General features: G+C 35.2%; 1 protein-coding gene and 1 pseudogene across 1 annotated transcript; one reads left to right on the forward strand and one right to left on the reverse strand.

Annotated features, from left to right (window-relative positions):
• Positions 4,714 to 58,618, reverse strand: GCSAML (germinal center associated signaling and motility like). The gene is made up of 5 exons (XM_021083397.1): positions 58,453 to 58,618; positions 34,046 to 34,105; positions 30,228 to 30,277; positions 7,429 to 7,457; positions 4,714 to 6,523 (listed from the first exon to the last, which is right to left on the reverse strand). Exons 1-5 carry the CDS (start codon positions 58,479 to 58,481, stop codon positions 6,290 to 6,292), a joined length of 402 nt encoding a protein of 133 aa, XP_020939056.1. The 5' UTR covers positions 58,482 to 58,618; the 3' UTR covers positions 4,714 to 6,289.
• Positions 20,470 to 22,931, forward strand: LOC110259307 (annotated as a pseudogene).

Raw genomic sequence — 72,089 nt, forward strand, 5'->3', positions numbered from 1 at the left:
TTGCTGAAGTTTTTGATCAGTTCATGTAGTTTTTGGGTTGAGTCCCTAGGGTTTTCTATATATAGTATCATGTCCTCTGCGTACAGTGACAGTTTTATCTCTTCTCTTCCTATTTGTATGCTTTTTTATTCTTTTTGTTTGTCTGATTGCTGTGGCTAGGACTTCTAGTACTATGTTGAATAGCAGTGGTGAGAGTGGGCATCTGTGTCTTGTTCCATATTTTAGTGGGAAGGCTTTCAATTTTTCTCCATTGAGTATTATATTTGCTGTGGGTTTGTTATAAATGTTCCCTCTACACTCACTTTGGTGAGAGTTTTGATCATGAATGGATGTTGGACATTGTCAAATGCTTTTTCTGCATCTATTGAGATAAGCATGTGGTCTTTGACTTTTCTTTTGTTAATGTAGTGTATGACATTGATTGATTTACACATGTTGAACCATCCTTGTGCAACTGGGATGAATCCCACCTGGTTGTGGTGTATGATCTTTTTTGATATGTTGTTGGATTCAGTCGGACAAAATTTTGTTGAGAATTTTTGCATCTATTTTCATCAAAAATATTGGCCAATGGTTTTCTTTTTTAGTGGTATCTTTGTCTGGTTTTGGAATTAGGGTGATGGTGGCATCATAGAATGTCTTTGGGAGTTTTCCTTCTTCTTCAACCTTTTGAAAAAATTTAAGGCGAATGGGTTTAAGTTCCTATTTTTATGTTTGGTAGAATTCACCTGTAAAGCCGTCTGGTCCTTGGCTTTTATTTGTAGGGAGTGTTTTTATGACATATTCTGTTTCATTTCTAGTGATCAGTCTGTCCATTTGGTCTATTTCTTCTTGATTCAGTTTTGGCAGGCTTTAAGACTCTAGAAAGTTGTCTGTTTCTTCCAGATTGTCCAATTTGTTGACATATAATTGTTCATAGTATTCTCTCATCTTTTTGGTATTTCTTCAGTATCTGTTGTTATTTCTCATTTTTTATTTCTTATTTTATTTATTTGCATTCTTTCTCTCCACTTCTTTGTGAGCCTAGCAAGAGGTTTGTAAATTCTGTTCACCTTTCCAAAGAACCAGCTCTTGGTTTGATTGATTTTGTCTGTTGTTTTTTTAAATTCTATTTTATTGATTTCTTCTTTGATCTGCATATGTTTTCCTTCCTTCTGCTGACTTTAGTTTTGCTGGTTATTTTTCAAATTCATTTAGGTAGTGGCTTAAGTTGTCAATTTGAGATTTTTCTTCTTTTGGAGGAAGGCCTGTATTGCTACGAATTTCCCTCTGAGCACTGCTTTTGCGGTGTCCCATTGATTTTGAGAGGTTGTGTCTTCATTATCATTTGTCTTGAGGTATTTTTAAATTTCTTTCTTGATTTCCCCATTGACCCATTTGTATTTTAGTAGCATGTTGTTTAGTCTCCATGTAATAGGTTTTTTTCTCATTTCTCCTCCTGTGGTTGATTTCTAGTGTCATGCCATTGTGGTCAGAGAAGTTACTTGAAACAATTTCTATACTCTTAAATTTATGGATGTTAGCTTTGTGTCCCAGTACGTGATCAATTCTTGAGAATGTTCCATGGGCACTTGAGAAGAATGTGTATTCTGATTTTTTTGGATGTAGTGTCCTGAAAATATCAATTAAGTCTAACTTTTCTATTGTGTCCTTTAGGATCTCTGTTGCTTTATTGGTTTTCTGTCTTGAGGATCTGTCCATTGATGTGAGTGGAGTGTTAAGGTCTCCTACTATGATTGCATTCCCATAAATTTCTCCATTTACGTCTGTTAATATTTGTTGTATACACCTGGGTGCTCCTATACTTTAGGGCATATATGTTGACAATTGTAATATCCTTTTCTTGAATGGATCCTATAACCATTAAATAGTGTCCTTCTTTATGGCCTTTGTTTTAAAGTCTATTTTGTCTGATATGAGGATTGAAACTCCTCGTTTCCTGTCTTGGCCATTGGCATGAAATATCTTTTCCCATCCCCTCACTTTCAATCTATATGTGTCCTTTGTCCTAAGGTGAGTTTTTTTTGTAGGCAGCAGATTCACGGGTTTTGCTATTTTATCCAATCAGCCACTCTGTGTCTTTTGATTGGAGTATTCAGTCCATTGACATTTAAGGTGATAATGGATAGATGTTTATTTACTGCCATTTTAAACCTCATTTTCCAGTTGATTCTATGATTCTCCATTCTTTCTTTCTTTTACTTGGTTGGATGGTCTCCAATTATTTTATGCTCGAGTGCTTTTCTTTTCATTTATTTGTGAATGTAATGTTTGGTTTTGATTTGTGCTTGCCATGATTTTTAAGTATGATAACCCCTTGCTATAATTGTGTGTTTTAGCCTGATAGTCCTGTAGGTTCAAACACTTCATTATCATAATAAAATTTTTAAAAAAAGAAAAAATAAAGAATCTATTTATTTCCTTATTTCCCTTGCCCACATTTTATGATTTTAATGTCTTTTTTTAAATTTTATTTTATTTGAAACACCTTCATATTTAGATCTATACGCTGGCTTATTTAAGTGATTGCTTTCCAGTTGTGTTTTCCTCCATCCTAGATCTTTCTCTCTCTCTTTTTTTAATTTAGAGAAACCCTTTCATTATTTCTCTTAGAATGGGTTTTGTACTGATGTATTCTTTTAGCTTTTGTTTGTTGGAGATATTCTTTATTTCCCCTTCTATTTTAATTGATATTCTTGCTGGATAGTGTAATCTAGGTTGCACATTTTTTTTCCTTTCAGTGTTTTAAGTATATCTTGCCACTCCCTTCTGGCCTGCAGTATGTCTGTAGAGAAATCAGCTGATACCCTTATTGGGGTTCCCTATATTTAATGCTTTGCTTTTCTCTTGGTGCCTTTAGAATCCTCTCTTTATCTTTAACCCTCGCCATTTTTATTATAATATGTCTTGGTGCAGGCCTGTTAGGGTTCAACTTGTTTGGGGCCCTCTGTGCCTCCTGTACCTTGATGTCAGTTTCCTTTAGATTTGGAAAGTTTTCAGCCATAATTTCTTCAAATATATTTTCAATCCCCTTTCCTTTTTCTTTTCCTTCTGGAATTCCTCTTATGCATAGATTGGTGTGCTTTATATGATCCCATAGGTCTCTTATATTGTTTTTCCATTTAGTTTTCTGTCTGCTGTCCTGATTGGGTGATTTCCATTTTTCTATCTTCTACATCACTCATTCCTTCCTTTGCATTATTCATTCTGGTCTTTATTGCCTTTTGCTCGGTTTGTATATCTGCAAATAAAATTTTCTGGGTTATTTTTGGCTCCTCCTTTTATTTTCCAGTTCCTTTCCGAGGGAATCTGCATTACTGTTCATATCCTCCCTTAATTCCTTCAGTATTTTCACAATCTCCCTTTTGAACTCAAAGTCTGTAAGACCACACAGGTCTGTTTTATTGTTGACTGCTTTAGGTGAGTTCTCTTGTTGCTTTAACTGGGAATGGTTTCTGAGCTTCTTCATCTTGCTTATGTTTTTCTTTTTCATAGTGGTGGTGCACTCCCCTTTGCTGGGCAGGCTTTGCCCTGGCACTGCTGTGGAGTGCTTCCTGAGGGCATTGGTGTTGGCCAGACTGCAATGAAGCAGTGGGACTTTTCCCAAGGGTGGGCAGCCCTAGCTGTGTCACTCCACAACAGAGGGTGCTTCCTGAGGGTGGGCAGGGCTACCAGCACTCTGAGGCAAAGGAGCACTTCTTGAAGGAGGGTGTTGCTTTGCTCCCCTGGAGTGGGGCGGTTCCCAAGGGTAGGCAGAGCTAGCTGGCTCATTCCAGGGCATAGAAGCACTTCCCAAGGGTGGGAGGGACTGGCAGGTGTGCACTGAGGTGGAGGTGCACTTACCATGGCTGGGCAAGGCTTACCCTGGTTCTCCTGGGACACAGAGCTCTTCCCAAAGGTGGGTTGTGCTAGGTGACTTGCTCTGCAGCAGTGGGGCATTTCCTGTGTGTGGGCAGGCTGGGCTAGTGAAAGCCATGTTGATGTTTGGTTTCCCACATGTAGTGAGGCCAATTTTCAGGATGGCAGGTGGCTTCTGGCCAGGTGTGTGTGGGGTGGGAGAGGGAGGATGTCCTAAGAAGCTCTGCTCTCTGTCAGCTGGCAGGCAAACTCCCACACTGGGGTGAAAGGAGTATTGTATGGTGGCCTGCCCCTCCTTCTCTCCCCTCCCCAAAACTAGTACCTTGTCTCTCCTGTGGGTCCAGACCTTCTCCCAGGTTCATTCAGTTGTGGCTTTCCACTCCCCAGTCCTTAGCCTATTGCTCCCTCCACCCACAACACACCACTTCCTACTCCCTCAGGCTGTTTCCACACCACCAACCCCAGCCTACTCCAAGGGACTAACCTCTGGAGCCTAGGTCTCAGTGTGCAGCCCCCACCTGAGCATCTCGGTTTTTGGTGTCTGTGCCAGTGGTTCAGATGATCTGTGTGGCTCTTACTCTGCTTTTCAGATCTCAGACCCACTGCTGAACTTTTCTCAGCATCTGGAGATCCTTCCTACTCAGTTGATTTTTCCATTGGTTAGGTGACTTTCCAGGGTGTGGGTTCCCTTTCTCCTTCACAGTTCCCACTCAGGAGTGCCAGTCCTGTCCTGATTCCCTTTCTCTCTCTCTCCTCTTTTCTCTTCTTTTACCCAGTTATGTCAAAAGGTTCTTGCTGTTTTTGGAGGTTTAAGTTCTTCTGCCAGCATTCAGTTGCTGTTCTGTGTGAGTCATTTTATGTGTAGATGTGTTTTTTGGTTGTGTTTGTGGGAGAGGGCAAGTGCATCCCCCTAATCTTTGGCCATCTTGCCTCCTCTCAAGAGTAAATAATTTTGTCATTTCTTAAAATTGGCTGATTTCTGCAAGACTGGCATATTTCTGATAGGGTTATTTTTTCAGAATTCCAAGATTTCTATTAAATTTTCCTTCTAGACATTAATGTCACCCCAAAGGCACAAAAATTTACCAAGAATAGAGTCAAACCTTTTATAAAACAAAAAAAAGTTACACAAGTAGAATATAGCAAATGTTCAATAAATGTTCATTATAAGCATATTCTATTATATGGAAATATTCTTAATAAATAAAGAGAATTACCCAAATTTTCTTGACATGAACCATCACTTTCTGTTAATTTGTTTATTCTACCCATCCATCTACCCACCCTATTCCAAATAATTCTATAGGGGAGGCAGTAGTGGAATTCCAGTGTAGAAAATACCTCAGTTTAACCTCCTATTAGAGAGAAAATACTGTGCATGGGAGAATAGCCTATATTATTTTATATTAGGTCTGGTATTAAACTAATAAGTAGAAAACAGACCCATTTCTACCAATATATGTCACTGTATTGAAAATAAAAAACAAATAAGTTACCTGAAGTACATCTATTTATCCTTGTCAATGACCAAAAAAGTCAGCATATTTTAACTATATTAACAATAAATTATGAATGTTTGTCAATTATAACTTTCATGTCCTTATCGGGAAGTTGGCATTTCATTTAGAATATCCTTGAGAATGAAAGTAAAAATGAATGGATTAACACCAAATTGCCTATATTTTAAAAACAGACACTATTCACCCTTCTTTATTAGAGATAACTCATCATAGGTTAAATTAACTATTACATTGTGAAAAAAGCAATAAGTACAAATATACTTTCTTTTTTTTAATAATCTTTAAATGGAATAGTCTGATTTACTATTGGAAAGAAAAACAATGGGCAACTAAACCTGATTCATTTCTTCTTCTTTTCTTAATGGCACTCTCAGCTTCTCCTCTCAGAAAGGCTAAAATAAAAAACTATTAATACTTGAACTGCAACCACAAATTTATAAGCAAGAATCTCTATCATATGGAAAACACAAAACTGAAGTAAATATCAGGTTAACAAAGTGTCTGCCAACTGGTCTTATATTTTTAAAGTTTGTTGAATAGATTAAACCTCCAGTGTTGAGTAGATTACATTAGGAGTATGAATGCTTTGATATTTGGAAAGCAGAACTGGAATTGAATATTCTAGGTAATATACCTGTAGATGTTTACTGCCTTAGGAAGGTTTCCCCCACAAAACATTATAAATCCAAAAATGTCAAATACTCTATGTCATTATGTCAATTAATATGGCTTACCCAAACCACAGATATGACATGGTTTCGGAGTTTCTTAAGGCAATATAGTAAAAAGATCTCATGTCTAAAATCTGTCCAGAAATTAATGTTTCATGAACTTATGAATGAGAAAATCTCCCTTGGAGGCAACTCTTCTGTATAATCTTTGTTACTGGAGGATGATGAGGCTTGAGGGTTCTAGTGAGGAAGCACAAGTTCATAATCATTCTCAGGGGTATAGGAAGAAAAACTTGGAGTGTAAGTCGTCCTGAGAAGGGCATATTCTGTTTCTGACCCTCCTCTTAATGGTCTCACTCTCTTTGTGACGTTCTCATAACCATCATCATTGGAGCTCAGGGAGGGTCTCCGATAGGGCCTGTGACTAATGACAGTGTAGCACACTTCTTCAGATCCACTGCCATTCTCATTTTCCTGTCAAGCACAAAGAAAATAGAAATCAAGGATCCAGGCTCAATCATCAAATTTGAGCTCTGTGACCCACCCCTTCTTTCTTCTTGTCTAATGATGATCTTACACCTCAGGTATTCAAAGTCCTTTCTCCAAGTCCTGATGTCTTAGAGATTACATTTTATTGACATTAACTCTGCTTCCAACTACTACTCATTCTGCTTTCATTTCATTTAATATAATAAAAGAGGAAGGAAAGACAATCTCATCTCCCTGAATATCTGGAGAAAAGCAATTGTATACTTTATGTAATACATTATGTGATGCAATGTATGCATCAGACCTCAATAAATAATTAACCAAGTTACAAAATAATAAATCTTCATAGGGTAAAATGCAATTAATAAAATTTATAGTTTAAGTAAACTTTCAATTGTATAGACAAAAAAATTAAAACATTGAAATACTGCATACTAAGTCCATAAAATGGTTGTAATGTACTATTAAAAAAATAAAGTTTTTGTCATATGTTTATTGATACCCACCATGTTTATAAATATAAATGCTAAGTCTTAGACAACAATTTTAAAATAATGCAGAAAACTGAAAAGAACTGATGCTTTATGGTGGTTAAATTTTAGCTGAACTTGATTTCACTTATTTTTGTTATAATAACTTTGAAAATTAAAACAATAGACTTCGGTACACTTGGGGAAGCAATAAAATCTTACCAATCACTTAAATCTGTTAAAATATTTTGATTTTTAAATTTCTTTCCACTTCTGCATTAAAATTGCCAAGAGTAAAATTTAAAACATGAAAGACTTTGATAAGTGTATTGAGAAGTTACAAGTAAAGGAAAACCCACAACTAGATTATATGAAATTTTATTTTGACATTTTCAGACAAATGCAATAATTTTGTGTTACCTGATTAGAAGTGGATGCATCATCTTTACCTGGAGGATAAAAATAAAAAGAAAGCAACCTAAGAGTTTTGGAAAATCATAAATTGGGAGTAAGGAGATGATGAAAAAGATAGAAAGCAATGCTAAAACTTCGGAGAGGCACACCATCTAAACATCTGACATTATTCTATGTTATTATTGAGGTTCTCAAGGCTGTATGGCAAGATCAGGGAAGAATATATATTCTGAGGCATCATCAATACTACATTTCTATGTAAATGATGCATACCAAGGCTAGTGAATAAAACTGAATTTTGGAATTGGTTAATAGAATTTTGTCCATAAACATGCTATGGCAATAGAGTATGGCAAGTATTTAAAAGGAATGATTATGTTTATAAATTTAAGATAAATTCTATAAAATTATAACAGGAAATTCATATAATTCTTAAGATAAGCATTTTAGAGATAGGTGCTAAAATTTAAAAAATAACTTGCAGGAGTTCCCATCATGGTTCAGTGGTTAATGAACCAGAGTAGCATCCCCAAGGACACGGGTTCAATCTCTGGCCTCATTCATTGGGTTAGGGCTCCGGCATTGTCACAAGCTCTGGTGTAGGTCACAGATGTGGCTTGGATCCCACAGTGCCACAGTTTTGGCATAGGCCAGAGGCTACAGCTCTGATTAGACCCCTAGCCTGAGAACCTCCACATGCCATGGCTGCAGCTCCAGAAAGACAAAAATGCAAAAAAAATTACATATACAGGTTGATTACAGCTATGAATACTGAAGCAAATTATACATGTGTTAATCACTACTAATATTTTTAATAAAGAAGTTAGAATTAGAGAGGTTGCAGAACCCTAAATACAGTTAAATCCCAATTTATAAAAGGAACATTGACTGATTCTTAAATCTACAACCTAATAAGTTTGAAAGTGATTCTGAGAAAAATCTTAGAATATGTTAAACAAGTTAAACAGACTCTGTATAACAGCAGTATGTTAATATTTAATACCTTTGTTCTTCACAAAAATGCCATGTTCAATGCACTAATTTAAAATATAAAATGTTATGTTTATTCATATGTCTTTATAACTATAACCATTTGTAATGACAGTTAAAATATATGTTTTAAAATTAATATTTTATAATCATAAACATAGAATTTGTAGCCTGAGAAGAAGTCAAGTATAGCATTAGAGATAATGATTTGGAGAATCAAATGTCATGATGGAGGATATAAAGAAATCAAACACCAGTGGGTGAGGAGGTCACAGTTTTTGATTCTGGAAATGTTAAAATATTTATGAACAAGTATATTTACTCTCAGACCAAAAATGTAAAATATTCCATCATCACACTAAAGGTCAGCTGAATTGATATCCTGAGTAGACTTGTTATTAGAAGTTAGGGCACTGATTGATTGGGAAAAAAATAGTAGCCTTAGAACCAGAATGGGAATATTGGAGAAAATTTCTGATGACTTTAACCTGAATTCCAAGCTGCAACAAGTGAGACTCTTCTGTGTGAGGAGGTATTCCCTCTGGTCCTGGAATATGGGACTCTTCCTTAATTGATTGGAAACCCTGAGTAAAATCATCTAGCAAAGGAAAGCCAGCCAATATCCTTCACAAGATCACGTCTGAAAGTAAAAATCAGACCTAAGCATGCCCTTTAAATGGAGTATATAATAACAGAAAGAGAATGTTTTCTTTTTTATTTGTTTTTCTAATATTTATTTTGAATTCAGCAGCATGGTGTTGCTATTGAATTGATTCTGTGAGTCCTGGATTATGAAAGAAAACACAAATATGTTATGGGAATGAATGGATGCCTGTGCACCAATAGGTACACCTTCCAGAAGATCTGGACTCCATACAGCAGCATAAAGAGTTGAGAGCACTTCTAATTATTAATTAGGGTCTCTACCTAGGAATTGATCTCAGTAATGGTCTATATAAGATAGCATTGCTGTTTCAGATTGTTTGTCTTATACTGCTGCTATTAACATAAAACTGATATTTTTTTTTAAAGTTCATTGCGATTTTTATTAGGACTGCATTGAATCTGCAGATCAATCTGGAAAAAAACTGACATACTAACAATGTATTTTCTGGTCCATGAAGATGTTATATTTCTCCAGAATATGTGGTAGTTTTTAATCTACAAGTTGTAGACATATTTTTTTAGTTGTGTAATGATAACAATTATGATCATAACAATTATGATCATTACACAACTAAAGAAAAAATGATGTCTTAAAACAAGGCCAGTATGTTATCTTGCACTTCAGGATGTCAAAATTCTTAAATAAGTCTCACTGGGCTAAAATCAAGATTGACCAGGTTGCATTCTTTTCTGGAGGCTCTAGAGGATACCCTAATTCTTTGCCTTTTCCAGCTTCTAGAGGCTTCCCTTATACCCTTGGTATGAATGCTCTCTCCAGTGCTTCAAACAGCAATGGCCGTTTTAGTTTTTCTCACTGTGACACTGCCCTTTCTGCTTTTCTCTTCTACATTTTAAGAAACTTTGTGTTTACATTGTGTTCACTTTGACAATCCAGGATACTCTCCCACCTCAAGGCCTTTAATCACCTCTACAAATTCCCTTTTGACATTAAAAAAAATTCAAACCTATATGGGGCCTATATTCTACTTACCACACTTGTATTCCTCATTATAAAGAAAAAAAAATGAAAATATCTAAATATTTAAGAACATAAGAATATTTAAGTAAATATATTAACATAACCTTCTCATCCTTGCCCCAGACATCCAGAAAATGGCAAATAAAACCTTCTTTTCTGCAAGTCCATGAGACAACATATGGTGAGTATTGCATTGTTTTCTGAAATGCAAATTTTTCTTGCTGTTTGTTTGGTAAATCTGGTAGCACCTTTTAATGATCTATAAGCCACTTGTACACTGTCATATCTTTTCTGAAATCCAATCCAATAATTATGACCAAACAGCAACTGTTGGTACCAGGAATGGTTAAAGCAACAAACACCCAAGGGTATGAGAATCTGGGCTTAGTTACATCACCTGGTTTAGCTTAGAAGCAGAATGGATCCCATGAGTACTAAAAAAATCAGATACAAGTGATACATTCATTGTACATGTGGCAAAAGACATAATAAAGTTTATCTGTGGTCACCTGAGTGGAAGACATTAGCCTAAATGACTGTTTTAACAGAACTTTAGGAAAAGACTAAGGAATATAAAGACTGATCCATGATCTTATTTTTTTCTGAAGCACATAAACAAAGAATATGACACAATCATCCTGTTAGATTTGTGGTTCAAGAGTTCATCAAAGAACCAAGGAAACTGTCCTGAAAGAATCTTCTTTATACCTTAGTTCACTAATTGGGGAAGGGTTTGTTTTTTAACTCTATCTATATCATAGTGTGCTGAAAGTGTCCATAAACACATACTATGAATTTCACCATGACTTGAAAACATTGGTGAAAAGAGGTATGTTACCCACTTGCAGCATCATCACATAGATTATCCTAACCTGTCAAGGGGGCATGGTCCAAATGGAAAGTAAACTCGAGAACTAACAGCAATACAACTTCCTTAAGGAAATCAGGAAATTATTGATTTGAATATCAAAAAATGCAGAGGTGGTCATTTTGATCACCTTTTCATTTAATTTCCCTTTATGACCTTATGAAAGGATGGCTGGGTCCTAGATATTTTCATAACTGCAACTAAGAGCTCTTGTGCAGCACATCCTGAGGGAGCTAAGCAGTATGAGGTGGTTTACAGTGGTGGGGAGAACCACCACACTTATCTCTAGCTCCAGTGGTGGCAGTATCCTGATACCAATAGGGGTCAGTGAACAGACACCACTTGCAGCCCCAATCACCTCAAGGGCATCACAGGTCTTTGCTTCTGTTGAGAACCCAATGACCAGGCAGTGATTGTTGGCATTACCCATTCCCTCTTTCTCCCTGACAACACACTGAGTATCCTGGGGTAACAACCTGCTGACACCAAAGAAAGAGACATCAAAGATCCAAACTACCACACCAAAAAAAAAGAGTAACCCCCTAAAAAAATAAAAAGGGGTATTATTGCATAGAAATAGATTTACAAGACTACAGTTTGGCTTCCCCAAACTCACAGAAAAAAAACACAAGCAAGGTGAAGAAGCTCAGAAACCATTCCCAGTTAAAGCAACAAGAGAACTCACCTAAAGCAGTCAACAATAAAACAGACCTGTTGCAGTCTTACAGACTTTGAGTTCAAAAGGGAGATTGTGAAAATACTGAAGGAATTAAGGGAGGATATGAACAGTAATGCAGATTCCCTCGGAAAGGAACTGGAAAATAAAAGGAGGAGCCAAAAATAACCCAGAAAATTTTATTTGCAGATATACAAACCGAGCAAAAGGCAATAAAGACCAGAATGAATAATGCAAAGGAAGGAATGAGTGATGTAGAAGATAGAAAAATGGAAATCACCCAATCAGGACAGCAGACAGAAAACTAAATGGAAAAACAATATAAGAGACCTATGGGATCATATAAAGCACACCAATCTATGCATAAGAGGAATTCCAGAAGGAAAAGAAAAAGGAAAGGGGATTGAAAATATATTTGAAGAAATTATGGCTGAAAACTTTCCAAATCTAAAGGAAACTGACATCAAGGTACAGGAGGCACAGAGGGCCCCAAACAAGTTGAACCCTAACAGGCCTGCACCAAGACATATTATAATAAAAATGGCGAGGGTTAAAGATAAAGAGAGGATTCTAAAGGCACCAAGAGAAAAGCAAAGCATTAAATATAAGGGAACCCCAATAAGGGTATCAGCTGATTTCTCTACAGACATACTGCAGGCCAGAAGGGAGTGGCAAGATATACTTAAAACACTGAAAGGAAAAAAAATGTGCAACCTAGATTACACTATCCAGCAAGAATATCAATTAAAATAGAAGGGGAAATAAAGAATATCTCCAACAAACAAAAGCTAAAAGAATACATCAGTACAAAACCCATTCTAAGAGAAATAATGAAAGGGTTTCTCTAAATTAAAAAAAGAGAGAGAGAAAGATCTAGGATGGAGGGAAACACAACCGGAAAGCAATCGCTTAAATAAGCCAGCATATAGATCTAAACATGAAGATGTTAAAAAAAAAAAAAAAGAGACATCAAAATCATAAAATGTGGGCAAGGGAAGTGAGAAAAATTAGATTCTTTTTCATTTTTTTAAGGATGTGTTTGACCTATATGTTTATCAGGGTAAAGCAAGCTGATATAGGAAGGGGTTAACATACTTAAAAAACAGGACAACTGCAAATCAAAACCAAACATTATATTCACAAAAAATGAAACGAAAAGAATTCAAGCATAAAATAATTGGAGACCATCCAACCCAAAAAATAAAGGAAGCAAAGAGAAATATAGAATCAATTGGAAAACAAGGTTAAAATGGCAATAAATGCATATCTATCAATAATCATCTTAAAACTCAATGACTGAATGCTCCAGTCAAAAGACACAGAGGGGCAGATTGGATACAAAAGCAAAAACCTTCAATCTGCTGCCTACAAGAGACTCGCCTTAGGGTAAAGGACACATATAGATTGAAAGTGAGGGGATGGGAAAATATATTTCATGCCAATGGACAAGAGAGGAAGGCAGCAGTTGCAATCCTCATATCAGACAAAATAGACTTTAAAACAAAGGCCACAAAGAAAGACAAAGGACACTATTTAATGGTTAAAGGATCCATTCAAGAAGAGGATATTACAATCATCAATATATAAGCCCCTAATACAGGAGCACCAATATACATACAACAAATACTGACAGACATAAAAGGAGAAGTTGAGGGAATACAATAATAGTAGGAGACTTTAACACCTCAATCACATCAATGGACAGATCTCTAGGAAGAAAATCAACAAAGTAACTTCTCTCCTAAAAACAACAAAATTCACAACTAAAGGCTGAGCACCCTTCACCAAAATGGACTGGAAACCTTAAAAAAGTCATCCTACTCCAGAAGAAAGAGAGGAGGGGCATCAAGAGGTAGGAGGGGCGATTTCATGATATAAACAACCACATACCTCCCAGGTGGGAAGCTCCACAGACTGAAAACTAACTGGTTCACAGAGACTCACCTACAGGAGTGAGAGTTCTGAGACCCACATCAAACCCTCACCTGTGGGGATCTGGCACTGGGAGAAAGAGCCCCTGGAGCATCTGGCATTGAAGGCCAGTGGGGCTTGTGTGCAGGAGCTCCACAGGACTAGGGGAAATGGAGACCCCCTTCTTAAAAGGTACACACGGACTTTCACGTGCACTGGGTCCCAGGGCAGAGGGAGGTCTCCATAAGAATCTGGGTCAAACCTGACTGCAGTTCTTAGAGGACATCCTGGGAAAACAGGAGTGAATGTGGCTTGTTGTGAGGGAAGGGCATTGAAGGAAAAGCTCTCAGGAATATTCAGCTGCAGCATGCCTTTCTCTGGAGGTGGCCATTTTGGGAAAATCTGGCCCCACCCATCAGTCAGCACAGACAAGCCCCAGGGCAAACAACAACCCAGATGGGATCACAGCCCTGCCCCTCAGTAAACAGGCTCCTTAGAGACCCCTCAGGCACACAGCCCCCTCTAATCCCATCCAGAGACTAAGCCCCACCCACCAGAGGGATTAGGATCGGCTCCACCTACCAGTGGGCAGGCATCAGCCCCTCCCATCAGGAAGCCCCCCACACCGACTTCAGCCACAGGGGGCAGACATCAGAAGTAAGAGAGGCTACAATTCTACTCTCTGTAAAAAGGTCACCACACCAAAAACCTATAAAAATGAAAAGACAAAGAACTATAACTCAGATGAGGGAGAAAGGGAAAACCCCAGAAAACTAGCTAAGTGATGAGGAGATTCTCAGCCTCCAGGAAGAAAGGCTTTAGACTGTCGATGCTGAAGATGATGCAAGACATTGGAAGTAAACTTACAGGAAACACTGACCAAAGAGATACAAGATATAAAACCTAAACAAGAAGAGATGCAAAATACAATAACGGAAATAAAAAATTCCCTGGAAGCAGCTAACAGCAGAATACAGGAGGCAGAAGAACGAATAAGCGAGGTGGAGGACAGTTCAGTGGAAATTATGGCTGCAGAAGAGAAAAGAGAAAAAAGACTTAAAAGAAATGAAGAGAGTCTCAGAGAACTCTGGGACAACATTAAACGCTCCAACATCCATATTATAGGGGTGCCAGAAGGAGAAGATAAAGAGAAGGGGACAGAAAAAATATTCCAAGAGATAATAGCCGAAAATTTCCCTAACATGGGAAAGGAACCACTCACTCCAATCCAGGAAGCACAACGAGTACCATATAAAATAAACCCAAGCAGGAATACACTGAGACACATATTAATCAAAATGACCAAAATTAAAGACAAAGAGAAAATCTTGAAAACAGATAGGGAAAAGAAACAAGTAACATACAAGGGAACCCCAATAAGGTTATTGGCAGATTGTTCAGCAGAAACTCTGCAAGCCAGAAGGGAGTGGCATGATATACTTAACGTGATGAAAGGAAAAAGCCGCCAACCAAGATTACTCTACCCAGCAAGCCTCTCACTCAGATTTGAAGGAGAAATCAAAACCTTCACAGATAAGCAAAAGCTGAGAGAATTCAGCAATGCTAAACCAGCCTTACAACAGATACTAAAGGAACTTCTCTAGGCAGAAAAGAAAACACAGCAACAGGAAACAAAAATTCCACAAATGACAAGGCTCACCAGGAAAGGTCTATATGCAGTAAAGATACGAAATCATCCATGCGCAATTATACCACCAAAATCAGAAATCATGAGAAGAGGTGGGTACAAATGCGGGACACTGGAGATGAACTTGCAGTTAGGAGAACAACAACTTAAAACAATCTCATATACATATAGACTCTTCTATCAAAACTTCAGAATAACTGCAATCCAAAAATCTACAATTGATACACAAACAAGGAATCTCTGAAGAAGAAATATATCTCATAGTAAATAAGTGCATAATCCACCATGAAGGGGGTCATTGACATCATTCTTGGAAGGCTGAAGTCTTCTTAGAAATGATTCTGATTTCCTCTCCATCAAAGAATTTATGATAATTATAATTAAACAATGCCACTGTACAATTAAATAATACAGTTCTACAATTGTATTATCAATAACCATTTCTCTCCATGGTACAATGTAAGGTCTGTAATGTCTTGTTTATCACATCACCTGGAATGGTGTAATGCCTATGTGGAAGAATCAATAAGATGTAACAAATTGTGAGGACAGATTTATATAGTTACATTGTTTTTTAACCAATTTATGCATTTTATATTTTACTTATTTTCAGAGGGTGTATTATTTTTGTTATTCTTACCAGTTAAGTTATTCTTTTTATTATGCTATATAAAATATTTAATGGTATATAAGGCTTTCTTCTTTATAAATTTTAGTTGCATAATATACACAATTTTAATACAATGCTAATTTTTAAAGAAAAATTGAAATGTAATAGATAATACTAAGTAGTAAAGATGAAAGCCATAAAAAAAATGGGGTAAAGTATAGAATAAATTTCCTGTTTGTCTAAGCATATTTTCCATTCCACTTCTCCAGTGGGAGTCACTTAATCTGTTTCTTAAGATCCATGATATAATAATCTGTTTGAATGTAATTGTGTTTAAATGTATGTATTTTATTCTGCAAAAAATAAAAACAAAATTTCAAAAATAAAAAAATAAAAATGTGTTTCCATTTGTAGAAAAAAAGGAAAGAAAAGAAAATTAACAAAGCAACAGAGATCCTAAAGGAAACAATAGAAAATTAGACAATATTTTCAGGACATTACATGCATAAAATTCAAATTACATATTTTTCCCAAATGCACATGAAACATTCTCAAGAACTGATCACAGAGCTAACCTCCACAAATTTAAGAGTACAGAAATTATTTCAATTATCTTCTCTGACCACAATGGCATGAAACTAGAAATCAACCATGGGGAAAAAAAAATGAGAAAAAACCGACAACATGGAGACTAAACAACATGCTACCAAAAAAACAATGGTTTTTGAGGGAATCAAGAAGGAAATTAAAAAATACCTTGAGACAAATGATAATGAAGGCACAGACTCTCAAAATCTATGGGATGCCACAAAAGAGGTGCTCAGAAAGAAGTTCATAGCAATACAGACCTTCCTCAAAAAAGAAGAAAGATCTAAAATCAACAACTTAACCCACCACCTGAATGAATTAGAAAAACAAGAACAAACAAAACCTAAAGTCAGCATAAGGAAGGAATACCTAAAGATCAAAGAGGAAATCAATAAAATAGGGATTCAAAAAACAATAGGCAAAATCAATCAAACCAAGAGCTGGTTCTTTGAAAAGGTAAACAAAATTGACAAACCTATGGCTAGACTCACCAAGAAGAGGAGAGGAAAAAACCAAAATAAACAAAATAAGAAATGAAAAAGGAGAAGTCAAAACAGAAACTACATAAATACATAAAACCATAAGAGAATACTATCAACAATTGTATGCCAACAAAATTGACAATCTAGAAGAAATGGACAACTTTCTAGAGTCTTAAAGCCTGCCAAAACAGAATCATGAATAAATAGATCACCTGAGTAGACTGATCACTAGAAATGAAATGCAATATGTCACAAAAGCACTCTCTACAAATAAAAGTCACAGACCAGATGGCTTCACAGGTGAATTCTAGCAAACATACAAAGAGGAAATTATACCCATCCTCCTTAAATTTCTTCAAAATGTTTCAGAAAATGGAACACACCTAAAGACATTCTATGACACCACCATCACCCTAATTCCAAAAGCAGATAAAGATACCACAAAAAAAAGCCAATAACTTCAATGATTTTAGATGCAAAAATTCTCAACAAAATTTTAGCCAACAGAATCCAACAACATATCAAAAAGATTGTACAACACAACCACATGGGATTCATCCCAGATGCACAAGGATGGTTCACTATTCACAAATCAATCAACATCATAAACCACATTAGCTAAAGAAAAGTTAAAAACCACATACTCATCTCAATAGATGCAGAAAAAGCATTTGACAATGTCCAACATCCATTCATGATCAAAACTCTCACCAAAGTGGGTATAGAGGGAACATTCCTAAACATAATCACAGCCATTTATGACAAACCCACAGCAAATATAATACTCAATGGAGAAAAGCTGAAAGCCTTCCCACTAAAATCTGCAACAAGACAAGAATGCCTACTGTCACAACTATTATTCAGCACAGTATTGGAAGTCCTAGCCACAGCAATCAGACAAACAAAAAGAATAAAAGGCATCCAAATAGGAAGAGCAGAGGTAAAACTGTCACTATATACAGATGAAATGATACTATATATAGAAAACCCTAAGGACTCAACCCAAAAACTACATGAACTGATCAAAAACTTCAGCAAAGTAGCAGGATATAAGATTAACATTCAGAAATCGGTTGCATTTCTGTATACTAACAATGAAATATTAGACAAGGAATACAAAAATACAATACCTTTAAAATTGCACCCAGAAAAAAATCAAATACCTGGGAATACACCTGACCAAGGAGGCAAAGGCCCTATGTGTTGAGAACTATAAAACCTTAATCAAGGAAATTAAAGAAGGTGTAAAGAAATGAAAAGATATTCCATGCTCCTGGGATGGAAACATTAATATTGTAAAAATGGCCATACTACCCAAAGCAATCTACAGATTCAATGCAATCCCTATCCAATTACCCAGGACATTTTTCACAGAACTGGAACAGATAATCCAAAAATTTATATGGGACCTCAAAAGACCCAGAATTGCCAAAAAAAATTCTGAAGAACAAAAACCAAGCAGGAGGCATAATTCTTCCAGTCTTCAAGCAATATTACAAAGCCACAGTCATCAAGACAGTGTGTTACTGGTACCAAAACCGACAGACTGACCAATGGAACAGAATAGAGAACCCAGAAATAAACACAGACACCTATGGCCAATTAATCTTTGACATAGGCAAGAATATAAAATGAGAAAAAGACAGACTTTGCAGCAAGAATTCCTGAGAAACCTGGACAGCTACATACAAATCAATGAAACTAGAAAACACCCTCACACCATGCATGAAAATAAACTCAAAATGGCTGAAAGACTTAAATATAGGAGAAGACACCATCAAACTCCTGGAAGAGAACATAGGCAAAACATTCACTGACATCAACCTTATGAATATTTTCTCAGGTCTGTCACCCAAAGCAACAGAAATAAGAGCAAAAATAAACCAATGGGACCTTATCAAACTGACAAGCTTTTGCACAGCAAAAGAAAGAAAAAATAAACAAAAATACAACTTATAGAATGGGAGAAAATAGTTTCAAATGATACAACTGACAAAGGGTTAATCTCTAGAATATACAAACGACTTACACAACTCAACAGCAAAAAAAGCCAACAACCCAGTGGAAGAATGGGCAAAAGACCTGAATAGACATTTTCCAACAGATACAGATACAGATGGCCAACAAGCACTCAAAACAATGCTCAACATTCCTGATAGTTAGAGAAATGCAACTCAAAACTACCACAAGATACCACCTCGCACCAGTCAGAATGGCCATCATTAATCAGTCCACAAATAACAAATGCTGGAGGGGGTGTGGAGAAAAGGGGATCCCCCTGCACTCTTAGTGGGAACATAAGCTGGTACAGCCACTATGGAGAATGGTATGGAGGTACCTTAGAAAACTATACATAGAACGACCATATGACCCAGCGATCCCACTCTTGGGCATACATCTGGACAAAGCTCTCCTTAAAAAATACACATGCATGTGCATGTTCATTGCAGCACTGTTCACAATAGCCGAGACAAGGAAACAACTCAAATGTCCATCAACAGACAGTTGGATTAGGAAGATGTGTTATATATACACAATGGAATACTACTCAGCCATAAAAAAGAACAAAACATACCATTTGCAGCAACATGATGGAACTAGAGACTCTCATCCTGAGTGAAGTAAATCAGAAAGAGAAAGACAAATATCGTATGATATCACATATCTGGAATATAATACACAGAACAAATGAACCTTTCCACAGAAAATAAATCATGGACTTGGAGAATAGACTTGTTGTTGCCAAGGGGGAGGGGGAGGGAGTGGGAGGACCTGGGAGCTTGGGGTAAATAGATTCAGAATGTTGCCTTCAGGATGGATTAGCAATGGGATTCTGCTGTGTAGCACTGGGAACTCTGTCTAGTCACTTAATGGAACATGTAGTGTGAGAAAAAAAGAATGTATACATGTAAGTGTAACTGGGTTACCATACTGTACAGTAGAAAAAAATTTATGTAAATAAAAGACTAAAAAAGATACATGCACCCCTATGTTAATAGCAGCACAATTCAAAACAACCAAGCCATGGAAACACTGAAAATGTCCATTCACAGATGAATGGATTAAGATATGGTACATATACATAATGGAATATTACTCAGCCATAAAAATTAATGAAATAATGTCATTTGCAGCAACATTGATGGAAGTAGAGATTCTCATAGTGAATGAAGTAAATCAGAAAGAGAAAGACAATTACAATATGATATCACCTATACATAGAATCTAAAATATGGCACTAATAAACCTATCTACAAAGCAAAATAGAGTCACAGACACAGCAGAATTGTGGTTGCCAAGGGAGAGGTGTGATGGAGTGGGATACACCAAAAATTTGGGGTTAATAGATTCAAATTATTACATTTAGAATGGAGAGTCAATGAGGCCCCACTGAATAGCACAGGGAACTTTGTCCATTCTCTTGGACTAGAACATTATGGAGGACCACATGAGAAAAAGAATGTATATATATTCATTATAAATGACTAGGTCATTTTGCTGTACACAGAGATTGATATAATAATGTAAATCAACTATACTTTAATAAAAAGTGAAGAAAATATGAAATTTTATTCCATAAGAATATTTTTGAAATAAATGAATTTTAGTAAAAGTTATTGACCAAATAGTAGATAGAAAGGGTTCTCTCTTGCTCTTTCTCTCCCCAGCCCCTTCAATAGCAATGTTAGGAATAAAAAAGAGGGCATCACTATAGATCCTGAAAACATTAACCCTAGACAAGGATGTGATTAACAATTTTAAGTTTAGCACCTTGGAATCTTAATAGAAAAGGACAAATTTTATGAGAAATGTAACGTGATCTGAAAAGACGAAACATAATACATAAATAGTATAACTACAAAAGCATTTGAATCTGCGTGTAAGAAAAGTTATTTACTGTGAGCTTGGGGCGGGGGGCAGGTGGGGAAGAATTGCCACCAAGATCTGGTGACAAGCCTCATGTGCCCACCATTGCCCTGGCTCCTGGCTCCCACACAGTGGTCCTGGCTCACCCATGATCAAGTTGTGCCTCATCTTTAATAACCATGGGAAGCTGAAATTCTCCAAGTTCTACCAGCCCTACAGTGAAGATACACAACAACAAATCATCAGGGAGACATTCCATTTTTTTATCTATGAGAAATGAGAATGTTTGTAATTTCCTGGAAGGAAGATTAATAATTGGATCATCTGACAACAAGCTGACTTATAAACATTATGCTACATAATATTTTGTTTTCTGTGTGTATTCTTTAGAACGTGAACTTGGCATTTTGGATCTAATTCAAGTATTTGTGGAAACATTAGACAAGTGTTTTGAAAATGTCTGCTTGGATTTAACTTGCCATGTAGATAAGGTCACAATGTTCTTGAAGAAATGGTGACGGGAGGAATGGTATTGGAGACCAACATGAATGAGATTGTTACACAAACTGAAGCACAAAATAAACTGGAGAAATCTGAGGCTAGCTTAGAAGGAGCACCAGCCTGTTCTGTATCAGCTATAAAGAATATGAATCTTCCTGAGATCCCAAGAAACAGTAACATTTATACTGACATCATTATACCCTCTTTTAAGTAAAAAATTTAAAAGGTCATTCCCAGGTAAAAATCTAGGTGGAAAAGTCCTTTAAGTTTTCTTTGCATTTGTTTACCAAAAATAGAGGAGGAGAGTTTTAACTCTTGCTCTTGGATTTAAATTAAGGTACTATATGGAACTTATGTAAAATCTGTATGGAAATTCAGCATAGCTTTTCTTGCTCAGTGATTTTGAAGAAATTGAGTAGTTCAAAGTGTTATTTTTTTTCTTTCTTTTCTAAACTGTATTCCTATGGCCACATAAGGCATGCCTTTATGTATTGGCTACTATGGTATTTTGAAGTGTGTGAGAAATTTATTTTAATTATGTACAACCAAAAATACTGGTGTTTTGTATAGATCACAAGGGCAGCTTTCCTTCATTCTTTCTGTCGTTTGTCACAATTGTTGTTTAAAGAACCAAGTATGTATTACAAGAAAATATGATGACCTTTTTCTTTTAGTTTAAATAAACTCCAAGGTAACTGGACTTCTAAAAAAAGTTATTTACAATAAATATAATATCCCATGGATGTCTTTCCCCATAAAATTGTACCAAGGCTTAGAAGAAATAAAATTAATCATACACAAACACTTCATAGATTAAAAAGTCTCTAAGTTTGGATCAATAAAAGCACCAGCATTTTAGAAATACTGGATGAAAAGTAGTATCAGATAGAAGAGGGGTGTTCAGTGATTGAGGATGCAAACATAGGGTGTAGCATCAAAGGGAGGAAGGAAGAATTTCAGGAGTGAGATGTTAAGCAACATTTGTAAATTCTAGATATAGAGTGATTGAGATTAAGATTAAAAAACTGTCCTTTAGAGTCTGCACAATTTTTTGACAGAGGCATTCAACTTTTTAAACATGACACATAGCTAGAAATATATTTTATACCTTGGTTTAGTGCAAAATAGCAAATAAAATTTTAAATAATTATTTTAATACAAATGCAATGATTTTATGTGCACTGCATTATGATGATTTTTTAAATATGTTATTCTAGTTATGACTGTGATGGTGTTTGGTAAAATGCATTATTTGTAGCCCATTGAATGTGTTCAGTGGAGTGGTAGTACCAGAAGGAAGCAACTGTAAGCTTAGAGGTGATTGATAAATGCAATGTTCCAAAAAATGAGGCTAGATGATTCTTTAAAGAAGCTTGCAATATTGGAGACAAGATAAAGGAGTATGGCTTGAGGTCACCTATTCTCACTAAAATACAAAAATCACAACACTTCTGAACATCCATCAACAAAAAAAGACTGGAACCTACCAAAAAATATATATATATTTATACCCAAAGACAAAGAGGCTACAATGAGATGGTAGAAGGGGAGATTTCACAAGATAATCAACACATATCTGGTGGGTGGGAAACTCACAAACTAGAAAATAATTATGTCACAGAGTTTCTTCAGAAGGAATGAGAGTTCTGAGTTCCACATCAGGTTCCCCAGATTGGAGGGGTTAGCATTAATAGGAGGAGACACAGAACATTTGCTTCTGAAGAAAAGCAGGACTGGGGAAAATAGAGAATTTCCCCGTGGAAGGCACACACAAGGTGTCATGTGCACTGGGACCCAGAGCAAAGCAATGATCCACAGAAGCCTGGACCAGACATACTTGTGGGTCTTGGAGGGCCTCCTTAGGAAGCAGGGCTCGGCCCTGGCTCGCTGTGGAACAAGGACACTGGTCATGGTGGACCCAGGGAAATTTCATCAGTGTGAGCTTTCCAATAGATCATCTTTTGACACTGAGACCTGGCCTCACCCAAAAACCTGAAAGCTCCAGTGCCATGAAGCCTCAGGCCAAACAACCAACAAAGTGGGAACATAGACCAGTTCCTCAGAAGACAGGTTGCCTAAAGTTTTACTGAGCCCACAACCACCTTATCTCTACATACAATTTCACATAGTCCTACACACCAGAGGAACCCAGACCCATATCCACAGATCACTGGGCAGGCAAGAGGTCCTCCAACCAAGGAGCCTACACAAGTCCCTGTATAAAGCTCAACCACCAGAGGGCAGACACTAGAAGAAAGAATAACTATATTCCTGAAGCCTGTGAAATGGAAACCAAAAACACAGAAAGTTGGTCAAGTGAGATGGCAGAGAAATATGTTCCAGATGAAAGAATAATATAAAACTTAGAAGAACAACTAGGTGAGGTGGAGATAGGTAATCCAATTGAAAAAGAATTTAGAATAATGATAGTAAAGATGGTCCAAGGTCTCAGAAAGAGAATGGAGACACAGACCAAAAAGATAAAAGAAATTTTTAACAAAGTTCAAGAATATGAAGAACAAGTAAACAGCAGTAAATAAAACAATAACTGAAATGAAATATAACCAGAAGGAATCAATAGTAGAATAAGTGAGTCAGAAAAATGAATGAGTGGAAGACAGACTGGTGGAAATCACTGCCATTGAACATAATAAGGAAAAAAGAATGAAATGAAATGAGGACAGTCTAAGAGATCTCTGGGACAACATTTAATACCCCAACGTTTACATTATAGGGGTGCTGGAAGGAGAAGAGGCCAAGAAAAGGCCTGAGAAAATATTGTAAGAGATAATGGCCAAAACTTCCCTATCATAGAAAAGGAAACACTCAGGTTGAAGAGACACAAAGAGTCCCATACAGGATAGACCAAGAAAAAAAAATGGCAAGATACATATTTATCAAACTAACAAAAGTTAATGCAGAGAGAAAAGACTAAAAGCAACAAGGGAAAGCCACAAATAACATACAAGGGAATCCCCATAAAATTACCATCTGATGTTTCAACAGAAATTCTGCAGGCCAGAAGGGAGTAGCATATTATATTTAAAGTGATGAGAGGGGAAAACTTCCAGCCAAGAATATTATGCCCAGTAAGGCTCTCATTCAGATTTAAAAGAGAAATCAAAATCTCTAAAAACAAGCAAAAGCTAAGAGAATTCAGCACCACAAAACCGGCTTTACAACAATCCTACACGAACTTCCACAGGTGGAAAAGAAAAAGCCACAGCTAGAAACAAGAAAATTATGAATGTGAAAGCTCACTGGTAAAGGCAAACAAACAGTAAACATAGGAAAACATCCACATATAAATATAATATAAAAACCACAATCATGAGAAGAGAGTATAAATGCAGAATATTGGAAAGGCGTTAGAAATTGAGACCAGCAATTTTAAAAAACCTTGTGTGTGTATGGCTATGTCAAAACCTCATGATAAACACAAACTAAAAATCTACAATGGATACACACAAAAAAAGGAAAAGCAATCCAAACACAAAACTAAATATAGTCATCAAATCACAAGAAAAGAGGACACAAGCAGAAAGGAAGAAAAAAGACCTACAAAAACAAAACCAAAACATTAACAAAATGGCAATAAGCATATAAATATCAATAATTACCTTAGCAAATGGATTAATGCTCAATTAAAAGACAAGGCCTGGCTGAATGGATATAAACATAAGACCTGTATACATGCTTTCTACAAGATACTTACTTCAGATTAGAGGATGGAATAAGCTATTCCATGTAAATGGAAATAAAAAGAAAGCAGGAGTAGCAATACTCATGTCAGAAAAATGGACTTTAAAATAAAGACTGTTACAAGAGAAAATAAAAGGACACTACATAATGATTGGGGGTCAATCCAAGAAGATATATCAATTATAAATATATATGCACTCAACATATAAGGTAAATGCTAACAGCCATAAAAGGAGAAATTGACAATAACACAATAATAGTGGGAACATTAACACCCCACTTAAATCAACGGACATATCATCTAAACACAAAATCAATAAGGAAACACAAGTCTTAAATGACAGATAGACCAGATGGACTTAAATGATGGTTATAGAACATTCCATCCCAATCAGTATGATAGACATCTTCTCATGTGCACATGGAATATTCACCATGATAAATTGCATACTGGGCTAAAAAGCAAGCCTTGATAAATTTAAGAAAATTTAAATCATATCAAGCATCTTCTCTGACCACAATGCTATAAGACTAGAAATTAAGTATAAGAAAAAACAACCTGAAAAAAACACAAGTAAGTGGAATCTAAAATTACATGCTACTAGAAATAAATAAATAAAAATTTAAAAACTAACTAGGTAAATAAATGAATAAATTACATGCTACTAAATAAATAAATTAGATGCTACTAAACAACAAATGAATCAATGAAGAAATCAAAGAGGAAATCAAAAATACTTAGAGACAAATGATAATGAAAACACAACATTCCAAAGACTAGGGGACTCACAGAAAGCATTTCTGTATTGTTTATAGCAATATAACCTTGCATCAGGAAACAAGAAAAAAATCTCAAGCAATCTAACCTTACACCTAAAGCAACTAGAGAGAAAAGAACAAACAAGACCCCAAATTAATAGAATAAAATAAAGCTTAAAGATCAGAGCAGAAATAAGTAAAATAGAGATGAAGAAAATAATAGAAAAGTTCAATGAAACTAAAAGTTGGTTCTCTGAAAAGATAAACAAAATCATTAAACCTTAAGCAAAACACTTCAAGGAAAAAAAGGGCTCAAATCAATAAATTAGAAATTAATGGAGAAGTCACAACTGATACCAGAAATGCAAAGGATCATGAGGTTACTATAAACAACTATATGCCAATAAAATGGACAACTTAGAATTGGACAGATTCATAGTAACCACAAACTAAAAAAATCTACAATAAACACACACACACACACCACACACACACAAAGAAAAAGCAATCCAAACACAAAACTAAAGATAGTCATCAAATCACAAGAAAAGAGGATACAAGAAGAAGGGAAGAAAAAAGCCCTAAAAAACACATCAAAACAATAACAAAATGGCAAAATCATGTACATATCAATTAATCTTTCAAGACTGACCAAGGAAAAAACAGAAAATATGAATGCATCGATAAGAAGTATTGAAATAAAAACAATGGTTTAAAACCTGCCAAAAACAAAGGTCCAGGACCAGATGGCTTCACAGGTGAATTCTATCAAACATTCAAAAAGAGTTTAGATCTATCATTCATAAACTATTCCAAAAGATTCCAGAGAAGAGACACTACCAAACTCATTCTATGAGTCCTCCATCATTCTGAAACAAAAACCAAAGATAACGCAAAAAAGAAAATTACAGACCAATCCTACTGATGAATATAGAACAAAAATCCTCAACAAAATGCAAGCATTCTGAAGGCAACATTAAAATGATTATACACAATGAACAAGTGGGATGCATCTCAGGGTTTAAGGATTTTTCAATATCCAGAAATCAACTAGCATGATAAGCCACATTAACAAATTGAAGAATAAAAACCATGTAATCATCTCAATATATGCAGGAAAAACTTTTGACAAAATTTGATACACATTCATGATTAAAAAATAAGCTGTCAGAAAGTGGGGGTCAAGGGAACATACCTCAACATAATAAAGGCTATATATGACAAACACACAGGTATTATACTGAATGTTGAAACTTTAAGATTAGAAATAAGACAAGGACATTCACTCTTGACACTATTATTCAACACAGTTTTGGAAGTCCTACCCATGGCAATTATAGAAGAGAAAGAAATAAAATTTCTCAAACTGGAAAAGAAAAAGACTTTCACTGTTTGAAAATGACTATATATATATATACACTAGAAAAATATATATATACTAATATATATAGTCCATGGACTTGTTGTCCATCTGTATCTGCACAACAGGTGGACCACAAGAAAATGATCCTAAAGATGCTACCTGCAAACTACTAAAGCTCATTAATGAATTTGGCAAAGTTACAGGATACAAAATTACTATATAGGAATCTGTTGTATTTCTATAGGCTAAAAATAAAAGATCAGAAATAGACATTAAAAAACAATAACATTTACCATCACATCAAAAAGAATAAAATACCTAGGATTAAACCTACAGAGTAGGTGAAAGACATTTTATCTGTAAACTATAAGACACTGATGAAAGAAATTGAAGATGACAAAAACAAATGGAAAGATATACCATGCTCTTGGAATAGAAAAATCAATAGCATCAAAATAATTATACCAGCCAAGGCAATTTACAGATTCAATGCAATCCTTATCAAATTATCAATGGCATTTTTCACAGAACTAAAACAAACATTTTTAAATTTATATAGAATACAAAGGACATTGAATAGCCAAAGCCATCCTAAGAAAAATGGGCCCAGAGAATGCAGGATCCCTGGCTTCAGACTATACTACAAAGCTACAGTCATCAAAATAATATGGGATTGGCACAAAAACAGAAATATTAAGCAATGGAATTGCATAGAAAGCCCAGAAATAAACCCAAGCACCTATGGTCAACTAATCTGTGACAAAGGAAACAAGAATATACCGTGGAGGAAAGATAGTATCTTCAGTAAGTGGTGCTGGGAAAACTGGACTAGCTGTCCATGCAAAATAATAAAATATCACTCTTTAAACACCACACACAAACATAAACTTGAAATGGATTAAATACCTAAATGTAAGAGCAGATACTATAAAACCCTTAGAGGAAATCATAGGCAGAACACAATTTGACATAAATTGCATTATTGCCTTTTTGGATCTGCCTCCTAGAGTAATGAAAATAAAAGCAATAATAAACAAATTAGACCTAATTAAACTTAAAAGCTTTTGCACAGCAAAAAAATAAATAAATAAATAAACAAAACAAAACACCAAATGGGAGAAAATATTTGCAAACAGAGTGACTGACAAAGTATTAATCTCCAAAATATACAAAAATCTTATGTAACTCTATATCATAAAATAACCTGGTTAAAAAAAATGGGCAGAACATCTAAATAGACATTTCTCCACATAAGAGATACAGATGGACAACAAGCACATGAAAATATGCTCAACATCACTAACTATTAGAGAAATACAAATCAAAAATACAATGAGGTATCACCTCACACAGGTCATAATGCCCATCATCAAAAAGTCTACAAACAATAAATTCTGGAGAGGGTGTAGAGAAAATGGAACCCCCTTACACTGTTGGTGGGAATGTAAATTGGTACAACCACTATGGAAAGCAGTATGGATTTTCCTCAAAAAACTAAAAAATAGAACTACCATATGATCCCGTAATCCCATTCCTGGACATTTATTCAGATAAACCTATAATTTAAAAACATACATGCATCCCAATGTCCATTGCAGCACTATTTACAATAGCCAAGACATGGAAACATGGAAGTTTTGGATTGGCATATGCACACTGATGTATATGGAATGATTTGCCAACAAGAAGCTGCTATATATCAGAGGTAACTTGACCCAATATTCTGTGATAATCTATGTGTGAAAAGAATCTGAAATAGAAAGGATGTGTGTACATGTATAACTGAATCATTGTGTTGTACAGCAGAAATTATCACAAACTTTAAATCAACTATGTTTCAATAAAATAAAAAAATGAAAAAAAAGATGCATGCACCCCAATGTTCATTTTAGTGCTATTTACAATAGCTGAGACAAGGAAGAAACTTAAATGTCCATCAACAGAGAAACAGATAAAGAAGATGTGGTACATATATATACAATGGAATATTACTCAGCCATAAAAAATGAAATTTGCAGCAATATGGATGGATCTAGAGAGCATCATACTATGTTAACTAAGTTAGAGAAAGACAAACATCATATGATATCAATCATAGGTGGAATCCTAAAAAAAAAAAAAAAGAAGAAGATCTAAATGAACTTATTTGCAGAATGGAAACGGACTCACAGAGTTAAAAAACAAACTTGTTACCAAAGGGGAAATGTGGGGTTAGGGATAAATTAGGAATTTGAGATTAACATATACACACTACTATATATAAAATAGGTAAGTAACAAGGACCTACTACATAGCACAGGGAACTCTTCATTATTCTGTAATAACCTATATGGGAAAAGAATCTGAAAAAATGTATATATATATATATATACATGTATATATATATATAACCGAATCATTTTACTGTGCACCTGAAACAGAGCATTGTAAGTCAGCTTTAATCCAATAAAATGAAAATGAAATTAAATTGGAAAAACAAGCTTGACTGTAGAGGGTGAGAAGCAATAGTGATAAGAAAAGGTGAGTTTCGGAGTTCCCTTCATGGCGCAGTGGTTAACGAATCTGACTAGGAACCATGAGGTTGCGGGTTTGATCCCTGCCCTTGCTCAGTGGGTTAATGATCCGGCGTTGCTGTGAGCTGTGGTGTAGGTCGCAGACACGGCTTGGATCCTGCGTTGCTGTGGCTCTGGCGTAGGCTGGCGGCTACAGCTCCGATTAGACCCCTAGCCTGGGAACCTCCATATGCCGCTGGAGTGGCCCAAGAAGTGGCAAAAAGACCAAAAAAAGAAAGAAAGAAAAGGTGAGTTTCTTTCGTAATTGTCCATTTTAAGTAATTACATGATTACTACACCTACATATGTCAAACAGCAAATGTTTGAGAAAAAAAAATACTCAGTACCAATTAATATTCAAAATGGTGCTATTTAAAAATACCATTATAAAAATTAAAATTCATAATTTTGGGTTAAATTCTTCCCATAGTAGTCTATGAGGCGTTAGAAATAAACCTTATGCAAGTATTCCTATAATACAAAGAATAAAGGGAGAAGTTTTTGAGACAAAAAAGTGAAGAACTAACAAAGGACTCTTAGTGACATTTCTTCTAGCTGTATCATGGTATCAGAATGTCATCTAATTTGTATTTTAAATTTACAACATACCTAGTATGGAAAATATTATGAAGCAATGACTTACTTTTCTTATCTTGACCTTGATTTTCTTTCTCAGATGTAGTCATTTCCTGCCTACAAAGGAAAAAGATAACAACATCAGACAATCCATTTCTCTGAAACTAAAATTTCACTTGAAAGAAATGTTTCATTGTCCTAAACCTAAGGTCATTGCTAGATTTACAATTCAAAGTTAAGTAAAATTGAAATCCTTCTTACTCTATCCCCTTCTGAAAAATCTTGAAATACAGTTCATAACACTGTATTGAATAATTGACATAGGCTAAGAGAGCAGAACTGAAAGGCTCTCACATTGAAAAAAAAGGAAATATGTGAAGTAATAGATGTGAAAATTATCTCTGTGGGGCAACCTTTCAAAATATGCACATATACCAAGTCATCCTATACACTTTAAATATCTTAAAGTTTTATTTGTTAATTATACTTCAATAAAGCTGAAAAAAATCTCAAAAACATCTAAGGAAAGAATGAAAATGAAGAACAAATTCCATATTTTAGGAATTTGTTGAAGTTAGGAATTACTAAATTATTAAACCATGTATATTTTATGTTGTCACATGAATGGAAAACACATGAGGAATGTAGTGAAATTGGGAAAGCTTCAAAAGAGAATATTTTAATTCTGTTTATATCTCTGCTGTTCTTGATGATGGAGAACATATTTTTAAAGATAAATGTGAAGTCTTAGAAATTCTAACTACAAACTGACAGTGATAGACTTTAATAAGGGTGAGCTAGTGATGAGAGGACTAGAGATTAACTCTCTAGGGACACAATTCTACACCACAATAGGAAAGACGAAGAGGGAATGGAGTTGCCAACGCATCACTTTTCTTTTTTTCTGTTTCCCAGATTCCTAAACTTGAGGGAAAATATGGAAGTAACAAAGAATACAACCTGTAATGACCTGCCAACCTCAAAGAGGGTAATACACACAGAACAGAGGTATGCCAGTGCAGAAGGAAGAGAATATTTGGTGAGGAGGCAGTCTGAGACAACATATTGAAATCAAAGACCGTATCTTAGTTTTCTGCTCTCTCCCAAAACAAATGCACAAATGTACACACACATTACTTTATCTCATGAATGATCTGCTTGCATTCAAAGTACTAAGTATGAAGTTTCAAGCATGAACTGAATAACAAAAGTGATTGCAAAAAAGAAATTGCAGAAACAATGAATTAAAGGCAGATAAACAGTAATTAACTTAATAATTATTGTTGATAATAACAATAAATGGAGTGGGAAAGTGAACATCATAAATCAGGAAAACAATTGAAAGAAAAGGCAAAAATTTTATAACATTGAAAGAAAATGGTAGAAAATGGTGAGAAAGAGTGGTTAGAGAAAGAATGGTAATTATGGGAAAAAATATGCCTAATATAATCATAACTGTTATTTCTGAAGATGAGAACCAGAAACAATAACGAATGCATATAAAGATATAATAATTTTTTAAAATTCTGGAATAAGAAATACTTGAATATGAAAATTGATTTTACAGGATAATAAAAACCACAAATTATATGGAATATTAATATGCAATAGCTTATGAACCTCAGCAATAAATAATGAATCCTAGAATATCTATGGGGAAAAAATTGCAGATGTAGAGTACAATCAGAACCTTGGTTCAGTAGCATCATGACATATTTGTTATCTCCTCTCCATCTGCAAAATGTAAAGGGAAATTGTAAAGAATCACAGTGCAGGCATAGACACTCTATGATTTCTACCTTTTCCTTTGTATCGAGAAAGCATGGATGAAAACTTCCTTTGGAAATGATTGACTCCTGCAAAAATTATTTAATATAACCAATCAATATCTAGGCCTTTGTCTCAATCCCCCATACTTTTACATATTTGTAAGAGCAGAAATGGACTTCTCAGAGATATAAAGCCAGCCCCTGAGATGAAATGATTAGAAAAGAGGTTGAACATAAAGATATGAACAACACATGATTAACAAACAAGTCAGAGCGTTTCTGTTAATCTAAGCCAGGGCAAGATATCAGTGTCCCAATATAGATTGGTTTTTTGTTGTTGTTGTCACTCAGTTTTTGGTTTTTTTTTTCTTTTTTCCTTTGAGGGTCTTTTAAGAGTTGGTCATTAAATAGGCCCTAGCAAGTCAAGCAGTGGTCACAGTCATGATGAACACATGGTATATAGAGGGAGATGGACTGTAAAAATCTAAACTATCTGATGATGGTCTTATCGCTGGTGTAATGTGGTACCTCATTGTAGTTTTGGTTTGCATTTCTGTAATAATTAGTGATGTTGAGCATCTTTTCATGTGTTTTTTGGCCATCTTATAGTAAGAGTGCAAAGAAAAGGAAACCCTCTAACACTGTTAGTACAGTATTGGTGGGAATGCAAATTGGTGCAATTACTGTGGAAAACAGTATAGAAGTTCCTCAAAAACTAAAAATATAACTATCATATGATCCAGTAATTTCACTCCTGGACACCTATCCATAGAAAATCCCATAATTCAAAAAGATACATTCACTGCAATGTTCATTGCAGCACTATTTACAGAAGCCAAGACATGGACGCAACCTAAATGTACACAAATAGAGGAGGAGATAAAGATGTGGTACATATATACAATACAATGTTATTCAGACATAGAATGAAATAATGCCATTTTCAGCAACATGGATGGACCTAGAGATTATCATACTAAGTGAAGTTAGTGAAAGACAAAAAACATGTTATTTCTTATATGTGGAATATTTTAAAAAGAACAAAAATGAACTTATTTGCAGAACAGAAACAGACTCAGACTTTGAAAAACTTATGCTTACCAAAGGGGATAGCTGCGGGGAGTGGAATAGGGGTTTGGTATTGACATATGCACACTGAGTATATGGAATAATTGGCCAATGGTTACCTGCTATATAGCACAGAAAACTCTACCAAATATTCTGTGATAATCTATGTTGGCAAAAATCTGAAAGAGAATGGATGTGTATGTATATATAACTGAATATCTTTGTTGTACAGAAGAAATTATCACAACTTTGTAGATCAAATATACTTCAATAAAGCTTAAAAAAACTAAACTAACAATATAAAGCTATAAGTTAAGGGCAGGCATGGCAAGTATATGTAGGGGGCAGTGTAGGAAATCCATGAGGTGTGGAAACATTCATATATAATCTAGTTGGGGAGGATTTCAGAAAAATCATAAAAGCCAACATCTCCAAAAGAGATGTTATCAAGCACAAGTAAGGAAAATAAAAACCACATTCACTAACAGAGAGGCAGGTACCAGAGCCCTGAGGTGAAGACGATTGATTGCTTGAAGATCATAACTCCTTAGGAAGTAGTGTGTGAGCATGGAGGGCGAGAAATGAGATTGGAGAGATACACAAGGATCAATCCTTATTTGGCTGTAGCCTGTAGAGATGAGTTTGGATTTTACTCTGAATGCAATAGAGAACTATTGAGGCATGTTAAGGAAAAGCCATGGTTAGACTTATATTTACCAAGGATTATTCTGGCTGAGCATGAGGACTAGGTTGGAAGTACAGTTGTTGCAAATAGCCAACCAAAACCAAACAATTTTATTTAGCTATACATGTCAACTATGCATTTGCTTTATAGAACTATTAAGAAATGAAACATGTGCACTAATACCCCATCTTTCATATTTAGGTAAAGTCTCCATCTAACATTCTACCAAGTCTTAGAGGCAACCACCAAAGTATTCTATCATTGTGGCTGTAAGAGGTCTAAGATAAGATCTTAGCTCTCATTGGACAGAGATTCTGGAAGTCAATCTCAGAGAAAAAATACTCTGATATGCTGTGTACTTACCGTTTTCTCTTCACTTCTGGGTTTACCTTCTCAAGCTGATTTTGATTGTCTTTCAGGCAACTAGATGAAAACACAAATTAAAAAAGAGAGTGTTACCTCCATGTATATGTTTTCGTCTCCTTTTCTAGCTTACTTTACTATTAAAAACAAGCAAGCCTGCCTTTCCTTTTTTCCAAACCTCTCTTCCTTTTGAAATTGCCAGTCACTTGGAGTTCCTGCTGTGGCTCAGTGGAAATGAATCTGACTAGCATCCATGAGTATGCAGGTTCAATACTTGGCCTCACTCAGTGGGTTAAGGATCTGGTGTTTCCATGAGCTATTTTGTAGGTCACAGAGGTGGCTTGGATCTGACATTGTTGTGGCTGTGGCATAGGCCAGTGGCTACAGCTCTTACTCAACTCCTACCCTGATAACATCCATATGCTATGGGTGTGGCCCTAAAAAGCCAAAAAAAGAAAACAAAAGAAATTAGCAGTCACAAGTACAGAATGCAATTTGGAATTGACCACAAAGTCAGGCTTATTATTGGATAAAATATCTCTGATCTTCGATTCTCTCGGTCTTGTTTCTAATAATCAGGAAAGTTCCAGGGCTGGGATCATGATCAGGCATAAAAATTTCCTGAGTCTCCAGAAGAGAAAGGAGGATACAAGAAGACAGAAGGACCCTAAAAATGGGGAGGTGCAGCTTCTCCAGTGAGTCCATAGAGAATCAGCATTTTATAAGTGTCCAAGGGGAGTACTAGAACTATTCACCCTGGCTCTCTAAGCTGCCAGAGTCTCCAAACACTGCTGTTTTGCCATCCATGTAAACAGAGGGCAATACAATCTTTACCTACATTTAGGGAATTTTATGCTGTCCATATTACTTTTAGGGTTTTCCTATCAATTATAACCATTGTTATGAGAAATCAAGCAAACACTGAATGATGAAGTCAAGACCAGAGAAGCCAGTAATCTGTGTGATTACACAGTGTTTATATGATATTTAGCAACAGAATCAAGCCAGTGTCAGTCAATTTCTTCACTACACCCATTATAAAAACATAATATTTATTTGAATGGTCCTTTCCCATTGATAATAGTGGGAAATCCCCCAAACTGGTCTATTTTCTTGTTTCTATAATGGCTGTATGTAAAATACTTCAGACTATAAACCTCACATTTGCTTACTGGAATTATCCAGAAAAGTCATTTCCTCAGTATTGGTGTTTAAAGTTTAAGAAATACAGTTATATTTTGACATATAGGAAAGAAGGGAATTTGTTAAATATAAAATAAATCAGATTTGCAAAGGAATGGACCTTTTTCTTTAACAGAATATGCTCTAATCTAGAGCTTTCTGGATAATATTTTAAAATAGTCAAATTTGGATGTAATGTTATTAAGTAGTATATATTGTAAATCAGACAAAATTGAATCAGTATCCCCTGTTCTGTTCTCCTAGAGTCCAGTTTTCTCATGATTTCATTTTCCTAAACTGGCCAATGAATAAAGAATCTGCTAAAATAATTCTCCTTGAAGATATTAATGATTAAATAATTTATATGATAAGGAATGTTTGTGTTTTAAAGTTTTTTTTAAAAAAAGAAGCATAAAGTTCTTAACTTAGGAAACTAAATGGAATTCCATGTCATTAATACTACTGAACATAACTTTGAATTAAATTCTGTTGTAAATAAAGTAAAAGACTTTTTTAATCAAGTAAGATTCAAATAATATCAGGCATCGTGATATACAAAGATTTGTTGACTTGAACTAGTAAATTATCAATATTCTATCATTAAGAGAGCATAATGTTGTTAGGCTTAAAAATATAATTGTGTGAGAAAATTATGTACATATATATATGTTTATATAGGACTGGGTCACTATGCTGTACAACAGAAATTGTCACAACACTGCAAATCAACTATAAAAAATAAATAAATAAACATATAATAAAAATCTGTGTTGGCCAAAGTCCTGAGAAAATGTCTGATTTCCCATATTTTATGGGCTTTTCTTCCTTTCTTTTTCTTAATGTCTGAAAGATTGACATTAACTTCATTAGACATCATAGCTCCATAAAAGAAATCTAAACAAACACCAAAAAGAAATCAATAATTTGTACAGCATTTCTCCATCTTATTGAGATTTTTCCTTTTCTATAGGTTTTAGAAAAGACTCTTCAAAATTTCTGTTAGGGTAAATTTAATATTGATGAATTCTTTTAGTTTTTGCTTGTCTGAGAATATCTTTAGCTTACTTCCTATTAAATAAAATTCTTGCTTGATAGAGTATCCTAGGTGCTAGCCAATATCTTAGAGGCATATAGATGCAAAAATTCTCAACAAAATATTGGCAAGCCAAACCCAACAATATATAGAAGGGATCATACGCCATGATTAAGATGGATTTATTCCAGGGACACATGGATGGTTCAACATTTGCAAATCAACCAGTGCAACACACCATATTACCAAAAGGAAGGATAAAAATCACACAACCATCTCAATAGATTAAGAAAGTGCACTGACAAAAATTAACATTCATTCATGGTATAAACTTTCATCAAAGTGGGTACAGATGGAATTTACCCAAACACAAGAAAGTCCATTTATGAGAAATCCACAGATAGCATCATAATCAATGGTGAAAACATGGAAGTCTTTCTCTAAATTTAGGAACAAGACAAAGACTGATTCTCACCACTTGTATTTGGAAGATGTGGTATATATACACAATGGAATACTACCGAGACATAAAAAAGGACAAAGTAGTGCCATTTGCAGCAACATGGATGGAACTAGAGACTCTCATCCTGGATGAAATAAGTCAGAAAGAGAAAGACAAATACCTTATGATATCACTTATATCTGGAATATAATATATGGCACAAATGAACCTTTCCACAGAAAATAAAATTATGGGCTTGGAGAATAGACTTGTGATTGCCAAGGGGGGGGGTGGTTGGGAGCTTGGGGTTAATAGATACAGTCCACTGCCTTTGGAATGGATTAACTATGAGATCCTGCTGTGTAACACTGGGAGCTATGTCTGGTAATTTATGATGGAACATGATAATGTGAGAAAAAAGAAATATACATGTGTGTGTAACTGGGTCACCATGCTGTACAGTAGAAAAAAAAATGTATTGGGAAAATAACAATTTAAAAAAATGTGAAGAAAACACATAGTATTGGGAGTACTATCCTCAACAATCATACAATAAAAAGAAATATAATCCATCCAATATTGGAAGGGAAGAAGTAAAACTGTCCCTGTTTGCAGGTACTTTACATAGAAAAGCCTAATGTTCCCACCAAAAACTATTATAATAAAAAATCAACAAAATTTCAGGGGATACAAGATTAATATTCAGAAATGCATTGTATTTCTATATACTAAATATAAAATTTCTCAGAAAGATAATATTTTTTAAATATCTCTTTTAAAATTACATCAAAAATGTATTTCCCATTGTGGTTCAGCAGAAAAAAAAGAACTAGTATACTTGAGGATGCGGGTTTTATCTCTGGCCTTGCTCAGTAGGTTAAAGGATCTTGTATTGCCGAGAGCTGTGGTGTAGGTCACAGAAGTAGGTTGGATCCAGCATTGCTGTGACCATGGCAAATACTGGCAGCTGTAACTTCATGTTGACCCCTAGCCTGGGAACTTCCATATGCTGCAGGTGTGGTTGTAAATTAACTAATTAATTAATAACAAATTTAATTAAGGTTTGGAGGCTCTTTGGAAAACTAATAACACACCTACCATATGATCCAGTAATCCCACTGCTGGGCATACATCCAGAAAAAAAAATAATTCAAAAAGATACATGAATGTTGCTGTTGGCCATTTGCATAACTTCTTTTGAAAAATGTCTATTTAGGTCTTCTGTACTTTTTTAATTGGATTGTTTGTTTTTTTGATGTTGAGTTATATGAGTTTGTATATTCTGCAGATTAAGCCCTTGTCCATTGAATTGCTTACAATGATTTTCTCCAATTCCACAGGTTGTGTTTCTTATGGTCTTTGATGTGCAAAAGCTTGTAAGTTTGATTATGGGCTATTTGGTTTATTTTTGTTTAGTTCTGTCACCTTGGGAGTCTGACTTAAGAAAACATTTGTACAGTTGATGTCAGAAAATGTTTTTCCTATGTTCTCTTCCAATAGTTTTATAGTTTTATTTCTTATGTTCAAGTCTTTGAACCATTTTGAGTTTATTTTTTTGCATTGTGTGAGGGGGTATTCTAGTTTCATTGATTTACATGCAGCTGTCCAGCTTTCCCAGAACTACTTGCTGAAAAGGCTATCTTTTCCCATGTGGTATTTTTGTCATCTTTGCTGATGATTAATTGACCATAGTTATCTGGGATGACTTCTGATTTCTCTATTCTGTTTTATTGGTCTGTATATATGTTTTTTTTTTTTGTACCAGTACCACACTGTCTTGATTCCTGTAGCTTTGTAATATTGCCTAAGGTCTGAGAGAGTTATGTCTCCCACTTGTTTCCTTTTTTTTCTTTCAGGATTGCTTTGGCAATCCTGGGTCTTTTGTGATGCTGTATAACTTTTTGGATTGTATGTTCTAGTTGTGTGAAAAATGTACTGGGTAATTTGATAGGGATTGCATTAAATCTGCATATTTCTTTGGATGTTATGGCCATTTTAATGATATTAATTCTTTCAATCCAGAAACATGGGATATCTTTCCATTTCTTTGAGTGATCTTTAATTTCCTTGAATAATGTTTTACAGTTATCAGCATACACATCTTTCACATCCTTATTCAGGTTTAATCCTAGGTATTTAATTTTGGGGGTGTGACTTTAAAGGTATTTTATTTTTATATTCCTCTTCTAGTATTTGATTTTTGGAATACAGAAATGCAACCAATTTATGAATGATAATCTTGAATCCTGCTACACTGCTAAATTCATTGATCAGTTCAAGTAATTTTTGTGTGGAATCCTTAGGATTTTCTATATATAGTATCATATCATCTGTGTAGAGTAAAAATTTTACTTCTTCTCCTGTGATTAAGATACCTTTTATTTATTTTTTTGTTTGTCTGATTGCTGTGGCTAGAACTTCCATTCTATATTTAATAAAAGTGGCGAGAGTGGGCATCCCTGTCTTGTTCCATAGTTTCATGGGAAGGCATTCAGCTTTTCTCCACTGAGTAGTGTATGAGTTTTTGGTAAATGGATTTTATTATGTTAAGGTATTCTGCCTCTATATCATTTTGGTAAGAGTTTTTAACATGAATGGATGTTGGATTTTATCAAATGATTTTTCCACATCTATCGAGATGGTCATGGTTTTTTGTTTTTTTTTTTTTTTACTTTTGTTGACATGGTGTACGACATTGATTTTTGTATGTTGAACCATCCTTGTGAATTTGGGATGGATCTCACTTGGTCGTGGAGTATGACCTTTTTTATGTGTTGTTGGATTCAGATATATAATACTACTTAGCCATAAAAAAGAACAAAATAATACAATCTGCAGCAACATGGATGGATTCACATATGAACTGAAGTAATTTGGAAAGAGAAAGAAAATGCCTTATGATACGACTTATATTTGTAATCTAATATATGGTAAAAATGAACCTATATACAAAACAGAAACAAATGCATGGATAGAGAACACACCTATGGTTGCCATGAAGGAAAGGGAGTGGGACAGACTCTGAGTTTGGGATTAGTAGATGCAAACTATTGCATTTGGAATGGATAAGATATTATGTCCTGCTGTATAGCACAGGGAACTATATCCAATCACTTGTGATGGAACATGATGGAAAATGTTATGATAAAAAATGTATATATATGCATAACTGGGTCACTTTTCTATACAGCAGAAATTTACAGAACTTTGTATGTCAACTGTAATAAAAAAAAGTTTAATGATACATACATGTGCTCCTATATTCATTGCAGTGCTATTCACAATAACCAAGGCAAGGAAATAATCTAAATGTCAATCAATAGATAAATGGATTATGAATATGTTGTGCATGTAAACAATGTAATACTACTCAGCCATTGAAAAAATAAAATAATTTCATTTTCCAGCAACATGGATGCAATTATAAATTATCATACTAAGTGAAGTGAGTCAGAAAGAGAAAAACAAATACTATATGATATCACTTATACAGGGAATCTAAAATATGATGCAATTGAACTTATATACAAAACAAAAATAGACTCATGGACATAGAAAACAGACTTATTGTTGCCAGGGTGGTGGGGTAGTGGGATGGATGGGAGTTTGGGGCTACTAGATGCAAACTATTACATTTAGAATAGATAAGCAATGAGGTCCCACTGTATAGCACAGGCAACTCTATCCAGTCTTTTGGGATAGACCATGATGGAAGATAATACAAGAAAAGGAATACACACACACACACACACACACACACACACACACACACACACACACGCACATATAACGACTGGGTCACTTTGCTGTACCACAGAAATTGGCACAACATTGTAAATCAACTATAATTTTAAAAAATAAAGAAAGACCTATAGTATGAAAACTATACCATATTGATGAAGGATGTTGAAGATGACACAAAGAAATGGAAATGTATCCTGTGCTTTTGGATCAAAAGAAATAATATAGTTTAAAAAAATATTACCCAAAATAATCTACACGTATTAATTGCTTAATTGAATTAAGGAATATCTATCAAAATATCCACAATTTTTTCACAGAACTAGAGCAAATAACCCTAAAATTTGTATGGAACCACAAAAGACCTCAAATTTTGAAAGCAATTTTGATAAAAAATAAAAAAATCTGGAGATATCAGCTTCCCAGATTTCAGATTATACTACTTACCCACAGTAATCAAAACAGCAAGGTACTGGCACAAAAACAGAAACATGGGTCAATGAAACAAAAAAGAGAACTTATAAATAAATTCATGCACCTATAGTCAGTAAATAACTGAAAACAGAGGCAGGTATATTCATGAAGAAAAAGTCTCTTCTACAAATTATGTTGGTAAAACTGGACAACTACGTGTAAAACAATGAGATTAGAATTTTTTTAATATGGTATAGCAAAATAAACTCAAAATTATTTAAAGAATTAAATAAAAGACTTGTACCCATGCAATTCCTAGAAAATAATATGGGCAGAACACTCGACATAAACCACATAAATATTTTATTTTTGGATTAGTCTCCCAAAGCAAAAAAAAATGAAAATAAAACAAAACAAAAACCAAATTGGATCTGACTAAACTAAAATATTTTGCACAGCAGAGGAAATTGTTGATAAAATGGAAAGACAACATATGCAATGGGAAAAATATTTGCAAATAGTGTGACCAAGAAGATGTTAATATACAAAATATATAAACATCTCATAGAACTCAATACCAAAAAAAAGTCAAACAAACAACCCAATCAAGAAACGGACAAAGTAAAGGATCAAGATGGTGGAGGAGAGAGATGTGTCACTCACCTTCTCCCACTAGCACATTGAAAAAACATCTACATGTAGAAAAATTCACACAGAAAATTGAATTGATGCTGGAAGAAGACCTTAAACATCCAAAAAAGGGCAAGAAACTCTCAACATAACTGGATAGAACAAAAGGGAAAATAAGAGACATACAGAGAGAGAAAAGGAATCAGATGGGACTAGCACTACTGAGAGGGAGCTGTGAAAGAGGAAAGGAACCCACACACCCTGGGAAGCCACCTAACTGACGGGGAGATCAGCTGAGACAGAGGAACTCAATATCTCAGAGAAAAGTGCAGCAACTGGACTGAGGAGGGAAAAGCAGAGAGAGAGACACTCAGGCAATTGGTACCACCTCCCAGTACACCACAGCCTGAGATGCTCAGGCAGGGTTTTGGTGCTGAGATTCAGGCTCTGAAGCTCAGTTCTGGAAAAGGGAGTAGGGTTGGCTGTGTGGAGACAGCCTGAGGGGATAAGGAGAGGTGGACCATGGGCTGAGGAGGAGAGAACCACAAGAAAGGAAACTGGGGAGGATGTCTGGGCCAACAGGAGAAGCAAGGTGCCATTGCTGGTGAAAACAAGGGGAGGAAGGGTGGACTGCCATAAAAATATCTTTCCCTGCACATGCACAAACTCTCAGAGGGTGGGGAAGCTCTGGCACAGGCTACTGGTGGTGAGGAGCTTTTTGCACAGGCCACAAGCAATGGGACACCTCTTGTATTGGCTATGGGTGTCCAGGCACTTCTTGCATGGACTAAGGGCAGTAGGTCACACCCTGCACAGTTAAGCACAATGTGGCACATGGTCTACAGGAAGTAAGGGCAAACTAGAGGAGTCATCTCAGACACCAGAGATGGGAATGGCCTGCCACCACTAGGGGTAAAAGAACAGGCACAACCTGTGGCCCCAGTCAACTCAGAGATCAGCACAGAAGAGGACGCTACAACTGATCACCACCCATTGTTGCTCTCACTCCCCTGAGAACGTACACATCCTGCTGCTGTCACTGCCAAACCCTCTGGGCACTGCCTACACCTACCTGAGCCACTTCAGAGGGCCCAGCAACTAAGAGCAGCATGTACCACCTATGCTTGGGTCCATGCCACTGTCAAGGACCCAGAAACCAGGCATTGTCTACAAGCCCTGCCCATTGCCTCCATCTCCCTGGAAGCACACACAGTATCCTTTTAAGGGGATGACAGTTTGCACACACAAGGAAAGAGACACCAAAGCAGCCCTCACACCAAAACAAAAAAAAATATAGTAAGCCCTTACAAAATTCCCATGGGTGTTCTCACAATATAAATAGCACTACAAGATGACATCAGTTGATTTCCCTAAACTCGCAGAAAAGGAAAAATATAGGCTAAATGAGGAAGCTTGGGAACCATTCTGGTTAAAAAATGGGAGAATTCACCTGAAGGAGCAAACAAGGAAACAGACCTTTGCAGTCTAAGATTCTAAGTTCAAAAAGGAAATAGTGAAAATACTGAAGGAATTAAGATTAACTATGCAGGAATTATAGAGGATATGAAAAGTAATGCACATTACTTCAGAAAGGAACTAGAAAATACAAGGAGGAGCCAAGAAAAATTAGAAAATTCATTTTCAGTGGCACAAGCTGTGTTAGGGGCACTGAAGAGCAGAAGTAATAATGCAGAGGAACAAATTAGTGACTTGGAAGACAGAATAATGGAAGTCATGCAAGCAGGAGAGCAGAGAAGACAGAAAACCAAATAAAAAAATATGAAAGCAGTATAAGAGATCTATGGGGTACTATAAACCAAAAAAAATCTATGCATAATAGTGATTCCAAAAGGAGAAGAAAAAGAAATGAGGACTGAAAATATATTTGAAGAAATGGATAAAAACTTTCCAAACCTAAAGTAAAGAGATATAAAGGTACAGGAAGTATAGAAGGCCCAAAAACCTTTCAACCCAAACAGAACCATAGCAAGACATATTGTGATAAAAATGACAAAACTTAATTATAAGAATAGGATTCTAAAGGAAGCAAGAGAAACACAAAAAGTTAATTATAAGGGAACCTCCATAAGGCTATCTGTTGATTTCTCTACAGAAACACCACAAGCCAAAAGAGTGGCAATATATATTCAAAGTTCTAAAAGGGAAAGTTTTGCAGTGTAGAATACTCTACCCAACAAGAATATCATGTTAAAACAGAAGGATAAATAAAGAATTCCACAAGCAAACAAAAGGTAAAAGAATACATCAATATTAAATCCATTCTAAAAGAAATACTGAAAGGGCTCCTCTAAATAAAAAAGAAGTAAGAAGATACAGGATGGAGGAAATAATAGGTGGAAAACAATCACTTAAATAAGCCACTATACAGATTTAAAGGGGGAAAAAAAACTACTGTAAAAGCAATGATAAACCCAAGGAACAGTAAAAGAACAAATATGAAGACGTTTAAAAAGGACATCAAAATCATAGAATGTGGGGAAGGAAAGTAAGAAAATCTAGACTGCTTTTTTATAGGATTCATTTGAGCTTATATGTCTATCAGGATAAATCATCAGATATGGGAAAGGGTTAACAAACTTGAAAAACAAGGCAACAACAAATCAAAAGCAAACAATACATTCACAAAAACTAAAAAAAGGAGGACACAGGTGTAAAATAAAAGGAAATCATCCAACCAAAAAAAGGAAGGAACAAAAAAGAAACAATGAATCAACTAGAAAAAAAAAGTTTAAAATGGCAATAAATACATATTTATCAATAATTACCATAATTGTCTATGGATTGAATTCTCCCATCAAAAGATATAGAGTGGAAGACTGAGTAAAATAAACAAGACCCAATAATATTTTGCCTACAAGAGACTCAACTTTGGGAGAAGGACACATATAAATTGAAAGTGAGGAGACAGTAAAGATACTTCATGCGAAAGGAAAAGACCAGAAAGCAGGAGTTGTAATACTCATATCATACAAAATAGACTTTAAAATTAAGGCCATAAAGAAAGACAAAGAAAGAAACTATTTAATAATAAAAGGATCCATTCAAGAAGAGGATAGGAGTTCCTGTTGTGGCGCAGTGGTTAACGAATCCGACTAGGAACCATGAGGTTGCGGGTTCGGTCCCTGCCCTTGCTCAGTGGGTTAACGATCCGGCGTTGCCGTGAGCTGTGGTGTAGGTTGCAGACGCGGCTCGGATCCTGCGTTGCTGTGGCTCTGGCGTAGGCTGGTGGCTACAGCTCCGATTCAACCCCTAGCCTGGGAATCTCCATATGCCCCGGGAGCGGCCCAAGAAATAGCAACAACAACAACAACAAAAAAGACAAAAGACAAAAAAAAAAAGAAGAGGATATTACAGTCATCAAAATACATGTCCCTAATATAGAAGCACCCAAATACATACAACAAACACTAACAGACATAAAAGGAGAAATCGATGGTAATACAATTATATTAGGAGACTTAACACTCCACTCAGAGCAAATAATAATAGGAGACTTAATGCTCCACTCAGAGCAAAGGTGAGAACCTCTAGAGAGAAAATCAATAAAGCAACAGAGACCCTAAATGATACAGTAGAAAAGTGTGCCTTCATTGACATTTTCAGGACATAATATCCAAAAACATTAGAATATACATTCTTGTCAAGTACACATGGAATATTATCAATAATTGACCACATACTGGGGCATAACACTAACTTCAACAAATTTAAGAGTATAGAAATTATTTCAAGTATCTTCTCTGATCACAAAGGCATGAAACTAGAAATCAACCACAGGAAGAGAAATGAGAAAAAACTGACTACATGGAGATGAAACAACATGCTATTAAAAAACAAATTGGTCAACTGGAACAGCTTAAAAAACAATTACACCCATTGGATTTTTGGTAGCATGTTGTTTCATCTCCATGTAGTCAGTTTTCTCTCATAACAAAGCCACAGTCATCAAGACAGTGTTGTACTGGTACCAAAACAGACATACAGACCCATGGAACAGAACAGAGAACCCTGAAATAAACCCAGACACCTATGGTCAATTAATCTCTGACAAAGGAGGCAAGAACATAAAGTGGGAAAAATACAATCTTTTCAGCAAGTATTGCTGGGAAACCTGGACAACTTCATGCTAATCAATGAAACTAGAACACAGCCTTATACCATGCACAAAAATGAACTCAAAATGGCTGAAAGACTTAAATATAAAGACAAGATGCCATCAAACTCCTGGAAGAGAACACAGGCAAAACATTCTCTGACATCAACCTGACAAATGTTTTCTCAGGTCAATCTCCCAAAGCAACAGAAAGAAAAGCAAAAATAAACCAATGGGACCTAGTCAAACTGAAAAGCTTTTGCACAGCAAAGGAAACCCAAAAGAAAACAAAAAGTCAAATTATAGAATGGGAGAAAATAGTTCCAAATGATGCAACTGACAAGGACCTAATCTCTAGAATACACAAACAATTTATACAACTGAACAGCAAAAAAGCCAACCACCCAATGGGAAAATGGGAAAAAGATCTGAATAGACATTTCTCAAAGATATACAGATGCCCAATAAGCACATTAAAAAATGCTCAACATCCCTGATTATTAGAGAAATGCAAATCAAAACTACCATGAGATACCACCTAACATCAGTCAGAATGGCCATCATTAGCAAGTCAACAAATAACAAATGCCAGAGGGGGTGTGGAAAAAAGGGAACATTCCTGCACTATTGGTGGAAATGTAAGCTAGTACAACCACTATGGAAAACAGTCTGGAGATACCTTAGAAATCTATACATAGAACTACCCTATGACCCAGCAGTCCCACTCCTGGGCATTTATTTGGACAAAGATTTCCTTGAAAAAGACATATGCATGAGTATGTTCATTACAGCAGTATTCACAACAGCCAAGACAAGGAAACAACCCAAATGTCCATCAACAGACTGTTGGATTAGGAAAATGTGTTATATATATACACAATGGAATACTACTCATCCATAAAAAAGAAGGAAATAATGCCATTTGAAGCAACGTGGATGGAATTAGACTCCTATCCTGAGTGAAGTAAGTCAGAAAGAGAAATACAAATACCATATGATATCAGATATCTGGAATCTGATATAAGGCACAAATGAACCTTTCCACAGAAAGGAAAATCAGGGACTTGAAGAATAGACTTGTGGTTTCCAAAGGGGAGGGGGAAGGAGTGGGGTGGTTGGGGAGCTTGGGGTTAATAGATACAAACTATTCCCTTTGGAATGGATTAGCAATGAGATCCTGCTGTGTAGCCCTGGGCACTATGTTTAGTCATTTATAATGGAGCATGATAATGTGATAAAAAAAGAATGCATACATGTATGTGTAACTGGGTCACCATGCTATACAGTGTAAAATTGACAGAACACTGTATACTAGCTACAATTGGAAAAAATAAAAATCATTAAAAATTGAAATAATAAATAAAATTAAAAAACCAATGGATTAACTAGGAAATCAAATGAGAAATTAAAAAGTACCTTGAGCCAAAGGGTAATGGAAACACAACCATTCAAAATCTATGGGATGCTGCCAAAGCCATTCTTAGAGGGAAATTCATAACAATACAGGCCTTCCTCAGAAAAGAAGAAAAATCTCAAATTGACAACATAACCTACCACCTAAAAGACTGAGAAAAAGAGAACAAACAAAACCAAAAGTCAGCAGACAAAAGGAAGTCATAACTATCACAGAGGAAATCAATAAAATAGAGTTTGAAAAAAAACAATAGAAAAATCAATAAAAGCAAGAGCTAGTTTTCTGAAAGGGTAAACAAAATTGACAAACCCCTGGCCATACTCACCAAGATGAGAAGAGGCATGACTCAAATTTAAAAAAAAATAAGGAATGAAAAAGGAGAAATCTCAATGGACACTGCAGAAATACAAAAAAAAAGAGAATACTATGACCAATTATATGCCAACAAATTTGACAATCTAGAAGAAATAGATAACTTTTCAGACATACAGCCTGCCAATACTGAGTCAAGAAGAAATAGATAGCTTCACAGGAGAATTCTACTAAACCTACATAGAAGAAATTATGCCAAACTTTCTTAAACTTTCCAAAAGATTAAAGAAAAAGGAATAACCCCAAAGACATTCTATGAAACCACCATCACCCTAATACCAAAACCGGACAAAAATATTACCAAAAAAGAAAATTATAGGCAAATATCTTTGATGAATATAGACATGAAAATTCTCAACAAACATTGAGCCAACCTAATCCAACTACCTATAAAAAAGATCATGCACCACGTGGGATTCATCCCACATTAACATAGCCTTGTTCAACATAAGCAAATCAATGTCATACACCACATTAACAAAAGTCAAAAGCCACAAGATCATCTCAATAGATGCAGAAAAATCATTTGACAAAATCCAACATCCATAAATGATAAAACTCTTACCAAAGTGGGTATAGAGGGAACATACCTTAACATAATAAAAGCTATTTATGACAAACCCAGAGCCAATATCATAATCAATGCAGAAAAGCTAAAAAACTCCCATTAAAATCTGGATCAAGACAAGGATGCTCACTCTCACCACTTTTATTCAACGTAGTTTTGGAAGTCTTAGCCACATCAATCAGATAAACAAAAGAAATAAATGTATTCAAATAGGAAGAGAAGAGGAAAAATTGTCACTCTATGCAGATGACATGATACCACATATTAAAAAAAAAAAACCCTAAGGACACAACACAAAAACTACACAAACTAAACAATGAATTCAGCAAAGTAGCAGGATACAGGATTGAAATTCAGAAATCAGGTGTATTTCTGTATACTAACAACGAAATACTGGAAAAGGAATATAAAAATGTAATACCTTTTAAAATTGCACCTCAAAAATTAAATACCTAGGAATAAACTTGACCACAGAGGTGAAAGACTTATATGAAGAGAACTATAAAGCATTAATCAAGGAAATTAAAGAGGATTCAAAGACATGAAAGATATTCCATGCTCCTGAATTGGAACAATTAATGTTTTTTAAATGGCCATACTACCCAAAGCAATCTACAGATTCAATCCAAACCACCTCAAATTACACATGACATTTTTCACAAAAATAGAACAAACAATCCAAAAATGTCATGTGGAAACATAAAAGATCCAGAATTGCTAAATAATCCTGAGGGAAAAAAAAACAGTAGCAGGAACAAAAACTCTCCCAGACTTCAGACAATATTACAAAGCCACAGCAATCAAGACAGTGTGGCACTTATACAAAAACAGACATAAAGACCAAAAGAACAGAATAGAGAAGCCAGATATAAACTCGGACTCCTGTGGTCAATTAATCTTAAACAAATGAGGCAAGAATATAAAATGGGGAAAACAGTCTCTTCAGGAAGTAGTGCTGGAAAAGCTAGACAGCTACATGTAAATCTATGAAACTAGAACACACCCTCACAACACGCACAAAAATAAACTCAATATGGCTTAAAAACTTAATCACAAAACAAGACACTATAAAACTCCTGGCAGAGAACATAGGCAAAACATTTTCTGACATCAAATGCACAAATGGTTTCTTAGGTCAGTCTCCCTAGGCAATAGAAATAAAAATAAAAATAAACCAATAGGACTTAATCAAACCTAAAATTTTTGGCATAAAAAAACATAAAAAAATTACAGCCTACGGAATGACAGAAAATTGTTGCAAACAATGCATCTGACATGCTTTTAATCTCCAAAACATACAAACAACTTATACAACTCAACAGAAAAAAAAAACCAAAACCAAATTGAAAAATGAGCACAAAGCTTGAATAGACATTCCTCCAAAGAAGGTATACAGATGGCCAATAGGCACATTAAAAATACTCAAAATCACTATTAGAGAAATGCATCCCCAAACTACTATGAGGTAACACCTCACACTGGTCAGAGTCTACAAATATTAAGTCTACAAAATAAGTCTACAAATAGCAAATGCTGGAGAGGGAGTGGAGTAAAGGGAACACTTCAACACTGTTGGTGGGGATGTAAATTGGTACAACCACTATGGAAAACAGAACGGAGGTACCTCAGAAAACTAAATATAGAACTAATGTATGATCCAACAATCCCACTTCTGGCCATATATCTGAAGAAATTTCATTCAAAAATATACACACACACCTATGTTCATCGCAGCACTATTCACAATGGTCAAGACACGGAAACAACATAAACATCCATTGACAGATGAATGGATTAAGAAGATGTGGTACATATATACAACAGAATACTACTCAGCCATAAAAAAGAAAAATTAATCCCATTTGCAGCAACATGGATATAACTAGAAATTTTCATATGAAATGAAGTCAGAAGGAGAAAAACAAATCCCATATGATACCACATATCTGTAATCTAATGCATGGCACAAATAAACTTGTCCACAGAAAAGAAACAAATTCATAGACATGGAGAATAGGCTTGTGGTTGCCAAGGGTGAAGGGGAGGGAGTAGGATGGACTGGGAGTTTGGTGTTAGTAGATGCTAACTATTGCATTTGGAGTGGATTAGCAATGAAACCATGCCCTATAGTATAGGAAACTATATCTAGTCACTTGTAAAGGAACATGATGGAGGATATATGTGAGAAAGCAACCTATGTGACCATCAGCAGATGAATGGATACAGAATATGTTAGATATATATGGACATAGATAGAGATATATTTAATTGAATATTAATTATATTAAAGAATCAATTTCTGCCATTTGCAGCCACATGGATGGACCTAGAGAATGTTATGTTTAGTGAAATAAGCCAAACAGAAAGACAACATATGATTTCACATGTGGAATCTAAAAATAACCAACACATAATAGACACAGAGAACAGATTGGTGGCTACCAAAAATGAGGGGAGGGAAGTTGAAAAAATATATGAAGGTGGTCAAAAGGTACAATTTCTGCTTATAAAGTAAATAAGTCTTGGGAATGTAATGTACAGCATGATAGCTATCATACATGATGGCTATTGTATTGCAGATTGGAAAATTGCTAAGAGAGAAAAATCTTAAAAGTTCTCACCACACACAAAAAATTGTATGTGTGTGAGGTGATAGATGTTAACTAAACTTATTGTAGTAAATATTTTGCAATATATACAAATATTGAATCATTATATTGTACACCCAAATTCAATATGATGTTCTGTCAATTGCATCTCAATAAATAGAAGAAAGTAATAAATAATAATAAAGTAAATAAGAATTCTGTAGTATGATTAATTTGATAATCTAAAATTTTAAAAATAAGCAGGTGAATCTCTGGACAGAGATTTAAACCCAGGCTGCATCATATTTATACCTTATACCTATCTTCAGTTTCCCTCTTAGTGATGATTTTCTTGTTCCTTTCTTAACTTTTAAAGTATTTGCAACTTCATTAGAAATTTAATGAACTCCTTGAGGAAAACAGGCATAACACACTTTGACAGGAATTGCAACAATATCCTGTTTGATATACCTCCTAGAGTAATGAAAATAAAAATAAAAATAAACCAATGGGACCCAATTAGACTTACGCTTTTTTATTTTTCCTTTTAGGGCCACACTTGAAGCATATGGAAGTTCCCAAGCTAGGGGCCACATTGGAGCTGCATCTGCCAGGCTATGCCACAGACACAGCAACATCAGATCCAAGCCATGTCTGCAACCCACACCACAGATCACAGCAATGCAGATCCTTAACCTACCAAGCAGGGCCAGGGATCAAACCCATATACTAGTTGGGTTTGTTACCACTAAGCCACAGTGGGAACTCCCAGACTTAAGCTTTTGCACAGCAAAGGAAAACAGTAAAAAAAAAAAAAGAAAAGAAAAGAAAACCCACATAGTGGGGAAAAAAAATCTTTGCAAATGCAAAACTGACAAGGGATTAAGTTCTAAAATATACAAACATCTCATGTAGTTTTATATAAAAAAACAAAAAAAAAGTGGGCAGAAGATCTAAGTAGACATTTCTCCAAAGAAGACATATGGATGGCCAAAAAACACATGAAAAAAAAAATTCTCAACATCACTAATCATTATAGAAATGCAAATCAAAGCAAGGTGATATATCACCTCATACCAGTCAGAGTGGCCATCATCAAAAATCTACAAACAGTAAATACTGGAGAGGATGTGGAGAACCCTCCTATACTCCTGGTGAGAAAGTAAATTTGTACAACCAGAAATGGGAATCCTCCTAATACTGCTGATGATAAGGTAAATTGGGACAACCACTATGGAAAACAGTATGGAGCTACCTCAGAAAACTAAACATAGAACTACCATATGATCTAGCAATCCCACTTCTGGTAATATATCTGGACAAAACTTTCATTCAAAAAGATACATTCACCCCTATGTTCATTGAAGCACTATTTACAATAGCCAAGACATGAAACAACCAAAATGTCCATTGACAGATTAATGGCTTAAGAAGATGTAGTACAAAATAAATAAGAAAGAAAGAAAGAAAGAAAGAAAGAAAGAAAGAAAGAAAGAAAGAAAGAAAGAAAGAAAGAAAGAAAGAAAGAAAGAAAGAAAGGAAGAAAGAATGTAGTACATATACACAATGGAATATTACTCAGCCATAAAAAGAGCAAAATAATACCATTCGCAGCAACATGGATGGAACTATAGATTCTCATACAAAGTGAAGTTGTCAGAAAGACAAATATCATCTGATATCACTTACATGTGGAATATAAAATATGTCAAAAATGAATCTATCTAAAGAACAAAAACAAACTCATGGACATAGAGAACATACTTATGTTTGCTGTGGTATTGAGGGAGTAGAATGGATAGAAAGTTTGGGGTTAGTAGATGCCAACTATTGTATTTGGAGTGGATAAATAATTAGATCCTGTTGTATATCACAGAATTATACGCAATCATTTTTGATGGAAGATAATAGAAGATAATATGAGAAAAAGAATGTATGTATATATGTCATTTTGTCACTTTGCTTTACAGCAGAATTAACAGAAAATTGTTAAATCAACTATATCTTTTAAATCTAAATATAGAACTGGTATATGATCTAGCAATCCCTCTCTTGTGTATATATCCCAAAAAAATGATAATACAAAATTTGCAATCACCCCAATGTTCACACCAGCACTATTTACAATAGCCAGGACATGGAAGCAATCTAAATGTCCACCAACAGAGGAATGGATAAAGAAGATGTGGTGCATCTATACAATGGAATATTATTCATCCATAAAAAAGAGTTAAATAATGCCATTTGCAGCAACATGGATAGATTTATAGATTATCACACTGATTGAAGCCAGTCAGACAGAGAAAGCCAAGTATCATATAATATCACTTTTATACTGAATCCTTTTAAGGAAACAAAATAAGTATTTATAAAATAGAAACAAATTCACAGATTTCATAACCAATCTTATGGCTATCATAGGAGGAAGGGAGGAATTAGGAGGATCAGAATAATATATACACAACTATGTTATAAAATAGATGATTAATAAGAAACCTACTGTATAACACAGGAAAGTCTACTCAATAGTTTGTAATAATCCATGTGGGAAAAAATGGATATATTTATATATTTGTATTTATATGTTTGACATTCACTCTGCCATACATCTAAAACAAATACAACATTATTAGTCAACTATACTCCAATATATTTTTTAAAAGAAATTGAGTGAAAGTGGAAATGCAAAATATCTTTCAATGGTCACAAAGAGTGGTTACTTTTGAAAATTTACATCCCATTTTTTCTTTCTGCCTTTTGGAAGGTAAAATGGCACCACCCAAAAGCTTTATATCCTACCATAGTTTAACTATTATATAGTAATAATAAAGAGCGTAAAGCTAGCTATGTTATCATCTACACATGGAATAGTCACTTGATTCAGCCTTGGTACTTTGCCTCAGATGCTCTAGTCTCTGATGTCTGGCCAAGCACTTTTTTGGTCCTGAATACAACTTTTATAGTAATGGAAGAATGATGAGATGGGAATAAATTTCCTCTTAAGGCCCATTTGCTTTTTCTTTGTTTTGTTTACTCTTTCCTTTTTGCTAAAGTCAGAGGCACACAAAAACTTTGTTCTCTGGGGGAATATCAAAGTTTTAATTTGATTATTTTAGCCCTGAGCAGGAACACATGGCTTCTTTATGAACAGTTATGGGGATTTAGTTACGAAGTTTTCTCCAAAAAATAAGTTCTAAACCCATGTTTCCCAAGGAAATTTAGACTGGGTCAAATTCCATGGGAGGCAGTATATATTTTCTGTTACTAAATCTTCCTTTAAACTATCATCAATGAAAGGATGTGTCATACAAAAATCATAAGGTATTCAAGATTATAAAGAACAATAAAAACATTAATCTATTCTTCTGAAATATTTGTGCCATTATTAATAAATTGCCCTATTATTTTTAGTCACTCAGAGCTTGTTTGCTTGGTGTACGCATATATACATACAAACTTCAGATAGTTAGATAGATAGATGATAGATAGATAGATAGATAGATAGATAGATAGATAGATAGATAGATAGATAGATAGATCAGTCGATCTCTGGGTCTAAAAATTAAACTGGCATAAAACAGACTAGCATAAGAAAAGCATAAAAATTCATTGAATTTTTACATATACATGGGAGCCTTCACAGGAGAATGAAGACCAGAAGAAATGCTCAGGACAGAAAGCTTTTATGCCTTTTAGACAAAGAAACAATAAATTTGTAAAGGAAAAAAAGTAAAAAGGCAGAGGGATTTGAGCAATGGCTGGTAAGTGGTGAAGATGTAACTAGGTTTGTTTATATAGTTATCTTGACCCTAAATTCCTCATCTCTGATTATAGGAATGTCTCCCTTTCTACTGGTACAGGGAGACCATCTTTCACATGAGAGGTTTATCTGCTGCTTTTAGGAAATAAAGGCAAATGTGAGGAGATAAGAAAAACCATCCTGCTACTGCTGTTTCTTCAAACCCCTTTAGCCTAAGATAGTCATTATACTACAGTGCCAGAGTTTTAAGTAGTGCATCCTAAACTCTATCATTGGTGGAGAGAAGATTCATGCATTCCTCATGTCATGCAGATGTCAGCTGTAGATTTCCAGAAGAAGTAAAGAGTTCTTATGTAGTAAATGTTGAACCCTAAAGATGAGCAGGAGGCAGAAGGCTGCACAGCATGTCCTCATTCTCCTGAGAACCTCCAGCAGGCTTCACACCCTCCCATGTTCCAAAAGCCTGGAGTACAGCCTGGGTTCACCCTCTCCTTGGAAAGAAGTATTCTAGAAGGTCTTTCTCAAGTAATCAGATGGGGCTTGAAGGATATGGAAACTTTCTGTATTCATATCTAAAGACTTAACCACTTCTTCTAACTGTGAGACTGAAACTGTGGTCTCCTAAATGTGAAAATTTATAAATATGGAGATAATAATGTCTCCTTCATGGTATCACTAAGAGGATTTAACCCAACTCCACAATATCTTTGGCACTCTTCAGTTGCTTAATAAATGTCATTTCTCTTTCCTCTCAGCACCATTGGATTAGAGAGTCTGATAATTAAAACTGGAAAATCTTTAATACAAGTCTCACTGCCTTTCATTATGTGAATCACCATGCAGAAGCACAGGGTTAATGGTTGTATATGGAAAAAGTTAAAAAATATTATCAAAGAGAAAGGAAAAGGGGTGAGAAGAGTCTGATTCTTATCTTTTCTGTTTCCTCTATGTGGTAGATTTGATGTGGATTTGTTTGACAGCTGCAGGAGGAAGTTGCGTATCTCCAGTACCCCTTCGCCTAAGAGCCATTACTACTCTCCCTGTTTCTGTGTCTCCTCCATTTCCAAATATGTACAGTGTATTCCAAGATTCTTTAATGACAGAGAGGTTCCCAGAAGAGGCCAGGAGTAGATCTAAACTTCATTGGGGGGAATAGTTTTATCCTTCTTCCATACCATATTTGTAAACTAAATGACACTTAAATGAATCCCTGGAAATGGATTTACTTTCACAAAAATTCTTTTTTCATTTTGGTTATTTTCCTGAATTTCAGCTCTTCATTTCCTCTTAACTGGTAAATTTTAAGAATAGAATGGATAAGCAATGAGGTCCTACTTACAGCACAGGAAATTATATCCAATCTCTTGGGATAAAACATGGTGGAAGATAGTATGAGAAAAAAAATGTATACATGTGTATGACTGGGTCACCATTCTGTACAGGAGAAAAAAAATGTATTGAGGAAATAAAAAAAAGACAGAAATGGCAGAAAAGTATTTTTTTTACTAACCTAAGTTATATATTCTTTAGATTCTTATTTTGCTTTGGGGGGTATTAGGGGCTGCAAAAATATATTCAAATAACAGTTGCCTTTGAAAGAAGCCCTATTAGGTAGGAATTGCTTATTAAACTTGAGTTGCTAAGCAAGACAATGGAAGAAATGCCCAAAGTGAGATGAGAACCAGAAGGATGGAGTCATTAAAACAGAATATACAAGAACTTATTTTTGTTTTTTCGCTTTTTTTGGTTTTTAGGGCCACATGTGATCTACATGGAAGTTTCCAGTCTAGGGGTCAAATCAAAGATGCAGCTGCTGACATCTGCAACTTACACCACAGCGCACAGAAATGCTGGATCCTTAATTTACTGAGCAAAGACCAGGGATCAAACCCACATCCTCATGGATACTAGTCAGGTTTGTTACTGCTGAGCCACAATGGGAACTCCCATAATATACAAAACTTTAAATTACAAAATGAGCAGTCTACACTTTAGAGGTTAGCTAGTGGGAAATGGATATAGCCATTGGAACACAGGAGTAATATGATTAGAGTGTCTTGTGGCAAGATCAATCCAGTTGTATGAAAGAACACATCCAAATGACCAACAGGTTTATGAAAAAGTGCTTAACATCACTATCAGGGAAATTCAAATCAATCAAAACCACAATGAGATATTACATCACACCTATTAGTGTGGCTACTGTCAAAAGACAAGAGAAGGGGGAGAAAAATAAGACAAGATATATCAAGCGTTGGCAAGGATGTAGAGAAAAATAAATGCTTGTATGCTCTTGGCAGTTCAGTCACTACGGAAAATAATTTTAAAAATTAAATATAGAATCACAACATAGCACAAAGAAATCTGCCTGATTGTCTCTGATAATCTATATGGGAAAAGAATCTGAAGAATAATGGCTATGTCTATATGTGTAACCAAATCACTTTGTTGTACATCAGAAATTATCAAAATATTGTAAATCAACTATCCTTCAATAAAATTAAATAATGGGAAAAAAGAAAAAGAAAAAATGAGATCACCATATTATCCAGGACCATGTTATCCTACTTCTGCACGTATATACAAAAGAAGTAAAAACAGGATATCCAAAAGACATCTGAACTCCCATGTTTATTGTAGCATTGTTCACAATAATGAATAGATACTGAATACTACTCAGCCATGAGAAAGAAGAAAATCCTACCATTCATGAAAACACTATTGAACTTAAAGGCATTATGTTAAGTAAGTATGTCAGACAAAGAGAGGTAAAAACTGTGTGATCTGACTTATATGTGGAATCTTAAAAAACCAAAAGCCAAGTTTCATGGTGGCCTAGCAGGTTGTGGATCTGGCAGTGCCACTGCTGCTGCTCCGGTAATTTCTGTGGCGTAGGTTTTATTCCTGGCCCAGGAACTTATGCATGTAATGGATGTGACAGAAAAAAAAAATGAAAAATGCCAAACTCATAGAAATAGGGTAGAATGGTGATTACCAGGGGGAGGAGAGTAGGGGAATTGAGGAGATGTTGTTTAAGGGTACAAACTTACAACTAGAAAAATCAGTAAGTCCTGGATATTTAATACACAACATAGTGATCATAGTCAACAATACCATATTATAAACTTCAAAATTGCTACAAGACAGGAATTTCATTGTTCACAGCACCAAAAAAAATGATAATTAATGAGTAGAGGTGATAGAAGTGTGGGCTATGGTGGTAATTACATTGCAATATATAAATGCAACAAATGCATATTAAACTTAAAGTTATATTCATTTATTTGTCATTTAATAAAACTCTCTGGAAGGTGTTAGGGAGAGTGGATAGGGGAGTGGGGTGCTACAGAGGCAGTCCTTTAATATTAAGCAAGATGTAAAAAAAATAATGCCTATCATTCACATCTGTTCTAAAAATTCAAAAGCATTTGATGAGGATAGACATAAACATTACCCCAAAAGGCACTACTTAAATTAAAAATATTTGAGTGAATTATTTTGCTTCCACAATTTACAAGAACCTGTATGTTTAGTCTCATACTGATCCCATGAAGTTGATGAATGTGTGTATAAGCACTTTACCCAGATAAGGAAAGAGAGGTATAGAAAGATTCAAGTGGCCTTAGACCAAGGTTGCCAGATAAAATACAGGATGCACAGTTAAATGTAAATTGCAGATAAACAGGATTTGCTTAGCATAAATGTAACCAGGCAATAACACTCCAACTTTTTTTCCACTGTCTCAAAAATGTTTTTCTCTTTTATTTTCCCACATAGATTATCACAGAATATTGAGTAGAGTTCTCTGTGCTATACAGCAGGTCCCTGTTGGCCAGTCATTCCATATACCTCAGTGTAATGCTCCAAATATTACCTGGGGCAATACTGATTCTTAAAAAAGTATTTGTTTATATACAGTTCAAACTGACTGGCATTTTGGTACTTTCTTCTTCTAAATCTATCAGCCTACCATGATTCCAAAGTAAGGCAAGAGAAAGTGAAGTTGGAGGTCTCTGTTCTTTTAGAGGATGCTGTCTTCAAGTTCATCCTTCTTAAAGCATAGTTGCCCTTCTATTCCAAATGCATATACTTAGCCTTCTCTATGTTCTCCTTCTCCTTAGAAGGGCTGTTTCCAGAGTCAGAACTTACCTGAGTTCTCTCAGGAGATAATTTCCCATCCTCTCAGTGTAACTCTGTTTCTCAGATCCTTAGTTTTACTTCACTTTGAGTGTCTTGACCGAAGAAACAACGGCCACGATACAGGGCAGAACGTTGCATCTGACCACTGGCTTATGTTTTCACCAACCACAAGCTGCCAGGGGATGGGCCTGGGCATGGTAGGAAGGCAGGAACCATTCTGAAGGGGAGGGGAAAAGGAAAGGGTGTGTGTGTGTGTATTGTAGAAAAAAATCAGACTGAAACATGAGAAAATAAATCTAACACTCTGGGTGAATTTTGTTTTTCAAACAAATCCCAGGGTTTTAGGAATGTACAGGGCAGGGAATTCTGAAATCTTGAGACTCCCAATATGTTGTCCTCTTCCAAACACACAAAAAGAAACCCTCTTCCAAGAAAAAGAAGGAAAAAATTTAAAAATAAAATGTCTATTTGTGCTTCTATTTATAATAATTAAATAAAATGTAAATGTCTTTCTTCAGTTGCTTGATAATTTAAAAGACAAGACTGCGAAAAAAAGAGAAGACTATTAAAATGGAAGGCCCTGGACATTATTCAATGTAGGTGGAAAATATTTTTTTTCTTCCTGTGGTTCCAAGGCTAACGTTGCAAGGGGGAAGGAGACAGGGCCTAACATACCCATCTCCACCATCTGGTCCTCTACTTCCTCCCCTACATGCCCCATCGGAGCCACAAAGCTAAAGCTGGCCACAGTGATAATTTCAAGTCAGTAGATTAGCAGACTGCTGCCTCTGAGCCATTGCTGTTGGGAGAGTGAAATAGCTTATTCATTATGTTTCTCACCCAATGGGGAGCAAAACAGGTAGCCAGTTTTCCTCAGTTTCCATCCAACATGAAATTGATTTGTTAAATTCAGAAAGTATATGCTTATCTATGCAATCTTTTTTTCCAAATAAAGATGCCAAGGCTGAGAATGATTAAGTTACTGCTACCCATCCACAAAGCACAACTTATAATCATTTCGAAATTTTGTTCTAGTTTATGTTTCCATCATAAGTATGAGAAAAAATATATTTGAAGCAGGATGGTCACATATCCCATTCTGGGTTTATGGTTGACCTAATTCATTTTTGAGAACCTATGTACTAAAGCCCTGCTTCCCAAACTTTCACATCTATAGCAATCATCTGGTGATCCTGTAAATGCAGATTATGATTCTGCCAAGCTGGAGTCAACATTCTGCTTTTCCAAGATGCTCCTGTGGTGATGCCACTTCCGATGGTCCTTTAAGGAGCAAGGTGCCAGACCAGAGATTATAAAAGCATGGTCCCAGACCAAGAGCATCATTATCATCTGTGAACTTAGAAATATAAATCTCTGGGCCCAGATCACATAGTTGCTCTTTAGCAATCAGAAACTCTTTGGATGTGTTCCTCCATTGCCTGATAAGATTTGAGAATCAGTGCAATGAACCATTTATTAATCACAGATAAATTTATCAATCCACGAGTGCTCAATTAAGTAAATCCCTCTTGGGCTCCAGACACTTAATGACAGAGATGTGGTAACACCAAACGTCTCTATTTCCATAAGCTTCTTTAACTTCCCTTTTGCTCACACTAGCTTGAATCAGCCTGGGAATGGACAAGACTTTAATTCTACTACCAAAGGCTAAACAGTGAACCTCCTGGATCATGTATTCTATATCTATAAAGCAGATAGTACATAAGCAAAAGTGAGTTTTAGTAAACTATAAAGTATTCTGCAATGATGATGGCTTTGACTGTTGACTTAGCACAACACGCATGCTATTGAAACTTCATTTAGGACTCTCAGTGCTTTGTAGAAGAAGTACTAGTCCATTTAATTTTAATTTTTTATTAAAGTTGATTCACAATGTTTCTTCAATTTCTGTTGTACAACAAAGTGACCCAATCACACACGATTCCCTGTGCTGTATATTAGAACCCCATTGTCCATCCATTCCAAATGTAACAGTTTGCATCCATTAACCCCAAACTCTCTGTCCATGCCACTCCCTTCTTCCTCCCCTTGGCAACTACAAGTCTGCTCTCCATGTCCTTCGTATGTTTCTGTTTTGTAGATAGGATCATCTGTGCCATATTTTAGTTTCCACAAATAAGTGATACATATGGTATTTGTCTTTCTCTTTCTGAATTACTTCACTTAGTATGAGAGCCAGTGCCTCAACTTGCCCACCTGATACGGGTCATTTCTATCCTCTACCAGAGTTCTCCCTGTCAGTATTCTCTTCTTGTTTGTTCTCCTTACTTGGGCTCCTGCCTAGAAATGACTTCGGTTTTCATTTATTTGGAAAGGACACAAAATGCCTTCTATTTACCCTGATAGGGAATTAGCATCTCACTTTGTGTTATCAAAGTTGGACATTTAATAACATGGATTTTTCTTATTATTACATTATTATTTGTTTGGCATAGAAAAATATAGAAAGTATAAATAAGAAAAAATAAAAACATTGAGCCTACTGCCCAGAAACTATCCCCATGTATATTTTAAGGTATATTTGTAGTCTTTGCTCTGTGAATACACACACACATCCACTGTCTTAAAAAAAAATTACAAAAAAAAGACATCATTTGCCTGTCTTTCTGTGCCATTAAGTAGGTTTTTCAAAGACCATTTTCTTTTTTTCCAGCTTTTTTGAGGAATAATCGGTATGCAAAATATATATATATATAATTAACATATACAATTTAGTGATTTTAGACCACTGAAATACCATCACCACAATCAAGGTAATAAATATTTTCATCACCTCTGAAATTTCCCTATGTTCTTTTGGGTTGTGCATGAGTGTGTGTGTGTGTGTACATGAGATCTATCCTTTTAGCAAATTTTAAGGTGTACAATACCTTTTTGTTAACTATAGGCTTTAAGTTATAACATCAACAGAGGGAAAAGACTACCTACAGAATAGGACAAGAAGTTTTCAAACTATGCAACTGATAATGGGTTAGTTTCCAAAATATACAAAGAATATTTAAAAATCAATAGCAAAAATAATAAAGATAAAATAGGAATTCCTATTACAGCTTAATGGGTTATGAACCTGACTAGTAGCCATGAGGTTGTGGTTTCAACCCCTGGTCTCCCTCAGTGGATTAAGGATCTGGCAATGCTGTGACTGTGGCATAGGCTGGTAGCTGAAGCTCCAATTAAACCCCTAGTCTGGGAACTTCCATATGCCATAGGTGCAGCCCTAAAAAGCAAAAACAATAATAATAAAAAAATAAATAACCTGATTTAAAAATGGTCAGACTTTTGAGTAGACTTTTTTCCAAAGATGACTTATAAATTGGCCAACAAATATATGAAAATATGCTAAAAATCACTGCTAATCATGGAAATGATAATCAAAACCATAAGGAGATTTTACTTCATACCAGTTAGGATGGCTATTATTGCATGTTCATAATATCATTACTAATAAAAGCAAACTATCCCACTATATAATCACATAAATGATTGTTTTCAGTCTTTATTTTTGGTTAATTCAATGTTTCTATTATAACCAAAAAGTCTTGATATAGCATTGCTGACAATTTTTAAGATTTCTAATCCTAGCTAGAAATTTCCCTCTATGAAAATAATATATATAGGTAACATTAAATTACATCACCTTATCTAAGATATGGGAGATTTTATCTTAGTTGCTTCTGTAAGACTTGAAGCTAGACCAAGCATGTGAGATCAAACAAGATTCTTATCTGTTAACAGCTAGTCCCTGCTTATTCGCAGATAATATTGGAACAAAACCATTTCCTTCCAAAGCACTGGGTATAGAAACTGACTCTCAAATCTGACGCAATTATTTTGTTTGGAAGGGAAGACAAATAAGATGAGAATTAACTACTGGAAAAGTTAGCATGCCAACAAATCAGACAGTTGGCTTAAACTATTTTCAATGTCATTAATTGACTAAATTTAAATTTTGTTATATTTATGATATGAAAAATGAAATTGTATCAAATTTAAGGAAAGGTAAAATGATGATTGTATAGGAGATCAAAATATGCCACAAAATATGCTGCTTTGGAATAATGAAGTCATTTGATAGTCAACAAATACAAGATGAAGCTTTCTTTGAACTTTTCTTATATGCTTAAAAACAGATCTTCCAAGGAGTCCCCTGTTGGTTCAGTGGGTTTAGGATCTAGCATTGCCACTGCTGTGGTTCAGATCACTGCTATGATGCAGGTTCAGTTCCTGGCCCGTGAAGCATGCCATAGGCAAGCTCCCCCCCAAAAAGAAATCCTCTTAAAAAAATAACTCAATTGTCATAAATCTCTTCCCTGGGAGTTTTAATACAGGGAAGATTGACTCTTATCACAGGAAAGGAGATGAGAAATCAGCACCACATCCAGACAGACATTGTCACCACATATTATACCTCCCCTTATTCTCCTAAGAACCTAAAATAAAATTGCTTTCTCATAAATGGCCTTTGCCCCTCCCTTTCTCCTATTAAGATGATATGTAAGCTCTCCTTTCTCACTGTTTCTTTGCATACTTACCTTCCAAAATGTGGAAATAAGGTTAAATGGACATAAGATTAAAAAGTAAGGAGTTCCCATTGTGGCTCGGTAGAAACCAATCTATCATCCATGAGAACGCAGGTTTGATCCCTGCCCTCAGTCAGTGGGATAAGGATCTTGTGTTGCCATAAGTTGTGGTGTAGGTCACAGATGTGGTTCGGATCTGGCATGGCCGTGATTGTGGCATAGGCTGGCAGCTTCAGCACAAATTAGACCCCTAGCCACAGGTGCAGCCCTAAAAAGACATAATAATAATAAAATATATTTTAAAATAAACAAATAAATAAATAAAATGTAGTAATTCCCTCAACTTTCTTCTATTAATCTATTGTCAGTTTAATTAACAGGGCCCCAGTCACTAAGATTAAGAGGGAGAGACAGAAAAAAAGAGATTCCTCCCCTACAATTGCCTCATTGATGATGATGATGTTGATGATGATGATGATGATGATGATGATGACTTCATGCTAAATAATGTTATAATTATCTTAATTGATCTTCATCCAGAACTTATGGGGAATATACATTTGCTGTCATATTTTCAAATGTAGAAGGAAAATTTTCCTTAATGACACCCTTTAGCTAAATATATCATAACTGAGTGTTGTTTCCTCCTATGTTGCTATCCAGAAATGAACAGAGACTTTGAATGATAAAAGCCAGAGCTAACAGTGTTAAAGAACTTGAGGAGGTCATTTTGGGATCAAGACCTAATTGAAAATATTTTCCTGACCCATGAATGATGTCAATTGGTTTAGCAAATTGTACAGATTTTTGGACTCATTCAGTCCATCCAGAAGGCAAGTGTTCAACATTTCATTAGCATTCTCATCGTGAATGCTCTTTCTATCACATACCAGGAACTTTCCCCTCAGAAAACTGCATGGTGCATTTTTCCCTAGCATATATTTCTTTACCTAGCAGTTAATAAATTCAGCTTTCTTGAATGGCATGGCTGTCCTTGACACTAAGACTTAGCAAGTCTTGAAGTCTCTGATGTTTACAACCTAGTAAGATTAGAGATTATGTTGAAGAAACGGATGACATTATGGATTTATAGCTGGCAGAGAAGTCGATGGTTTAGATTTATTATAAGTATAAAGTTAAACATACTTAGTTTAGCAATCTTAATTTTAGCATTGTTTCTGAAATAACTATAAAAATCCCTGTTATTCAAATTTTCTTTGAACCATGCTTGTTAATAACTTTCAACATTCTGTTCTTATGTTTCTCATTGAAAGACACATCATACTAAAGATAATTACCTAGTTTATATGGTTAAATCCCACACACATGAGCATATCTTTCCCATTTTTTAAAGTTATATCAGAAGCTTTATTTTTTCTTGTTATCAATATATAATTTACATATAAAATGCTAATTTAAGGTCTGTTGATTTGATATGGTTATGCATTATTATGTATTAAACATTACTTATGTATTGCAATATGATTCCCACCATAGATGACACCTCCATCACATCACATAATTACTATCTCTTTCCTTTACATGTAAGACAATTTAAGATTAAGTCTTCTGGCAAATATCAAGTATATAATTTGATATTGTTAACTATAATCACAATGTTGTGCATTTGGTCCCCAGAACTTATTCATCTTCTAACTTCAAATCTGTACCCTTCCATTAACATCTCTCCAACTTTCAAGGGCACTAATTCTAGCCATGAAGCTGAGTAAATTCAGACTGGCACTCATTGTTGATTATATCCTGAGACTACAGAGGCCAGGCACAGATATTAGCTGTAGAATATGAGCTTAACTACTCTGGTATGCAACAGTAATCAGTAATTACCTAGAAAGCAAAAGCTATTCTTTGGAAATACAGTCTTTGTATCCAGTATCTTTTATCTAAGCCTTGTTTATAATAAATATTTTAATTGCATTAAATTAGCATTTTGATTCTGTTTTTCAAATATGTGATTATTAATTAGGCAAAATAACAGTATGACTCACTGCTATAAGACCAAGAGGCATCCATCTCTCATTAGAAATTCGAATTTTAGGAGTTCCCATCATGGCACACCAGAAACAAATCTGACTAGGAACCATTAGGTTGCAGGTTTGATCCCTGGTCTTTCTCAGTGGGTTAAGGATCTGGCATTGCCATGATCTGTGGTGTAGGTTGCAGATGTGGCTTGGATCTGGCATTGCTGTGGCTCTGGCATAGGCCAGCAGCAACAGCTCTGATTTAGACCCTAGCCTGGGAACTTCCATATGCCATGGGTGTGGCCCTAAAAAGGACAAAAGACAAAAAAAGAGAAAAAAAATCTAGTTTTAGTAAATGGACATGGCACTGTGGACAGAAATCCCTTAATATCTGATTAAATAAACTAACATCACAAATTTGGCTCACTTCTGAAAGAATGGAAAATTCTAATTGAGATTCTAGATGTTATAACAATTCTACCTCAAGCAACTCCAATCTGTAAAATCCACAATTTTTAAAAGAACAACCTAAATGTCCATCAACAGCTGAATGGATTAAGGTATGGTATATATATGTGATGGAATAATACTCAGCCATAAAAAATGACACAGTAATGCCATTTACAGCAACACGGATGCAACTAGAGATTCTTGTATCATGTGAAGTAAGTCAGAAAGAGAAAGACAAATACCACATACCACTTCTATAGGGAATTTAAAATATAGCATGAACAAACCCATCTACAAAACAGAAACAAACTCACAGACATAGAGAACATGCTTGTGGTTCCCAAAGTGGTGGGGGGGTGGTATCAACTGGGATTTGGGGGTTCATAGATGCAAACTGTTACATTTAGAATGGATAAGATATGAGGTCCTAGTGTAAAGCACAGGGAACTCTATCCAATCTCCTGGGATAGAATACAATGGAAGATAGTATGAGAAAAATAATGTTTTTATATGTGCATGACTGGATCTCTTTGCTGTGCAGCAGAAATTGATACAATGTTGTAAATCAATTATACTTTAAGAAAAACAAAAAATAGAAAAGTACCATGGCTGAAATGAAAAAAATAATTAACAATAAAAGTCCTAAAATAAAAAAGAATAGTATCCAAAATATTATTTCTGATGCTTCACTCTGAAATCCTACACAATTGTAATTGCAAATGTTTCCCAAGGATCCCTATGCTTTCATCATCTCATGCTCTGACCCAGGGTGAACATTTAGGAACAGAGTGAAAACACAAGTGGAAGAGATTTTCACAATCCCCCTCCCCATGAGTCCCTAGGCCCATTATAAGTCATGCCAAATGGGAACCTCACACAGGTGGGGATCTGAGTCTTGCCTTGTCCTGGAGAAAGAGAATAAAACTCGGGAGGTGGGCATTATTAAAGATGCTGATTTAAGCATCTTGTTTCAGGCAGTAGATCCAGGATATTGGAAAGAGAAAGAGCTGAGTATGTGAAGAATATTATGCTTACAGTGATAGTCACAGTTGCTCTGTGATTTGTTGAGATGAACTTGGATGAAAATATTTTGGAGAGAAAGATGCAGCACTGGCTTCATAGAGAATGTAGTGTCCTCATACATCTCCCTGGACCAAAGATCAATGTTTCTGTATTATTATTACTATTATTTATTTATTTTGTTTATTTTTAGATTTGAAAAATAAAATTGTATATACTTAAATTGTTCAGTGTGATAATTGGATACATTGTGAAATGATCACAGGAATCAATTTAATTATCACATTCATCACCTCATATAGTTACATTTTATGTGGCAAAAACACTTAAGATGTATATTGATCAAATTTCAAGTATATAATAGAGTATTCAGAATAATCATGATGCTGAGAGTTCCTGCTATGGCCTAACAAGATTGGCTGTGTCCATGCAGCACCAGGGACAAGGGTTTGATCCCCAGTTGGCACAGTGGGTTAAAGGATCTGGCATGGCCACAACTGAAGCTTGGATCTGACCTGTGGCCCAGGAATTCAATATACCATCAAGCAGCCAAAAAAGAGGAAAAAATTGTCACAATGCTGCACCTCAGAGATTAATCTTTTTATGATTAAAACTTTGTAATTTTTGATCTTGCCATTTCAATTTCTCCCCATGTCCTGGCAACCACCATTCTGCTCTGTTTCTATGAGTCATACAATATTTGTCTTTCTCTCTCTGGCTTATTTCACACAGCAGAATGCCTCAGGTTCATCCATGTTTCCACAAATGGCAGAATTTCTTTCTTTTTATATTGGCTGATTAATATTCTATTAGATATGTTTAGGTACCACCTTTTCTTTATCCATACATTCTTTGAAAGAAACTGATGTTGTATCCGTATCTTGGCTATTGTGAATAATGGTACAATGAACGTGGGGATATATATACTAGCTGACAGTACATGGAAAGATGCTCAACATCACCAATCATCACCAATGAATAGGAAAATGCAAGTTAAAACCATAATGATATATCATCTCACATCTGTTAAGATGGCTAATAGAAAGAAGACAGGAGATAACAAATGCTGGTTAGGATATGCAGAAAAGGGAACCCTGTGCACTATTGGTGGGAATGTGAATTTGTACAGTCTTTTTGGACAACTGTGTGGTGGTGGAGTTCCCACTGTGACATGGTGGATTAAGAACCCAACTGCAGCAATTCAGGCTGCTGCAGAGGTTCAGGTTCAATCCCTGGCCTGGCACCATGGTTGAGTTGCCAGAGCTGTGGCATAGATCACAGCTGTGGCTTGGATTCCACCCCTGGCACAGGAACTTCCATATGCCTTAATTTTTTTTAAAAAAAAAAGGAGAAAATAGTATGAACTCTTCTCAGCATTTTTACTTGAAAACTCAATTAATCCAATAAGAACTTCATCACTAAGTAATCAGATAATTGAGTCAAGTGGTATCTGGCTTTTGCTTTTTCTTTTCCCAAAGTACCTAGATTCTCTGATATGGTTTTTTGCATCAAAAATTGTTTTTTGGAATTCTTTAGGCAGACCGAATCATAGTCAAGTACTAAACTGTGTATTTTAGCAAAGGTTCTGAGCCAATATAACAAAGGTGTTCATAGGTGTATATGAATGTGTGCATTTGTGCACACAGATATTATGCATCTATGTCTACTGTGTATAGAAGGAATGTAAGAGGTGTCACATCAGCCTAAGAGGTGGCCTCTGTGACATACTCATTTCTGAATTGCTCATATAAATAGGAGGCATAAATCTTGCCAGAAGTAACTGTATGGTAAAGGTACAAGTTTTCAGACATAAGATGAATGAGTTCTCAAAAACATAATGGACAGAAAGGTAAATACAATTATTAGTACTATGTTGAATACTCGAAATCTGCTGAAGGAGTAGGTCTTTGATGTCCTCACCATGCATACACACACACAAACAAAACATACATAAACACAAGGTATATATGTGAGGTGATAGATGGGTTTATTAGCTTGATTGAAAGCATCATTTTACAATGTGTGCCTATATAAAAACATAACACACAAACTGAGTAAAGAGACAAAAATAATCCAAATCAAATGTTACCCTCATATCAAAAATAAATAGGAAACCCCCACAAAATACCCAGGGGAAATTTCACATGTAAACATCCCTCCAAGACTATAGTAGTTATAGTCACCAAACTCACAGATTAAGAAAATTATATGCAAAATGTAAAAACGCAGGAACCATTCTCAGTTAAAAGAAAAGGAAAATTCCCCTGAAACAGCAAAAAATGAAATTGACTTCTGGAGTCTAGCAGAGAGTGATTTCAAAAAGTTTATGAAAATCCTGAAGAAATGAATCTGAGCAGCATCCATGAACATGCAGCTTCAATCCCTGGCCTCACTCAGTGGGTTAAGGATCCAGCATTGGCTTGAGCTGTGGTGTAGGTCTCAGACATGGCTCGGATCTGGCATTGCTGTGGCTGTGGCATAGGTCAGTGTCACAGCTCTGATTCAGACCCTAGCCTGTGAACCTCCATATGCCATGGGTGAGGCCCTAAAAAAGACCAAAAAAATCTATGGGGTGCCCCCAAAGTAGTTCTTAGAGGGAAGTCTTCTTCAGAAAAGAAAGAAAATTTCAAATTGACAGCTTTACCTACCACCTCAAGGAATGAGAAAAAGAAGAACAAACAAAACCTAAAGTCAGCAGAAGGAAGGAAATCATAAAAATCATAGAGGATATCAATAAAATAGAGATTCAAAAACAAAAGAAAAAATCAATAAAATCAAAAGCAGTGTTCTTTGAAAAGGTAAACAATATTGACAAACCTCTGTCCAGACTCCAACAAGAGAAAAATAACTCAAATAAACAAAAGAAATGAAAAAAATGAGAAACCTCAAAGGATATCAAAGAAGTGCAAAAGAAAAGTAGGAGAATACTGTGAGCAATTATACACCAACAAATTTGACAACCTAGAAGAAAAGGATAAGTTTCTAGTCCGACAAAACAGAATCAAGAAGAAATAGACTAACTGGACAGAAAAATCACTAGAAACAAAATTGGATATGTATTAAAAACACCCCACAAACAAAAGTTTAGGACCAAATGGCTTCAAAGGCAAATTCTACCAAACATAAAAAGAAAGATATGAACCCATTTTTCTTAAACTTTTCCAAATTTTTGAAGAAAAAATTCAGTCCCAAAGACATTCTATGAAGCCACCATCACCATAATACCAAAACCAAAGATACAACCAAAAGAAGAAAATTATAGGTCAATATCTTTGATGAATGTAGAAGCAAATTTTCTCAACAAAAATTGAGCCAGTAGAATCCAACAACATATAAAAAAGATAATACACCATGACCAGGTTGGATTAACCCAATGTTCAAAAGGATAGTTCAACATACACAAATCAATCAATTACATATACATTAGCAAAGGCAAACATCAGATGATCATCTCAATAGATTCAGAAAAAGCATTTGACAAAGTCCAACATCCCTTCATTATAAAAACTCTTACCAATTTGGGTGTAGAGGGAACATATTCTAACATAATAAAACCCATTTATGACAAACCCACAGACAATATCATAATCAGTGGAGAAAAGCTGAAAGCCTTCCTGCTAAAATCTGTAACAACAAAACGATGCCCATTCTCACCACTTTTGTTCAACGTACTATTGGAAGTTCTAGCCAGAGTATTTGATATTTTGAGGTGCAATTTTAAAAGGTATTGTATTTTCATATTCCTTTTCTAAAATTTCATTGTTAGTATACAGAGATATGCCTGATTTCTGAATGTTAATCTTATATGCTGCTATTTTTTTGATCAGTTCAAGTAGTTTTTGGGTCGAGTCCTTAGGGTTTTCTATACATACTATCATGTCATCTGCACACAGTGACAGTTTAACCTCTTTTCTTCATATTTGAATGCCTTTTATTTCTTTTGTTTGTATGATTACTGTGGCTAGGACTTCCAATACTATGTTGAATAACAGTGGTGAGAGTGGGTATCCCTGTCATGTTCCAGATTTTAACGGAAAGGCTTTCAGCTTTTCTCCATTAAGGATTATATTTGCTGTGGGTTTGTCATAAATGCCTTTCATTATGTTCAGGAATGGTCCCTCTATCCCCACTTTGGTAATAGTTTTTAATCATGAATGGATGTTGGACATTGTCAAATGCTTTTTATGCATCCATTGAAATGATCATGTGGTTTTTGACTTTTTTTAATGTGGTTTATGATGTTGATTGATTTGTGTATGTTGAGCCATCCTTCTGCTCCTGTCATGAATCCTACCTGATCATGGTGTATAATCTTTTTGATATGTTTTTGGATTCTGTTGGATAAAATTTTGTTGAGAATTTTTGCATCTATATTCATCAAAGATATTGGCCTATAGTTTTCATAATTGGTGAGATCTTTGGTTTTAGAATTAGAGTGATGGTGGCATCATAGAATGTCTGTGGGAGTGTTCCTTCTTCTTCAACGTTTTGAAAAAGTTTAAGGAGGTTGGGTATAAATTCCTCTTTGTATGTTTAGTAGAATTCGCCTGTGAAGCCATCTTGTCCTGGACTTTTATTTGCAGGGAGTGTTTTTATGACATATTCAATTTCATTTATAGTGATCTGTCTGTTCAGGTGATCTATTTCTTCTTGGTTCAGTTTTGGCAGGCTGTAAGTCTCTAGAAAGATATCCATTTTTTCTAGGTTGTCAACTTTGGTGGCATATAATTGTTCATAGTATTCTCTCATGGTTTTTTGTATTTCTGTAGTATCCACTGTGACTTCTCCTTTTACATTTCTGATTTTGTTTACTTGGGTTTTCTCTCTCCTCTTCTTGGTGAGTCTAGCCAGAGGTGTGTCACTTTTGTTTAGCTTTTCAAATAACCAGCTCTTGGTTTGCTTGATTTTGTCTATTGTTTTTTTCAATCCCTATTTTATTGATTTTCTCTTTGATCTTTATAATGTCCTTCCTTATGCTGACTTTAGGTTTTGTTTGTTCTTCTTTTCCTAATTCATTCAGGTGGTGGGTTAAGTTGTTTTTAGATCTTTCCTCTTTTTTGAGGAAGGCCTGTATTGCTATGAACTTCCCTTTGAGCTCTGCTTTTGCAGCATGCCATAGATTTTGAGTGGTTTTGTCTTCTTTATCATTTGTCTTGAGGTATTTTTTAATTTCCGTCTTGATTTCCTCATTGACCTATTTGTTCTTTAGTAGCATGTTGTTTAGTCCCCACATAGTCAGCTTTTTTCTCACTTCTTTTCCTGTGGTTGATTTTTAGTTTCATGCCATTGTGGTCAGAGAAGAGGTTTGAAAGAATTTCTATACTCTTAAATTTGTGGAGGTTAGCTTTGTGCCCCAGTATGTGATCAATTTTTGAGAATGTTCCATGTGCACTTGAGAAGAATGTCTATTCTGATTTTTTGGGATGTAATGTCCTAAAATGTTAAGTCTAGCTTATCTAATATTTCCTTTAGGATCTCTGTTGCCTTATCGATTTTCTGTCTAGAGGATCTCTCCGTTGGTATGAATGGGGTCTTAAAGTCTCCTATTATGAGTGTATTCCCATCAGTTTCTCCTTTTGTGTCTGTTAGTATTTGTTGGAGGTGTCTGAGAGCTCCAATATTAGGGACATATATATCGACGATTGTAATATCATCT

This window comes from Sus scrofa, chromosome 2, assembly GCF_000003025.6.
Source record: "Sus scrofa isolate TJ Tabasco breed Duroc chromosome 2, Sscrofa11.1, whole genome shotgun sequence".
NCBI classification, from domain to species: domain Eukaryota; kingdom Metazoa; phylum Chordata; class Mammalia; order Artiodactyla; family Suidae; genus Sus; species Sus scrofa.

What these genes read in the sequence shown, in the direction of transcription:
- GCSAML (XM_021083397.1), bottom strand. Translation starts at nt 58,481, where the DNA reads ATGGGAAATTATCTCCTGAGAGAACTCAG. An exon ending in TATCTCCTGAGAGAACTCAG is followed by an intron (nt 34,106 to 58,452) that starts GTAAGTTCTGAC and finishes GTTTTCATCTAG; the next exon opens with TTGCCTGAAAGACAATCAAA. An exon ending in ATGCATCCACTTCTAATCAG is followed by an intron (nt 6,524 to 7,428) that starts GTAACACAAAAT and finishes TGTGCTTGACAG; the next exon opens with GAAAATGAGAATGGCAGTGG.